Source organism: Ambystoma mexicanum, chromosome 2q (assembly GCF_040938575.1).
Source record: "Ambystoma mexicanum isolate Mex_15411 chromosome 2q, UKY_AmexF1_1, whole genome shotgun sequence".
NCBI classification, from domain to species: Eukaryota; Metazoa; Chordata; class Amphibia; order Caudata; family Ambystomatidae; genus Ambystoma; species Ambystoma mexicanum.
Genome location: NC_090924.1, coordinates 576,395,674 through 576,467,762, shown reverse-complemented (window position 1 = coordinate 576,467,762; position 72,089 = coordinate 576,395,674).

Here is a 72,089-nt window from a genome sequence, read left to right as displayed (position 1 = left end):
TGCATGCCCACTCTATCTGAGTTAGTGTGCAGGTGTATTTCAGAATTCATGGGAAGTGCTTAAGTAACACTCCTGGGTCTCATTTTCATGTGTTCAGCACTGGCCTTATGTTAATAGAGACTATGACACTATGTTGCTATTTTTCAATGACGAAATGTAAAGCCTACTTTACAATCAAGCTCCTATTACATCTAGAAATTTCCCACATAAACTTTCCAATAGGTGGGTAAAGACAATCTGACAATCCTTTCGGAGGAAGGGAGGAAACTTGAAAGGAAATGGAACAAGTCCATTCCCAGAACAGGATACCGATGCAGTATGACACAGATACACACTATGCTTTTGGCATGGAGCTTATGAAAGGGAAATCTGATCAGCAGAATACTCTTTCAGAGATGGAATTAAATAATAAATGTATGCAATACAAATAAAAAAGCCAGGGCTTTCACGGCCTTGCCCAACGGCAATTCATCACACTTTGTTTTAACAGCTTCTAATCAAATTCATCCCATGTCTGACAACCATGGGCTTTTACGTCTTCCAGATATTGTCAGTCATATTAAAGGACACTGTAGAGAAAGTGCAGGGGATCTGGTTTTGTTAGAGGTGGGAAGTGTTCAAGTATCCTGGTCTGATCACTTCCTCTGTTTTAAGCTTTTTATGCATCAGATGAAGGTTGATTTATCCAATATGGTCTTGTACACGGATAATTGCTGCTGTAGCTTTGCAGATTCATTAATGGATGAATGTAAATACATGTGCAACAAAAACAATCCTATCCATTCTTTAAGACGCAAAGAGCCTTCATACCCATGGTTTTACACAGAAATGAAAGATAATGCATCAGTCCTCACTAAGGCCGAAAGAGTATGACAAAAATCTAAATCACAGAACCCTTATTTATGGTTACATCATTATGCACTGTTAATAAAAGCAGCAGTCATTAGCAAGCAATCTTCCCAGTAAGCTCTTTTGATTGTTCCAGACATTTAATAATTCAGCTGTATGTCCATCTTGGAAACCGATCTCATACGAACATATTGAGGGGCTCAACAACTTCTTTCTGAAAAAATGTGTCCATATTCAAGAAAATATCACAGCTAAGCTGTTATCCATCGGTTCTGCTAGTTTCACGGTCAAGGCAATTTTTTTATTGCTACAATGTGGCACAAGATGGACATTGCACACCTCCTGAATACAGTGTACCTGCACAAGCTTTGGGAGAGTTTGGGTCTCCCAAATGGTGCTGAGGTTAGGAAGAATAAACTGCTGAGAATCCTGAGAACAGAGGGAAGCTCAAAAAACTTTCATTGGGGAAGGAGGTATCTCATGTTCGCCACATCCCCAAGGATGTAGTCCAACCATTTCAGGTGGGGAATAAACCTATAGAGGTGTTTACACATCAGCCCTTAGAGTCACGGTGTGCATGGGCAGAAAATAATAACATTGATTAAACTCAGGGTATATCTAATTCGGACTCATGTGAGAATACCCTGGAAAAGTAATAGAGCCGAAGAGGGCTGCAGGCTGGTATATGAACACTCACATCCAGAAAAAGGCTAAGGTACATTCACCCAAATTAGGGGCACTTGATTATGATTAACAGAACGAGGGAAAGGACAGAGGTTATGACCCTTCTTCCATGAAAGGTCCAAAAAAGCCCAATGGGTCACAGACCTATGGTAGGTCAATTGCCACTAGAAAGCAGAGTGTGGCACCTCTAGCACTGAGGAACCCATACACTCTACAACCAGGGGTGATTGCCACTATGGAGATTTGATACATAGACAGGTTGATCCAGCCAGCAAGGGGAAGCGCAAGCAGGCCATTGTGACTGTTGGTCCCCTGTAAGAGGAGACCACAGTCAGTGTGGACATCTTAACAAATGATGCCACACTAAGCCACAGTGTGGCCAAATGTTTCCTCACTCTGACTTCGAATGGTTCTGGGTTCCTTGAGGGGGCCCCAATTCCACCAAAACTCAGATATTTGTTGAATTTGTCTCCAGAGTTGAGGAAATGTCTCCCACCTAGCTTCACAGCTGTCAAGTGAGTAGTGAAGGCAGGTCTGTACACCCAAGAGCCACACCTGCAGTTTAGAGGGGTCGATTAGAAAGAGTAGGGCTGAGTTGGCGAAGTGAAACCTCAGTGCACTGTTTTGCAGTTGGGTAATAGCCTTCCTGACCCAGAGATTATAATGTAGTTACTGACGTGGAAGCTCTAAGAGCACCAAAGGAGAGAGCACTTATGGACTGCAGCCCTAAGGCTTCCTCTGGAAGAAACCTCAAGGGACTGGTGTCCCTGGTAGCTCCTTGTCCAAGCTTGAAGTGTCCTGAGGCACCTATTCTAACAAGAGAAAGCCCAGTGGTCACTGGGGTGATAATTGTGTTAGAATCATGTTTTGTGATTTCAGGGTTGCCTACCGGCATCGAAAAGGAGCCGGAAATGGCAGACAAGGAAACTTCAGACCTGAAGGACCTTCCATAACTAAGTGAGTTGTCCTCAGCCGAAGTCCCATGTAAGGCTAACTGTTGCCAGACACAGCAGAGATGTTCCACTCTAATCAGCCTTTTAAGGCACACCATGGACCCGGTTGAGGGCCTGAACTACTCTAACCTCAGGAACAGGCAAAGAGCAAAATCCCTGGCCTATCCCAAAAACTGGGGGATTTCTCAGCTGGAGAGTGTAAGAGACTGATCTCACTGCTAGCTCCCAGCCCATGCCCAAAGTCCCCTAAGGCTCCTACTCTTGCGAGAGAGAACTGTGCAGCCACTGAGGCGACTATGGAGTTAGCATGGGATTCAGTGATCTCAGGGATGCCTGCGGGCATAGATGATATGCCTGGGATTCTGGAGAGGGAACCTTCAGACCTGAAGGGCCTGCCAGAGCTGGAGGAGTTGTGTTCAGCTGGAGTCACAGGTCACGTTGCCTTTTGCCAGGAACAGAGGGTATCTCCCACTCAGTTGAGTCTGTTGAGGGAGACAGAGGAGGAGATGCAGGGCAGAGATCCTTACCCACTCCTAAATGTGAAACAGGCACATAGAAAAAGTGCCGGCCAATTCCAAAACCAAGAACCAATGAATTCTAGACCAGGAGTTTCTTGTTCACCCAGGCTTAAGAAGTTTCCTACCAGACTTAGATCTTGACATACCTGCTGGACACCTAGATGTGGCTGGGACATCTGACAGCTTGTCTGATCATTTCTGTAAACCCCGGGTAGACTTAGAGATTGATACTATGCACTCAGTTGAGTACTGCCTAGGTACAGACAGGGCAGGAGAGGAATCCCAGACCTGTGATTGGATGGCCTTGTGAGTGATACGATAAATTCTCTCAGGTGGGATCCCCCAAAATGTCATAACTGACAAGGGACACCACGTAATTTCTGTGGCACAACAGAAACCTCAGCAGGCTAGGAAATAAAAGCCAGACAGGAACCTGTAAAACTGGAATTGGAGTGGACTCAATGCCGCTGAGCCTAGATGCCATGCATCAGCCCTTTTACCTGCCTCACAGGTGGTTGATGGGATTAGAGAAAAACTGGGCCATGTTTGAGAAGAGTCCAGAGCTTGGCAGTTGGGACATCTCCCTAAAGAGAGTTAAAATGGACATGCTGCCTAAGTCTAGACCTCAACATGCTAGTGCAGATGGCATTCAGTTATTTTCTCACCATGAGGATGAGCCTCATCCTTAGAAGGGTGATTCTCAACCTTTCATGACTGGGGGACGTCTGTTGAATTGCCATCTGGCAAGGGCTTGAAAGCCCTGGCTTTTTGATTTTTATTACATAATAAAATGATGCGGAAAATTCCATCTCTGAATGGAAAATCTTCTGATCAGATTGTCACTTCTTAAGCTCCATGCGAAAAGCACAGTGTGCAAATGTGCCCCGCGGGATCAGTATCCTGATTTGAATCACCTGCTCTACCAGTGGTACAGAGCTGGTTCAGAGGTCACAGATGCCTATTGACAGCTGCACCGACAGTCACGTTTCTGCAGAGCAGTGGCTCCATTGAAGATATTCACTCCTGAACCAGCATTATGATGATCATAAGAAGCTCATGATGGTGGCATTGCAAACTTTAAAAAAAGCTATGTCTGGGTTAAGGCATGTTGTTTGGAATTACTCATAATCATCTCAGCCACATCCAATTTGATATCACACATGTGTCCACCCCTGTGTGTCAAGGTCAGCTTGGAAGGTGATGTGTATTCTGGCTATACAGGCCGATCCTGCCAAATGATAGGACATGAACCTGAATGGCAACGCATCTTCTTTGTGAAGGTAGGTAACACCCTCAGCCAGAAACAGCCCCACAGCAGGAAGCTGCCCTGGGCCCATGTATTAAAGGAACATACCCATTCAAAGGGAGTAGCCTCACACCAGGGTGCTACCTTTCTAGAGGCCTTTGATGCTAGTGAGAAGGGAGTGGATGGGGTTAGAGGAGACAGGAGTGCTCTCTACAGTGGAGGAAGACTTTCACCATATTGTTTCTCTCTGCCTCTCTCTCCTTCCTTTCCGTTCACTTCATCTGGAGCAAAACTCTTTGGGTGTGATGTCAGAAGGGCAAAGTTGACTCAATGCAAAAACAGGGATTGGACCACTAAGGTGGGATACCTTTAGTCCAATCACCTGCAGATGTTTACCTTTAAAAGTAGGGATCTCCCACCACTACTTTGAATCAACTTGAATCATCTTTGGATCATCACTTGGAAAGATTTTGTTGGACCCTGCTGGGAGAGTATTCCATTTCAGAGTAAACTTGTTGTGATGTGAAGGCAGGTGCTATAAGGCAGAGGAGAGCTCTGCCCTCTAACCATCCATAGGGACTAATTGGGGAGACTTGCTTGCTGGAACAAGACCTTCCTCTCTGTCAGCCACAGCAGTACCCAGGTCCCCACCATTTTGGAGGACCACTGCAGTTGTGTGCCAGCCTCCCCAAGGTTTGGGGGCAGGAGAGCAAGGGCCTATATTGTCCCTTACTGCCTGGATTGGGCCTCACAGCACCGGAAAGCCAGAACAGCAAGGATCCTACGTGATTTCACTGTCAAACAGCTTCCATCCGTGATTTGATTGTGTTAAACACCATTGGAAACAGCAGGACCTACCGGAGCTACCTTTGGCATTCTTTGTTCTTCAAACCACAAGTTCAACTATTCAAAACTGTTTGCCCACTGCCCTGCGTCAGCTAAAGAGTGTCTTTGCTTCGGCTAGAACCAAGTAGAACAGCTTCCAGCGCATTGCCTGAACCACTCTTGAACTGTGACTTGCCTCTTCGCTGCCACCGCTTAAGTTGATCGAACATTGTGTCCCTCGAAGTGTGACCATCAAGCTTCAGGATCAAACTTACTCAAATGCCTATCCTGGTACGAGCTCGACCAACCGAACCTGGTGACTGCCCGATCCACATCACTAGAGTAACGCTTTGAAATGCAGCTACCTTCCCGTTTGACATTGGTCGACACGTGTGGTAGCTAGATCACCATGCCTGCCTCATCCTCGAACTGAACCGAAATTTCGAACAGCACAGAGAATTATGGCTCGATGTCACTGAGCTGCCAAGTCACCTGCATGGATATTACTGATTGAAAACTGCCCCCTTGTTCTATCTTGCGAACTAGAGACCAGATAGGTAAATTTAATGCCTTTTGCAAGCTCAAGACATCCTTTTCAAAATGTTGGTCTTTTAATTGACTTTTCTCCGCTATTTCATACCCAGAGTACTGCATCTATTCTATCTTTGCATATTTTGTGTTATTTCTAAAAGGGTGGGTTTTTAAAGTTTTTTCTAGTTGGTATATATTGTACATTCTGATTAATGTATTTCATTTTATAGATCCTTGTTTGGACATGCCGTTATTTTGGGCTGTTATACTTCAATGTTTGGGTTGCTACCAAATCACATCCACACCCCTCTGCACTAGGACCCCAACTGGCCCATAGAGCTGGCGGTTACCCAATAGCACGTTAAGATGAGGCAGCAGCACCCGTGAGATGGATGGGGATGCAGATTCGTACTCTCACATCAAATCAACAATGACAACTCAATGATGTGACAAAGGGAGTCTGTTTAATGACAGGCACAAAAAACGGGGAGTTAAGGAATATCAGTAATCGCTCGATCTTCCTTCTCGCTTCAACTCTACTTAATTTCACAAAAAACACATAATTTATACTAAAAACTCATCATCGCTGACGTGTACTGCTTGAAATGTTGCATGCAATTCTACTGGTTCTAGGAAGGTAACTTTAATATAGGTGCTATATCTGTATATGGTAACCAAGTGAGGGGATTGGATAAACAGTGTCAGGCGGGGCATCTAAGCCCTTCCTTCAAGATGGCTACTGTAGACATCACTAAAAGTACAATGTCTCATTGGTTCTACCTACTATAGGACCCTAGATTACTTGGTCCACTATTATTTGGTTGGCATCAACCCCACTCATACTTTTCCACTAGCCTAGCAGTGTGCAGAATAGCCAGCCAGATGCAGGGAGTTCCTCTGCACCCCCAGCCTCCCTCCAATTATTGCGACAATCAATCATCACTTCAGCGGTCATGTGTCAATTATTTTTTTGTATTTTGGCCTCGAGACTGCTTCTTGGTCTGGAAAGGTTAAGGCGTCTGGGCATGGCACAAGTCCATGCATAGGTGTGAAAGAATCATACCTTCTGCTTGCTCGGTCACGTAATTTCGACACTGTGAAATCGTCTTATTCTCCATGTAATTCGTGTATTTGATTTAATTTTTTTAACCATCTTGACCTTTCAAAATAGGGTACTCTGTTCTTCTCTTCATTAATTTTATCCACTGTTGGGCTATTTCAGCTCGTTTGACCTTGGCTTATTGGCATGACTTGCCTTCGTCTGAGTTTCTCTCTGTCCTTAATTCTCGATTTGTTCGCTGGAAAGCTCTCCTCTTGAGACCTTAAGTAACCCTTGGTCGGTTCTGCTATTGCACATAGTGGAAGTATACTTATATAAAGTGCTCCTTTTGAGGAAGATATGTATATATGTGGCACTTGCTGCACTCTGTCTTACTACTAAGCTTAGCATGCCTCAAGAATGTTTGCTTCTTGAGGTTCCTTGCATATGTACACGTATAAACTGGCTGAATATCCTCATCATGCTTATGGCATAGGTTTCTGATATTTGACATAAATTATTTTACTTTCAACTCAGGGTGTCAATTATCCATGGTGTTTCGTCTCTTTTAATTATTCATAGGTCGTTATATCTTCTATATGGAAGTCGGTCCGGGTTCTTGTGACATCACCATTCGTCTTCTTTTAGTACCTTCTTGGCTTCTGCAGGTATTGCATTTTGACAATCATCATTCTGTCTCAATTGTCGATATGGTTTTCTCAATGGATACCTCACTGTAAAGGTTTTCTTAGGTCTTGTTACTTCATTAGGTGCTGTCAGTCTGGTAGCTACTGGACAGAGCCCCACTGAGGCTCTCTGCTGGTTTATTTGCTCATCGTACGTTACATATTTCGGTGTGAACATTCCTGGTTTTCAAAATGGGTGGTAAGGGTGTGAATCGTGCTTGAGAGCTCCTCTACACCCCTGTTATGTGTATAGCTTTCCATCGGCCTGCAGTACTACAAAAGATGATGGAGGTTTGTATTAAATGTGTTTGTTTTACCATTATGATTGGGTTGGCTCTTGGTTTGTATAGGTGAGAGGGCAGAGTGGGCACTCTAGCCTCTACTCAACCTTGTACTCCTGCAGGGCAGAAGTCAATTTGTCTACCAAGATATGTCTCATTCGACATGGTTTATACAGTACTCTTTGTGTGCTGCATAGTTGCTCTTAATGATTTCTTACTTAAGTGGAATCTCAACAGAACCCTCCCATCAGTTTTGCCATGCTGTGTTTACATTTTTGAAAATGCCCTTCTTTAATCTGCTAACTTCAATGTGCATCCAAGATGCATGAATCTGTGAGCCATCTGCACATGTTTGCTTTCTATGGAGCTTCTTTCACATGACCTCCCGTGTTGAACCCACTCTGTGGAGTGATGTTGACTCTGCAGGGGGTAGTGTCTGTTTCTGAAGCCGCTGCTTCTTGATACTGGAAAACGTTTTGAGGTGTTCTTGCTTTTGGATAGGTGTTTTTATTCAAATTGTAATGGTTTATTGAGAGGCCACCCTCAACACGGGGATCTCCTTCCCTCCCCAAGTCAGGTGTCACACAATAAACTGTTTAATGTCAGTTGTTTATTCAGCCTGATTTCAGAATTATATACTTCGCGTGGGAACCCTCCCCTGAAGCTACCAATGAGTCACGAACCAGGCCAGTGCACAGGAAATATATTTGTATTTATTTGAATACTTGAAAATGGTGAGCACACTAAAACAACACACACCACCTCCTTTGCGGCTCACAATTAAACTTCTTGTTGGTTGGGAAAGACACACATCACAATGCGTTACTTTCTACAGAGTTCACTTCAAGAAATAGTCAAAATTTCAGAACCCGTTCCACTTAGAGGCCTGTATGGGGGAAGCTGGACAGAAAAATTGGGATGATTTAGTAATTTTGAATTTCAGACCCCCTCCATGTAACAGCCTGTGTTGGGAAGCTGGACAGACACATTGGTATGATTTGGGTAATTTTGGATTTCAGACCTCCTTCTGCTAAAAGGCCTGCTTTGATGAAGCTGGACAGAAAAAAAATGCAATGATTAGGGAACCATGGATTTCAGACCCTGCTTCACTTAAAGTCTTGTGTGGGGAAAACTGGACCAATAGGATTGCCCAATTAAATTGCAGACTATAGTTTTCAGTGCACAGTGGGAATGAGCTTTGTTAATTTTGAATTTTCACAAAAATCACCCCTTGGTGTTCCGCCAAATGGGAAATTAATTAAATGAATAGTTTTATTTAAATAGGCTAGCAATCTACACAGTTTTTCTTCTCCCCCAACCACTATAAAGGGAAAGGATATAAAGCAAGCAAACTGCCCCACCTTTTGCTTACAAATGGCTCAATTCTACTTCCATTTAAAACCTCAGTTTAAAGTTCAGGAAAGCCAGCTGCCTTTCAGGACCCTCTTGGAGGACAGGGCAGGGGTCTGATCCCTCCACTCTCAAGGGTGGGCCACAGATCTTCACCATAAGGCAAAGTCAGTTTAAGGCCTCCCAGCAATAGACAGCTCCACCCAGATGCAATTTCAGAAATCCCATTTGGTGTTTCCTTGTGGCTGTCAGATGGTTATTTTTAGCAGTTCGCACCTCCTCTCAGAGTGCATCAACTTTATATACCAGTGATGGTACCATCAAGGCTTTAATACGAGGCAGTGATCTGCAAGAATTCCTGCAACCAGGATTGGACAGTTATCCTTCTCTCTACCCTTAAGTCCAGACTCTCTCTAAGAATTGGTTTAGGAGTCTAGAGCAGAAAGATGGCAACTCCCGTTTGAAATCCCCTTTTTTTCATGTCAGTTTTTAGCAAAAATATACTTATTTGGCAAAACATTGTGATTTACTAGTAACTTCCATAATGTATATATTTTCTGATTTAGCTAATCATGGGGAATTAAATGAAATGACAGCCGGGTCCGCACTATGTTGCACAGGCGTTTGGCAATTTTCTGCCATTTTTACAAAAAGCATAATAGTTATGCACATGCAATTTACAGTCCAAAAGCCTCATTATACCCTCCACCAGTTCACCAACTCTTAAATTTGGAACATGTTCAGTGCAGCCAGAGACACATTTTAGCTTGCAATTGCATGTTCCTAAGTCGCAGGTGGACACATTTTATTTCAACAACGCCTTGAAATTATCTAAAAAATAAACATACCTATATACAGTGCGACTTGTGGTTGCTGAGAAATGTAACAATTGTGATAGTCCATTCAAACTATTGAGGACCCTTCAGATGTCTGCAATTATGAGCTCCCTATCCTCTAGGCCAATTGCCATTCCTGGTCAGCATTTGACAAGAGCTTCCTGGACTGTGTTTTATTAGCCTTTGTTATCAAGCTGCCAGTCGTAAATGCTTGTGAAACCTCACCTACACAGAGATCCCCAACTTCATATAATGAGCTAGGCCTGCCCTGTGATGTCACAAGGCACTGCTGACATCTGGCATCCTGTCCTGTTATCTGTAGTGGACAGGCCTTTCAATCTGAATACCTCCTATGTTATTGTATTTTTTCAGAGTTTCACGTAGCCTTGATTGTAGCCCCTCCCACATTCCAGTCATGCGCTGGCGAGGACATTTGGCTCCGCACAACTGAGCCTTCAGAGACAGCAGGTCTGGGAAAACTTGGTTTTCAACACCCTTCAGGCATGCCACATTTTTTTGCAGTTGTAAATAGTTGGGATGCATGAACCAGACTTACAGTCGGGGAAGCCATTTGTGAATTCTGCCCAATAGACCCACCGATTGTCCTTGGCTGAAAGCAACTCACATATTGCATTTTCTAACATCATCCTTTATTATTTGACATACTGTGTGTTTTACTGATTAGGGTTCACTTTGATTTTGCATCAATGGATTTCTTCTTTTTTCACACAGCATTGTTTTTTAAAACAAATGACAGCTGAAAGTACGGGGCTGTTTCTTTCAGCCATTAATAAAATACACTTTTAATTATCTGCTGTTTGTTTTGATGCTGAAAAGTGGGTGTGATTTGTCACTGTGCACCACCTTTTGATGGGTGGCAGTTTCAGTGTAAATGCTGCATTTCTTTCTCAGCCGGCAATGTGATGTGCTTTTTCTATCTGCTCTTGGATAACTTTTTTGTTTAAGCTTTCTCTGGATTTCAACTGCAGAAAGACACCCACCTAGTCTGCATAAATAGGTCAATTTATAGCGTGCAGGCTTTTGAATGCTGGCAGGTCATTTTCCCAGTGGGCCCCTCATTTCAGTTGGTTTGGGGCCTTTGATTAAACCCCACATGCCCCCCGGTTCTCCCATGATGTTTTCATGGGGAAGAGCACGGCTGAGTGGGTTTCATCCAACATCCCTTTTTTAATCTTATATGTTTTGTTTTTTTCGTTTGGAGCCCGTCTGGCTCAATTTCCTTTATTCAGGAGTGGGCATTCCAGCCTCCCCTTTGTCTTTGGGTTGAGGGGTGTAGCACGGTACCCTCTTTCTTCCTCCTCCCTGGGGGTACCTGGGACCCTTCAGGGTGGAAGCAAATGAAGTTAATTATCTAACAAACAGAAGAAAAAAAATGGTTCAGTACTTTTAACACAACATATTTCACCATAGACAAGATTGTGAATATTTGCCTGCATCACGTCTAGATAGAATTGTGAATGTTAACATGTGCCACACTTAGCTGAAAGTCTGAACCTTAGCTTGTGTCACATCAAGACAGGATTATGAATATTAGCCTGCATCACACCTAGATAGAATTGTGAATGTTAGCATGTGCCATAATTAGCTGAAAGTCTGAACCTTTGCTTGCGTCACATCTAGACAGGATTATGAATGTTAGCATGTCCCACACTAACATGGAATAGTGAATGATAGCAGGCACCACACCCAGAAACACAGCAATGCCAACTAACCAATCCACTAAGAATTTCATCCCTCTGCATACATCCCCCAAACTCTAACCAAACACAACCACAAGTCTTAAACGCAGCAAACTGCACAAACTTCACTACACTGCAACAACAAAACAAACCGCACATAAACATGCACAATAGCACACAACGACTACCGAACGTAAAACACCCCAAGCCCAGCCAACAAACCCATTGGGCTGAGGCTGCCAACAGCACATCACTGCTATCTTGCACTTTTCCAGCTCATTCCCACTAACTCACCCCCCTCTCCCTTTTTTCAGAGCCACCAGAGTGCCAGGGGACAACTCCAGCGGTGATAGTGTGTGGTACAAATATCCTTTAACATTAACATTAACATAATCTTTACACAGAATTGGCAAAAACAACAGCATACAATTATTACACACGACATTTTTACCAATTCACATGATCTTATTTATTTTTCTTTGTCTTCAAATGAGCACTAAGTAAATTACTCCCTGTATATATATATCCAATTTTTCTTTCTTCCATTTTATTCCTCAGATGGTTCCTCTGTTTGAATTTCATTTTGGCTCCTCAATCAGTCGTATAGTTTTCTGGGATGACAGCTTTTCAAATGATTAATGTGCACCCATTTTTCATCTGTCTGTTCTCCTTTTGGGATGCAGATCTTGTAGGCAACAGGTGATATGTTATCTACAATTTCAAAGGCAGAACAATAAGATGGAAGAAATGTCCACTCCTTGGCCTGAATCCTTTGAAAATTGTGCAAGTAAACCATGTCACATACTTCATACTCTTCCTTGGTGGTCTTTAGATCATAATAGGTCTTCATTCTTTTAGCCAATGTTTCTAAATTGCACATAAGCAAAAGCGTGCTGGAGGCACTTCCTTACATTTTTAATGTACTCATGAGTAGTGGACATCTTTATCAGCATCTGCTCCTGAGTTCTGTAGAGAAGATGTTGAGGTAACACCATTGTTTGTCTGGTCATGAGCTCAAATTCAGACTTCTTTGTTGCAGAAGATGGTGTGGGCCAAATAGCCATCAGGACAAGCGTTAATTGGATATCCCAATTGGGTCCAGAATCTGTGATGAACTTCATTAAGATAGTCACAATCACCAGGCATTACGCAATGTGGAATTTTCTTTTTACCCCTAGAATCTCCAACATCTTCGCGATCACCTCTGTGGTAAAATTGCTTCCTCGATCCAACTTACAATTCCAGACAGGAAGAGGTAGGTACCACACACTGGTCACAGCCAGATAGGGCTCTCCTTACCAAAAAAACATCTTGGATCCAGAACAACTTGGAGAACTTCATCAACACCCGGAGATCCTCGATATAGTTGTAATCCAATTCTGCTAGAGGAAAATTCACAGGGCTTCAATCTGTTGATGGAATTTTCCATTGATTGGGTCCTCTTTCTGTGCAGGGATCAAATCTGCATCATGGGTACCTTTACTCCACTAGGCAGTAGAGAGTTCATGATTCAGAAAAGTGTGTGACCTCGTGGCAGTGGCAACTTCAATTTACCCCAGCAGGGATTCAGTTTCTATGAAATCCCCTTGCAGATATCTGGTTCTAGCCAGCAGGTCAGCCAGGCCATTCACAGTCTTATCTGGCCCATTTATTTTGGAATGACCTCTTATCTTTTTCCTAAAGATGGTCTTCTCATTGGTGGCTACCAGATCATCAATTGACTGGATCAGTTGACATGCTTTAATGGTTTATTGTTGTCATAAAGCATGCCTCGATTCTTCTGGTTAATCAGGTGCTCCATAATCCCATTCCTGACATAATAAGAGTCAGTGATTATGACCAGTTCATTGAGTTGATGTGCATCTCTCAAGTAAATTGGATACTGCAGTAGCCTACGGAGGGTACAGCCAAATCGGACTACATGCAGCTGCAAACTATACAAAATAGTGGGGTTAGGGTTATCTATGGCCTAAGAAAGAGAGATCATGTCTCTGATGCTATACACAACCTACATTGGCTTCCCGTAGAAGCAAGGATTCACTTTCGCTTCCTATTGATTACTCATATGTCAGATGGGCTCTAGCCCACGATACCTGAGTGAGGTTCTGATGAATAAAAGTACAGTGCGGCTGCTTAGAGCCAATACCATCAATCAGCTTAATATACCTGCTTCCAAGCTGACGCAGGTTATGAGATGTGCATTTCTCATGGCCACACCTAAGGCATGGAATGCCATTCCGCTGGATCTAAGAGAACTAAAATCAATGCCCATTTTCAGAAAGAAGTTGAAGACTCTTTTGTTTAAATGGCCTGCATTTCTCAATTGCTAGCTAATGGTTTATCGGCTCTCTGCTTAGGACGTGTTTGTGTGTCTGTGTATGAGAAGTCTGCCCAATGGTACATTGTTATATTTTTTATGTTGCCCCCTTAAGCCTCTGGGTCATGTGGTGCAAATTATACATTTATTAAAGTAAAGTAAAGATGATGGCTTGATGAACGGCCATCAACTCTGCAACCAAACTATTTTGGGGTCCTATTTTGTAACCATCAGGGGGTTCCGGGGTATCATTCAACCAAGCATTCCCAATACCAGCCACTAATTATTTTTCCCTGTTGTTATCAACATGTTAAGAGCACCCATCTACATAAATTATAGGTATCCTCTGATACATGTCTTCTTCATAGACCTTGTGAGGGGAAGTCAAGTACGCCTCCATGTTGTTGTTGGTCGTTAGACTTTCGTCCTCGCAACAGTTTTCTTGAATATAATCATACAAGTCCGCCAACTCTTGTGCTAAGGGACTCTTCTTGTTTTGGCCATATCTGACCTCCACAGGAAAGCCTTGCATTGACAGAATACAGGAAATAATTGTGTAGTTACTAACGTTTTCTGCCCAAATTCTGTCACTTTGGAGATGTTGAAAGGGTTGGTGAGGAGTCTCGACAAAGATGTTTTCACCTGGATGAGTGAGTTGTAATTTTTCAATGCTTACACCATTGACAGGAGTGCCTTCTAGCAGTCATTGAGTTTTTCCTCCACAGAGCACAAGGTTTTACTCGCATACGAGATTACTTTGTGGACCTTGTCATGCTTTTGATACAATACAGCTGTTAGGCAAATATCTGAGAACCCTGTCTCCAAGAAGAACTCTTTATGGGGTAAGCCATACATGGAATTTGGGAAAGGCTTCTTTTCAGTTGTTGAACTGCCTTGTCTTGTTCCGGACCCCACTCCCACTTGACTCCGGCCTCTCATAAATGTACCAAGTGTCGAGTGACCTCTGCATAGTCTTCAAGAAGGTTTCTTAATTCTTGCAGAGTGGTAGGGTCTTTTAACTTCATTAATGCTTCCATCTTCTTCACCTGGGGATTAAGACACTGAGGGGTGTTCTTGTGCCCTAAATAGTTCACTGTAGTTTTACACCACTGTGCCTTCTGAAAGGACAGTTTTTCTCCTGCAACTGTGTTAGAACACATTAGATTTCTGCTAGTTTCAGGTTCATAAAAAATACTAAGCGCCTAAAAAAAGCCCCCCAGTTATTCTACAGGTATTCATATTACATGTCTCAGGTTCTCAAAAACAAGTTCATCGTCAAATTTAATTAATTCCTTTCAACATTTTCTTCATCAAGCAACACTTCAATAAAATGACATAAAAACATTATCATACATCAGTTTTTAAGTGACAATGGTTAGTAATTGCAAAACTACACATTTTCTTCTAAACACCCCAGGTGTTCAAGCAATAGAAATTGAACACACTTTTCTCACATAAGATCAGCAACCATAAATATTTATACAATTCCAGTGACAGTGCTGTTCTCAAATCAACAACTTTCACAGCATCAACTGGATCGTTCTTAGAGCATTCATTAAACATCATGCACTGCAACGGGTATACTTGAACTGAATGTTGAAATATAACATCCACAAGTCTCAAAAACCATCTATCTGTTGACACATTTGTGTTTCGGCCACCAAATCGGGTACAGTAATGCAAATTCTGTCCCAATCATTCAGTTCCGGCCTTCATCAGGACACATATGCATTCTCGGCCACTAGTGACCCCTCTCTCTTCTTGGTGAATAAAACAATTGTTGGGAACAAAAATCTTGCCTTTTATACTTTAGACGTAGCCTATGTTCCAAATGCCAAGATCAAGACACTGATCTGCTTGTCCAGATTTGGCAATGCAAGAGGAGAAGGTGATCATCATCCTCTGGTAATCTTCTAAAGCATATAGTAGTGTCAAGATAAGTATGGGAAGAGGCCAGGTAGCAGTATTCCATCTTACATGAAGGCCATTTACACAAGCAAAGATACTAAATATTATGAGGTTTCTATGAGGTAAGAATTGATGTTCGATAAGGGACAAGCTGCTCTTGGAAGGAGATACAGTGTTCCTACAGAAAGGGTTAGAGAGAGGGTCATCAAACTAGGGTATAAGCAAGCAAAGAGTTAGAGAGACTCCTGCTTGACAAATAGATTAAGAGAAAAGAACAAGCATGTTTTATGTGCAAGATTCCCGATGGGTGTGTGTGGCTGCACAGCACCTATGTCTACAAAGCCAATCCTTAAAATTGAATGGGAGATGGTGGGACTGGATGTTCTTGGCTCTATCTGACACAACGGCATGAGTGAGTTCTGCTTGGTGCTGATTTACCATCTGTCACCGTTGGGCTAAAGTGATTTGAAATAGAGATGTAATGACATATTTTGACAATGTGCACTAGAAGGAAGGGCGTCCCATCACAATTGTTAATGGAGCACAATTAAAATTGAGTGATATGAGTAGTACCTATGTTGGAATTACATTACCCACATGTTCAGTACCATTTACCACCCTTAGGCAAATGGTACGGTTGTACATGTACAGAGCTCTGGCAATAAGTGCTATATAAACAAAAAGACATGCAAATACAATTGCAAACAGCAATGAATCCAGAGGGCAATCAGTACTGGGCAGACCTTGTTGGTGGTGGTATCACAGATGTCCTCAAAAACAAACCAACTCTTAAAGATGGCTCAAGGGTTGTTATTAAAATGTTTGAATCGAGTCTTACTAAGGGTCATCCCTCTCTAACGTTTCCCATGTGCTTTTTCCTCCCTAGCTCAGACGTCCCTAGATCCCAAGTTGGTCATTAGAGATCAGTAACCCTTACTCTATACTGTCTGGCTGGTTACTAGTGAGGGCCTAAAGGCAATTGTCTTATCTGTCTTACTCCCTCTGGGAATTCCTCGGTGGATCCTAACATTGGGTCCGACAAAAAGCAGAGATCTCAAGCAGTATTGCCTTTCAATTACCCAGGTCTCACTAAGTCTTTACCTCATATGCCCTTGTACTTCTTGCCCTGATGTCTTCTCATTCCTTTCCCTTCATTTAACTCTCCTCCCTTCTCTTCCTCCCACTATCTTCTCTTGCCCCTCTTGGTTCCTCTCTCTGTACCTCTGATGTTCTTTTGTCTACTGTTACTCTCCCTCATTCTCTTCTATTCTACCTTATACTACTTTTCACTCTCTTCTGCACTATCCTCTCCTCTCTACTCCACTGATCTCCCTTCTCTACTTTCAGCCCTCTACTACTTTCCCCATCCACTCTACTACTTTCCCCTCTACTACCTTCCATTCTCCACTTTACTCCCAGTCTACACAACATTCCACCCCACTTCTCTCACAGGTCACCCTTCTTTTACTCTCTCATTCACCTGCACACTCACCCTCACATATATCTAATACGTTTACTCTTAATCTCAGTAACTCTCATCACTCACCATACAAGCACAACCAAGTATCGCTTTCTCTCACAAAGCAAAAAACCTCATCTTGCACACGCTCATTATAATCCTCCTCCATGCACTACTGTGCTGCCCTTGCTCCTCTTTGTCTGTCGTTCTGGCTTCTCCTCCCTTGACATCACCCGAGCAACCCACAATACTCTGTTTCCTGTGTCTCCTTTTATGCTCACGCTCCTGCTCCAATTGGTCCTGTTGCCCCCCTGGTTACCTAGGCCAATCACTGGCTTGTTTATTCCTGGGGTATTGTCATACAGGTACAAGGTTTGAAAATGCCCTAAATACCCACTCCCTCCTCAAATGCATGTCTGCCAGAGTTCTGCAATGGTGATCCGCAAAAATCACAGTCGTTCTTAAAGTTCTTATGCATGTGGTCTTCAAATGAGGGTCCGCTGGAGGTCGGCAATGATGGCCTGCGAGAAACAAAATCTGTCCCAAAACCATCTTTTGAGATTGTTGTGGAGCTTCCTGGTTGCCATTCTGCCATCCATACCAGGAGCCGGCCCTCTGCCCTGCTGTCCATCTCACTGTTAGGCTGCTCATGCCCTCCTCTGCTACAAGATCTTATGGGCTCTGGAGTACTGGAAGAGAGGAAAAAGAACAATATCCAGAACAGGCTACGGCAGGTAGGGCGTGATAGCAAGTGGTACTTGACAGTTGCAGCCAGGCACAGGTACAATGGACAGAGACTGGGGTCCTCCCAAATCCTGCACCACACCTCTGGAGCAGGACTGGCTGTGGCAGGCACCCTGGTAGGCAGGGGCGTAGGAGACACATAAAATCTGGGGGGGACAGGGGACATCTTGGGGACTTTGCTTTATTTAATTATTTATTGTGTTTTAGTCAAAGATCTCTACTTTTCACAGAATTAAAATAGCAGTACGTATTAAATTACAAATATCACTGTATAAAACAAGCGAAAAGAAGAAAAGAAAACAGAAGAAAAATAAAGGATGCAGCAGCAAAGAACATGTCTTTGTATGTTGCATTTCTGGATTTTTCATCTTACTATGAGCTCATGGTAAGAGAGAGGAAATAACCATTACTTCCAGTGAGCCACAGCTAGAACGCCTGCTCGTTAAGAGGCAGATCACCTATAAATAAAGGAGTTGAAGCCTTTTCTACCAACTGCAAGTTGCTACTTTTTTGTGTGGGGCAAGGGACGTGTGTGTCTCTTGGTATGGAAAGATGGGGGTTTCAAAGAAAGAGGAAATCTTGTTTGTACCTCTGAGTAAGCCCTATTATGGGAGTAGAGGGACCAGCTGTGTGAAGTTGCTGCTTTGACTGTCCTCCGGGCAGGGTCGTAGGAGACACATAAAATCTGGGGGGACAGGGGACATCTTGGGGACTTTGCTTTATTTAATTATTTATTGTGTTTTAGTCAAAGAACTCGACTTTTCACAGAATTAAAATAGCAGTATGTATTAAATTACAAATATCACTGTATAAAACAGGAGAAAAGAAGAAAAGAAAACAGAAGAAAAATAAAGGATGCAGCAGCAAAGAACATGCAAGTTGCTACTTTTTTGTGTGGGGCAAGGGACGTGTGTGTCTCTTGGTATGGAAAGATGGGGGTTTCAAAGAAAGAGGAAATCTTGTTTGTACCTCTGAGTAAGCCCTGTTATGGGAGTAGAGGGACCAGCTGTGTGAAGTTGCTGCTTTGACTGTCCTCTGGGGAGCAGGTGTAAAGCAAACAAGGAGGATGAGCCATCGCAAGCCCACCCCCTTATTATCACTCCCCATGTCCGCCGCCGGGTGTGTCGGACCCGGGGTGACTAGTAGGTGGGGTGTATGTGGACCCAAGGGGGTGGCCAGAGGGACAGCCCGCTATGTGGTCTGCCCCTCTAGTGCCCCTGCGGGGGCCGGTCCAGCCTCTCACGATGAGTCTGGTCCCTCTTATTCAATCTCATGCTGGCTTCAGAGCCTAGCCTTTCTTTGTCTTTGTTATTCTGAATGCAGAGCTGGACTCTGTTCCTTTCTCGTTTAACATTTGCTGCAAAGCCTGATCTATTTGATTCTCTCATATGTTATTAGAATGGCAGAGCATGGGTCCTCTGCCTTGTTACATTATTCAAAGAGCCCTGTGGCCTTTCTTTGCCTCTCCCTTGTCTCACTGCTTGCTTGCTTAATACATACCTCCTTTTCCCTTTGTGCCCAGGTAGGTGCACCCACACATGTGAGGTACCGTTTACGTTGGGACACCTGTGGGAATGCGGGAATGTAGGACATGTGTGTTTGCAGTGTGTTTCGGTGGGTGGCAAGAGGGAAATGTCTGAAAATTGTAGTTTTTTCACCAAATTTCAGAATTTGCCAGGGATTGTGGGTAACACATTCTGGTGCGATTCCCGCAAGTCGGAACTCTGTGGATTCCCATTGGTGTCCTCTTTTTGGAAATAGATGGGGTTCCCTGTTTTCCTTGGTGGCTTCGACACCCTAGGCCCAACTATGTATGTTGTCCACATGAGCAAAATCTGCTCTGCCGAAAGACTTGGGGTTACCAATGGGTTAGCCTTTTCCCTTTGCGCCCAGGTAGGTGCACCCACACATGTGAGGTACCTTTTTTGTCGGGACACCTGTGGGAACGCAGGATGGTAGGACATGTGTTGTTGGTGACGTGTTTCAGTGGGTGGCCAGAGTGAAATGGCTGAAAATTGTGTTTTTTTCCACCAGATTTCAGAGACTTTTCCCTCTGCCCACCCACCGAAACAAGGTGATCACCCATCTGCCCCCAGGGTATTACCCCCATGCTTTGGGGGCAAGGGGGAGAGGGCAGTTAACATAGTAACCAGCCCCTCCCCCCACTTCAAAAACAGATCCCTGCAGGACACACCAAACACATATTCTGGGGGGGATAAATGACATTACATCCCCCCACTTAAAATTGTGGGGGGGATTTGTCCCCCCTGTCCCCTCCATGTCCTACGCCCATGCTGGTAGGCCTCCTGCCCCAGGTTGGGAGGGGTCCAAATGTCTCTTTACAGGATCAGGTCGCTGACCCTGTCACAGAGGTTATTCAAATGGTCATGGCTCATTGGTTAACCTTTCATTCTACCATGGGAATGAGCCCATTTAAGATGCTATGGGGCCACAATCTTAACACAAACTGTTGTCCAGCGTGGCTAGAAAGAGCCATGGTAGTCAGCGTCAATTATGAGATGGTGGGTAAAATTAATCAGTCACAAAGTTTCAAAAAGAAGTGATTTAGATAAACGTAAAGAAGTAAAGGAGATCAGGATACGTGTGGGTGACTAGATGCAAAACAAATCCTTGATATGCTTAAGATCCCTATGGCAGGTGGTCAAAAGAAGTAAGGGTGGAAAATGTTTTTGAAGTAATTGTGGCATTTTCTTCTGTGTACTGGGTTGCTGGAAAAGCCAACACCACTTTGGGCCAAGTTTCCCCACTGCCAACAGAGGGCTAATCCACAATCACAATGCATGCCCACTCTATCTGAGTTAGTGTGCAGGTGTATTTCAGAATTCATGGGAAGTGCTTAAGAACACTCCTGGGTCTCAATTTCATGTGTACAGCACTGGCCCTTATGTTAATAGAGACTCTGACACTATGTTGCTATTTTTCAATGACGACATGTAACGCCTACTTTACAATCAAGCTCCTGTTACATCTTGAAATTCCCTACATAAACTTGCCAATAGGTGGGCCAAGACAATCTGACAATCCTTTGGGAGGACGGGAAGAAACTTGAAAGGAAATGGACCAAGTCCATTGCCAGGAGGGATCAGGATACTGATGCAGTATGGCACAGATACACACTATGCTTTTGGCATGGAGCTTATGAAAGGGAAGTATGATCAGCAGATTACTCTTTCAGAGATGGAATTAAATATTAAAATGATGCAATACAAATAAAAAAGCCAGGGCTTTCATGGCCTTGCCAGATGGCAATTCATCACACCTTGTTTTAACAGCTTCTAATCAAAGTCATCCCATGTCTGACAACCATGGGCGTTTACGCCTTCCAGATATTGGGCCTCAATTGGGCCTCTCAAAAGCCAACACCACTTTGGGCCTTCCAGGGTTGGAGCTAACCATGGAGTAATTAGCTCCATGGTTGCCTCCGAAACCGTCCCAAATCCGGCATGGTGAATGGAGTAATTACCAGTCGATTCCAGGGTTGGAGGGACCGGTAATTCCCCATTCACCTTTTGCCCTGCCCCATTCCCATTTCTGCCCCATAGGGCTCAATGGGAATGGGGAAGGAGGTAATTACGGCACCGTAAATTACGGTACCGTAATTACCTCCGAAGTACCTTTGCGGGTCCCGTACTTAACTCCTGCTAAAAGCAGGAGGTAAGGAAGGAGCCGCAAAGGGACCTCGGAATACAGAGGTAAGGGATTAACGGCATCGGCACCCTTACCGGTGCCGGTAATTCCTTACCTCCAACCTCGGAATGACCCCCATTGTCAGTCATATTAAAGGACACTGTTAACAAAGTGCAAGGGATCTCGTTTTGTTAGAGGTGGGAAGTGTTCAAGTATCCTGGTCTGATCACTTAATTTGTTTTTTTAACTCTGTCCACCCTAATTTTCGACATCTGCAGTCTTGCATAATACCTCTTTGTAGATCAAGAAAGAAAATAACATTTTTATGCATCAGATGAAGGTTGATTTATCCAATATGATCTTGTACACGGATAATTGCTGCTCTAGCTTTGCAGATTCATTAATGAATGAATGTAAATACATTTTCAACAGAAACAATCCTCTCCATTCTTTATAAGCTAAAGAGCCTGCATAGCCATGGTTTTGCACAGAAATTAAAGATGCTAAATCATCCTCTCAAAGGCTGAAAGGGCCTCATTATAAATTGTGCGGAATGGGTTTAATGGCGCCGGTAATGGTGCCGGCGCCGTTAAACCCATTCCGCACAATTACGAGGTTGCCTCGCGGGACCCGCTCTGGATGTCTGGTTTTTCCAGATGTCCATAGCGGGTCCCGCGAGGGGACCAGGGAGCTAACAATGGGCCCGTTCGTAATGGGCCCATTGTTAGTTCCCTCCCCATTCCCATTCGAGCCCTATGAGGGCTCGAATGGGAATGGGGAAGGACCGGGTTCCCTGAAGGAGGAAATACCGGGCCCTCCATACTCGGAATGGCCCAGTATTTCCCCATTCAGGGAATCCGGACCTAGACACGATTTTGGAGGTAGCCATGCCCTTATTAAGGGCATGGCTGCCTCCAAAGTCATAATGAGGCCCAAAGAGTATGACAAAAATCTAAATCACAGAACCCTTATTTATGGTTAAATCATTACACACTGTTAATAAAAACAGTAGTTGCAGCAAAAAAACGATCTCAACAGGCATATTTTATTAGCAGGCAATATTCCCAGTAAGTTCTTTCAATTGGTCCAGGCATTTATTAATTCAGCTGTATGTCCGTCTTGTAATGCAAGCTCATACGAGCATATTGAGGGGCTCAACAACTTCTTTCTGAAAAAATGTGTCTATATTCAAGAAAATATCACAGCTAAGCTGTTATCCATCGGTTCTGCTAGTTTCACAAACAAGGCATTTTTTTTATTGCTACAATGTGTCACAAGATGGACATTGCACACCTCCTGAATACAGTGTACATGCACACGCTTTGTGAGAGTTTGGGTCTCCCACATGGCGGTGAAGTTAGGAAGAATAAACTGCTGAGAAACCTAAGAACAGAGGGAAACTCAAAAAACTTCCATTGGGGAAGGAGGTATCTCAGGTTCGCCACATCCCCAAGGATGTAGTCCAACCATTTGAGGTGGGTAATAAACCTATTGTAGTGTTTACACATCAGCCTTAGAGTCACGGTGTGCATGGGCAGCAAATAATAAAATTAATTCAACTCAGTGTATATCTAATTCAGATTCATGTGAGAATACCCTGGAAAAGTGTGAGATGGAGTTACCTCAGTGTTTAGGGGAAATGGGTGATACCAAGCCTGTGGAACCAGAGAGGGCTGCAGGCAGGCACATGAACACTCACATCCAGAAAAACGCTAAGGTGCATGCACCCAAATTAGGGGCACTTGATTATGATTAACAGAAAGAGGGAAAGGACAGAGGTTTTGACTCTTCTTCTACGAAAGGTCCACACAAGCCCAATGGGTTCCAGAACCATGGTAGGTCAATTGCCACAGGAAAGCAGAGTGTGGACACCTCGAGCACTGAGGAACCCACACACTCTACAACCAGGTGTAGTTGCTAGTATGGAGATTTGATACATAGAAAGGGTGATCCAGCCTGCAAGGGGAAGCACAAGAAGGCCATTTTGACTGTTGGTCCCATGTAAGAGGAGACCACAGTCAGTGTGGACATCTTAACATACAAATGTTTCCTCACTCTGACTAGGAATGTTTCTGGGTTCCGTGAGGGATCCCCAATTCCACCAAAACTCAAAGATTTGTGGAATGTTTCTCCGTAGATGGGGAAATGTCTCCCACCTTGAGTGGCACTGCTGCTAGTTTCACAGCTGTCAAGTGAGTAGTGAAGGCAGGTCTGTACACCCAAGGGTCACACCTGCAGTTAAGAGGGTTGGATGGTCGGAAGAACTGTCCCTTGAAAACAGTAGGGCTGAGTTGGAGAAGTGAAACCTCACTGCACTGTGTTGCAGTTGGGTTATAGCCTCCCTGGCCCAGAGATTGTAATGCAGTTACTGGAGTGGAAGCTCTAAGAGCAGTAAAGGTGGGAGCAATTATGGACTGCAGCCCTGAGGCTTCCTCTAGGAAGATTCCCCAAGGGACCGGTGTCCTCGGTAACTCATTGTCCAAGCCTGAAGTCTCATGAGGCACCTACTATTACAAGAGAAAGCCCAGTGGTCACTGGGGTGATAATTGTGTTAGAATCGGGTTCTGTGTTTTCAGGATTGCCTACTGGCATTAAAAATGAACCAGAGATGGCGGACAAGGAAGCTTCAGACCTAAAGGGCCTGCAATAACTGAGTAAGTTGTCCTCAGCCGAAGTCCCAGGTCAGGCTAACTGTTGCCAGGAACAGCAGAGATGTTCCACTCTAACCGGTCTTTTAAGGCACACCATGGACAGGGTGGAGGGCCTGAACTACTCCAACATCAGGAACAGGCACAGAGCAAAAACCCTGGCCTATCCCAAAAACAGGAGGATTTCTCAGCTGGGGAGTGTAAGATACTGATCTCACCGGTAGCTCCCAGCCCAGGCCCAAAGTCCCCTAAGGCTCCTACTCTTGTAATAGAGGACTCTGCAGCCACTGAGGTGACTATGGTGTTAGCACGGTTTCCGTGATCTCAGCGTTGCCTACAGACATATAGGAGATACCTGGGATGGTGGAGAGGGAACCTTTAGACCTGAAGGGCCTGCAAGAGCTGGAGGAGTTGTGTTCAGCTGGAATCCCAGGTCAGGTTGACTTTTGCCAGGAACAGATGGACTCTCCCACTCTGTTGAGTCTGTTGAGGCAGACAGAGGAGCAGGTGCAGGGCAGAGGTCCTTAACCACACCTAAATGTGAAGCAGGCACAGAACGAAAGCACTGGCCAATTCCAAAACCAAGAACCAGTGCAAGGCGAAAGACAAGGATCCCAAGAATTCTAGACCAGGATTTTGTTGTTCACCCAAGCCCAAGGAGTTCCCTACCAGACTTAGTTCCTGACATAACTGCTGGTCACTCAGATGTGGCTGAGACATCTGATAACTTGTCTGATCATTTCTGTAATCCCGGGTGGATTTAGAAATTGAAACTGTGCACTCAGTTCAGTCCTGCCTAGGTACGGAGAGGGCAGAAGAGGAATTCCACAACTGTAATTGGGTGGCCTTGTGAGTGATAAGGTAACTTCTCTCAGGTGGGATCCCCCAAAATGTCATAACTGACAAGGGACACCATTTAATTTCTGTGGCACAACAGAAACCTCAGCAGGTCTGTGTCTACCAAACCACTTGCCAATGCTGGAAAGCTGGCTTTACGCAGGGCCCCTGTTCTAGAACTGCCAGACTAAGAAATAAAAGCCAGACAGGCACATGTAAAACTGGAATTGGCGTGTACTCAATGCTGCTGAGCCTAGATGCCATGGATCAGCCCTTTTACCTGCCTCACAGGTGGCTGATAGTATTAGAGAAAAACTGGGCCACGTTTGAGAAGAGTCCAGAGCTTGGCAGTTGGGTCATCTCTCTACAGAGAGTTAAAATAGACATGCTGGAGGCCACCAGGGTGCGCAGGCAAGATGGCTGCCTGAACGATCAGCTCCCCATACCGCCCCGGGAAGATTGCGGGGTGATAAGAGGAAAAGGAACGTTACCATCCTTAAACAAGGATAATCTGTGGTCGGAACGTGCGAGGACCCCAGAGACACTCTCCCGAACCTTGGAGGTGCTCCAGTACCGGAGATACTCAATTGGGAAAGTTCGCGCTCTCTCTCCCCCCATCCAGGCCTGCATTGTACGCACGCTGGAGGCACGGGGCTTTGCTCCACCCTGCAGCGGGCTGGTCAAGTGCCACGGCCGACCAGCTGATCTCACACTCCGCGGCCCGACTGGGGCACCCAGCGGAATACTTGGAGACTCCTCAGGGACCTGGATTGCGGCCTCCTGGGCAGCAGCAGCCCACCTACCTTCCACTCCCGGCTCGGCACGGAGGAGTGGAGCGGATCGTCACGCGGAGCTGCCTGAAGCATGCCTGGGCCCTGTCTACCTAGGGAGCCCCATTGGTTTCGCTTCGCTCCCTATGCCCCCACCAGCAACTCCTCTTACCGGCTCAGGCTGTCGCAGGAGTGCGCCCGAGCCCCCCTCCTTCTCCCCACCCCAGCCTGGGACCCAATAGTGCCGAGCACCTTGAGGAGTCGTCTGAGCCACCTGAAGGACACAGCTCCCTGGGGCCGCATCATCAAAGGCCCGGGCCGATGCGGGAGCGCGCCTGGGCCCCCCCGGCCTGTTGAAAGCCCCCTATAGTGTGAGCTACCTGGAAGACATAACCTAGAGAAACGAGACTCGCTGGCACTTGACCCCCCCCAGTGACGGGGTACACACCATACCCCCACGAGGTAATTCCTCACCCCACTGCCGCTCCTACACTCTTGGGAGACAGCCTCTGTCCACAGTATGGACTGCCAGACCTGAGTGAATGCCCTAAGGGCTGCTGCCCCCGCGACCCCACAGCGGAACCTTCATGCCCATGGTGGCTTAACTGTGAGTACTAACAACCAACAGGGGTGGAGGCCCTGTCCACCCTTCCGGGTCACTGCCCCCCTCCACCATACTTGGGGGCCACAGACAGGAGATTGCCACAACTGGGGGAAACCCCTGACACCGAACTTAGAGGCACAAATATGTAACTCCCTGAAGCTCTGAATAAACTGACAGTAAAGGCACCAGAACACCCCTTGGGCACAGAGGCAAAAACAAGGACAGAAGGAGTATGATACACTGGCGACTCCAATGTTGGGCCCTGGGGTATGTGGGAACCCTCTATAAGTGAAATAAGCCACAAGGACTCACCTGACATGCAATAATACACACAAGCTGAGGCTGAGACAAAGGGGTAAGCTCTGGTTCCGTAGAGATATCACTGGAGATACCAAGAAACCACAGGGATCGAGGGGCAGAAACACCTCATGAGTTGGAAAGAAACCCTAGCAAAATACCAATTTACACCCGGAGATCTAACGATGGAGACAGGCGCCCCATCCACACTGGCCCCCGACATGAACACTATGCAGAATAAAATCCAGACGATACTAGACGGAATCAGGGGGATGAGAACGGACATGGGTGCTAAGTTGGCTGACCTTACCGCCAAGGTCTCCACACTGGAGGACCGAATGGAGGGGGTGGAGAACAATCAGGCATCTACCGATCTCCTGGAAACACAGATGGAGATAAGGTTCAGGGAGATGCAGCGATGGGAGCGGGAGCTCCGTCTTAAGGTTGACGACATGAAAAATCTTGAACGAAGAAACAATAAGCGTTTCTTTGGCCTTGCGGAAGTGGAGGGAGAGAACCAGGCAGGCCTGGAGGGCAAGGTGCAGGAGATCATTAGGATTGTCCTGGGTAGTGATTTGGGGGAAACTGTCCTGATCGATAGGGTCCATCGAGCAGGTGGGGGTGGCCCACGCTCGGTGCTGCCGAGATTCCACTACTATAGAGACAAAGCAAAAATACTTGAAAGAGCAAGGACTCTGAGAGATATTCAATATGACAACTCCAGAATGGCAATCTACCAAGACCTGTCCGCCCTCACGCTGTAAATGAGGAAAAAATGTGGGGCGATCACCAGATGGCTACAGGAGAAAGGTGTCCAATACCGCTGGGGTCACTCATTTTATTTAGCTATCGAATGGCAAAGTGAGAACCACCAGCTTGTGATGGAAGAAGAGATCCAAAGAGCCATTGTTGAGCTGGTTGGGTACTCCCCAGGAACATCGAGGGAACAGAATGGAACTGACAGGGACCCAGGCCAGGCCTCGCGGGGCCCTGATTCAACTCAAGGGAAGCACAAAGTGAAGGGCACCCGGAAATTCCAGAAAACTAGACACCCCCCAGCGGGTCACGGTGGACCTACATGACCATAAAGGGGTGGGGGGAAATATAAAAACATGATATTACTTTCTGTAATGCAATCGCTTACATGACCCTCCGGGGCTCTCCCATGTTGGGGGTAATTGTAGGTTGCCAATGGGTGTTGCCACAGTTGGCGAGGTTTATGTTTAACAGACACAATAGAAAGCTTGGGGCCAGTCTGATTGAGGGCCGGATGGGTGTTGCTTAACCTCCAAGACCAAAGAGACCCTTCCTGACTCACACTGAAAGCTAATGTATGAGGGGTTCGCAATGCATGAGACACAATGCAGGCTGTGGACATAGGGAGGGGAAAGTTGAAAGGGGACCATCACCGGGACCCAAATCCCTAATAAATCCAGGAAAAGTTCCTGAACGAAGAGGTGGAAGGAGCGTTCCACACCAATTAATCTCCCGGGGCCGGGGCAGCGGCACTGGTGGTTCGTTGACTAACCCTGATGTTTGTCGGGCAATGGAGACAAACGCCTTACAAAATGGATAAGGGAGATAGGAAACAAGAGAGGGGGAGGGACAAAGGAAATGGGGATTCCACACCATGGAACTTGGGGTCAAGCTTACGGGTGAAACAGTGGGAACTCACTGAGATCTTACAGGGCAAGGGTATCGATGACCATGGTTGAAGGACGGATTGGTACGCTCAACGTTAAGGGCCTAAACTCACAAAACAAGCAATCTCACACAAGCAACATGTTCCGCAAACAAAAAATGTTAGTCCTCTTTCTACAAGAAACACAATATAGAAGGGGGCGGAGTCAACGATAAAAGGAAAGGAGATAGGTAGAAACTTCTGGGCCTCACATAAATCCTTGAAGAAGGAGGGGATAGGTATCATCCTTGGTAAATCATTTCATCTTAACGACGTTGAGACTAAAATGGGCTTTGGGGGTCCATTTCTGGGGATCAAGGGGCTCTCTCAGGGCATACGGGTCACATTGGCCACTCAGTATGCACCCAATTTGGGCCAAATCAAGTTTATTCATGAAGTCCTTAAGGTCATGGACGAATGGGCAGAGGGGGCGATGATCTTGGGTGGAGATTTTAACCTTATCACAGACCCCCGTCTAGACTGGTGGTCCACCAGAGGGACAGGGCCGAAATACCCCACTAAGGATAACCTCACCATGAGGGACCTCTTACAGGAATATTACTGGGTTGATGTATGGCGAAAATGCTGGCAAAAATTCCTGGGGGTTACACGTTCTTCTCCCCCCTCACCAAACATAGACCAGAATTGATTTATTATTGGTTTCAGAGGAAGGAGGAGGGGAGGTTGGAAACCCTATGGTTGAATCAGTGACCTGGTCGGACCATGAACTTCTCGTCATGGAATGGCATTTGCAAGACACCCGAGATCATACAGGTGGCGTTGTAACGACACCCTTATGAGAGACCAGGTGTTTAAGGAATTTCTACGAAAAGAAATGGAAGCCTTCTTTGAAACGAACGACACAGGGGGAATCTCAATGACCACGGTTTGGAAAGCGGCACAGGCCACTTTCCGGGGTCTCCTTATTGTAGAGGGCTCGAGCAAAAAAAGGGAGAGAGTGCTAATAGAATCCAAACTCCGCGATGACCTACGGGTTATGAGGGCGCAGTTTACTAAGGGCAACGTAGACCGTGAAAACCGCCTGGGTGAAATGAGAGATAAGAGACAAGCCTTACACACTATCTTAATGGGTGAGGTGGTCAAACAAATGAGATATACAAAACAACGATATTATGAGAAGGGAGACAAGGTTGGAACCTTCTTGGCACACAGGCTGAGGGGAAACAGGGCAGGTAGACAAATAGAGGGGGTCAGGGATGGGACGGGTCGCATCCAGACAAAAACCGAGCACATAGCCGAGTCATTTGCGGGATTCTATAAGGCACTCTACACTAAACAAGATGGTGAATCATCAGACGAGATTCGGAGATATCTCGAGGACCACCCTCTCCCCAAACTCACAGACTCAGAAAGGGAAGAATTGGAAAGGGAAATAACAGAGGAAGAGGTGGAGGGGGCCATTAAAAGGCTTAAAGTGGGTAAGACCCCGGGGGGGATGGATACACAGCCGACTTTTTTAAACAATACCAATCGGTGCTGATACAACCACTAACCAAGCTATTTAATCAAATTAAAACCCCAGAAACTATTCCATCAACATTCTTACAGGCCATGATCACGGTTATCCCCAAGCCCGGCAAAGACCCGGCAGAGTGCAGCTCTTATAGGCCTATCTCGCTTCTGAACACAGATGCGAAGATTTTCACCAGGATTCTGGCAACACGCCTAGAAAAGTGTCTTCCCTGATTGATCCACCCCGATCAAGCAGGTTTTGCAATGAACAAACAGGGGGCCGACAGTATGCGCAAAACCCTACATACACTGAGTTCAAAAGAAGTGAGAACAGTGGGTGCTCTCCTCCTGTCCTTAGACGCAGAGAAGGCGTTTGACAGAGTGAGCTGGGCCTTCATGGAGGGTATTCTATCGTCTCTGGGGATGGGACCCAATTGGCTAGGGTGGATGGTGGCCCTCTACTCTCACCCTTCAGCAAAAGTGGTAGTGAATGGGGGTGAATCGGAAGCCCTCCCACTGGAAAGGGGCACGAGACAGGGGTGTCCATTATCCCCCCTCATACGTGCATTGGTGATGGAGCCCTGGGCTATAGCGATCAGGGGGAATGACAAAATCCAGGGTATTAAAATTGGGGAAACTAATTATAAAGTAACCCTATTCGCCGATGACGTCTTATTATATCTCTCCAACCCATCCCAATCAGTCCCTGAGGTGCTGAATAGTTTGGAACAATACGGGGCTCTCGCAGGCTATAAGGTGAATTTAGACAAGTCAGTCGCATTCCCAGCAGGCCAGCTCAATGATATAGAGAGGCAACACATTGAGGACCTCCCGTTTTGTAAATAAACTGAGGGACTCTGTCACCTGGAGATCCAGATACCATCAAATCTAGCAGATCTTTTCAAAGCAAACTACCCTCCCCTCTGGTCGACGATCAAACGAGACTTGGAGTGCTGGACGAAATCCGGTCTCTCATGGATGGCACGCCTTAACTCCATTAAAATGGTGATTCTCCCTAAATTCTTATATTTATTTCAAATGCTGCCGACCCAGGTACCAAAGCCATTCCTCCTAGAGGTCAAGCGGACCCTTCTCTGCTACCTCTGGGTGGGAAAGTCCCACAGAATTGCCTATGACACACTTATAAGGCCCAAAGACGAGGGTGGAGTTAACTTCCCAGACTTAGACACATATTACAAGGCATCACAATTGCGTATCCTGGTTAACCACTTTGTGATGGGCCCAAAGAAGCAGTGGGTAGTATTGGACAATGTACTTTTCTCCCCGGTTACATTAGACGAGTGGCTATGGGTCCCCAAGGCGCGCATCCCAAAAAGAGTTTTGAAACATCCAGTTCTTTGGGTGCTATGGTCAATATGGAAAGAGGGGGGTTATCTCAGGTGGCTCACAACATGGCCCTCACCCCTGAGCTGAATCTGGACTCCCCCAATATGGGAGGGAATCAATGAACCATTTGCCTTCCACCAAGGGTATGAGGCAGGTCTCAGTAGAGCCGGGCAACTCTGGGTGGAGGGGGTATTCATATCCTTGGGAGATGTGAAGGACGCCCTGGGCCTTCCCAACCTCTCTCCCTTTCAATACTTGCAGCTCAAGGGTGCCCTTACTGAAAGCAGGTGGGGAGACACCCTCACGAGAGACTTAACAGATTTTGAGAAATTTCTAATCACGTACAAAGGGACCAGAGGTGTGATTTCACGGCTCTATGACCTTTTTCTTTTCTCCGCCCCACGGGATCCCCCATCCTCCCAGGTGCAATGGGAAAAAGACCTAGACACTCCCTTAACCGAAAAGAGATGGACCAAGATGTGTAGACAGGCCAATCGCTCCACAGCCGTGCCCCAGTACCGCCACCAGGTCCTGAAGCTGATTCACAGATGGCACTACCCCCCACAGAGGATAGCCAAGATGAGAAAGGGCTATGATCACCACTGCTGGAAGTGTCACACTGTAAAAGGGGACTATGTACATATATGGTGGAAGTGTCAGATGGTACAAACATACTGGTGTGAGGTCCTGTCATGGATAAAAGAGGTAGATGGAATTGAAAGAACTCTATCCCCCTGGTTAATGTTGTTTGGTATTGAGGTGGAGGGGGGTCCAAAGGTGAAACCCGATCACATGCTGCATATTATGCTAGTTGTGGCTAGATGCTGCTGGGCCCAAAAATGGAAATCGCCCAACCCCCTGGGGAGAGGGATTGGGTCTCCAAAATTTGGGCATTATACGACATGGAATTCTTGACCCACTTAATCAATGAATCTAAGTCCAATATTGAGGGCCTGTGGCTTCCCTTCTTGAGACACAGAAAACATTCTTAGATGGTCTCCTGGACTTGAACAATGCCATCTGGATATCCCTCCCCAGAGCCTGGAGGGGGCTGATGGGACAGACAAGACCGCTCCTACATGTTGGACCTTACATATTGAGCGCCCATTTTTGGGAGTACCTTATGCTCACAATGTGTTTTAAAAGACTGTGTTGGACCCCGCTGTCATTCTCACCCAACGAACCATCGTGCGGGAACAGGAGGGGGGCGGTTACGGGTGGAAGGGTGAAAAGTTGTGATTATATTTCCATTTATCTTATCGGTAGTATTCATGCTTCATTCATGTCATAACCATAAACACTTTAATAAAAACTAAATTTTCAAAAACAAAATGGCCATGCTGCCTTAGTCTCGACCTCAACATGCGAGTGCAGATGGCATTCAGTTATTTTCTCACCTTGAGGATGAGCCTCATCCTTAGAAGGGTGATTCCTAACCTTTCATGGCTGGGGGGCATGTGATGAATTGCGATCTGGCAAGGGCTTGAAAGCCCTGGCTTTTTGATTTTTATTCAATAATAAAACGATGCGGGCAATTTTATCTATGAATGAGAAATTTGCTGATCAGATTGTCCTTTCTTAAGCTCCATGCCAAAAGCACAGTGTGTATCTGTGCCCTGCAGCATTAGTATCCTGATTCTCAGCACCTGCTCTATCAGTGGTATAGAGCAGGTTCAGAGGTCACAGTTGCCTATTTGACGGGGCCAGTGACAGTCACGTTTCTACAGAGCTGGGGCTGCATTTAAGATATTCACTCCTGAATAAAAATGATGATGATCAGAAGTAGCCCATGAGGATGGCAGGGTAAACTTAAAAAAATAAGCTATGTCTGGGTTAACGCATGTTGTATGGAATTACTTATAATCATTGCAGCCATATCCAATTTCATATCACACATGTGCCCGCTCCTGTGAGCCAAGGTCAGCTTGGAATGTGATGTATATTCTGGCTATACAGGCTGAGCCTGCCAAATGATAGGAGATGAACTTGAATGACAATGCATCTTCTTTGTGAAGGCAGGTAACAACCTCTGCCAGAGACAGCCGCACAGCAAGCAGCTGCCCTGGGACTCGGTATTAAAGGAGCACACCCATTCAAAGTGAGTAGCATCACACCAGGGTGCTACATTTCTAAAGGCCTTTGATCCTAGTGAATAGGGAGCAGATGGGGTTAGAGGAGACAGGAGTGCTCTCTATAGCGGAGGAAGACTGTTGCCATCTTGTTTCTATCTGCCTCTCTCTCCTTCATTTCCCCTTCACTTCCCCTGGAGCAAAAAACATTTGGTGTGATGTCAGAAGGACAATGTTGACTCAATGCAAAAACAGGGATTGGCCCACTAAGGCGAGATACCTTTAGTCCAATCACCTGCAGACTTTTACCTTTAAAAGAAGGGATATCTCACCACTTCTTTGAATCATCTTCGGATCATCACTTGGAAAGATTTTGGTGGACCCTGCTGGGAGAGTAGTCCATTTCAGAGTAAACTCATTGTGAGGTGAAGGCAGATGCTCCAAGGCAGAGGTGAGCTCTGTGAATTATGCCCAGAGACCCACCGATTTTCCTAGGCTGAAAGCAACTAACATATTGAATTTTCTAACATCAGCCTTTACTTTTTGACATGGGCCTCATCACGAGTTGGGCTGTAGCCCTTAAATGTAGTGGTAACGGTATTACAGCCGCATTTAAGGGCTGGCCTTATCACGAGTTGGGTGCTAAATCGACTGTTTTACCTCCAACTTTTTTCTGGAGGTGAAAATCCCTGTTTTCGGCTGTATTACAGCTGGCTGTATTAGCCCGCATAATTAGCGCCGAAAATTCCCCATTGGATCCAATGGACCCAATCAGGAATGGGGATTTACTGTTAAGGCCCAACTCGTGATCCGGTGGCAATACCACCGGACTGGTCGGTGTTAGGGCTATTACAGTCGGCTGTATTACAGCCGGGAATACAGCCCAACTCGTGATGAGGCACTAAGGGTTCACTTTGATTTTGCATCAATGGATTTCATCTTTTTTCACAGAGCATTGTTTTAAAAAAAATTACAGCTGAAAGTACAGGGCTGTTTCTTTCAGCCATTAATAAAATACACTTTTCATTATCTGCTGTTTGTTTTGATGCTGAAAAGTGGGTGTGATTTGTCACAGTGCACCACCTTTTGATGGGTGGCAGTTTCAGTGTAAATGCTGCATTTCTTTCTCAGCCGGCAATGTGATGTGCTTTTCCAATCTGCACTTGGATTACTTTTTTGTTTTAGCTTTCTCTGGATTACAACTACAAAAAGACACCCACATAGTTTGCCTGAATAGCCCCATTTTTAGCGTGCAGACTTTTGAATGCTGACAGGTCATTTTCCCAGTGGGCCCTTCAGTTCAGTTGGTGTGGGGCCTTTGATTAAACCCCACATGCCCCCCCCCCCCCGGTTCTCCAGTGATTCCTTCATGGGGAAGAGCAGGGCTGAGCAGGGTTTCTTACAACAATCCTTTTTTAAGCTTGTATGTTTTGTTTTTTTCTGTTGGAGCCCGTTCGGCTCAATTTCCTTCATTAGGGAGTGGGCACTCCAGCCTCCCCTTTGTCTTTGGGTTAAGGGATGTAGCACGGTACCCTCTTTCTTCCTCCTTCCTGGGTTACCTGGGACCCTTTCCAAACTCCCCTCTTGCCTCAGGCTGGAAGAAAATGAAGTTAATTATCTAACAAACAGAAGAAAAAAGGTTCAGTACTTTTTACACAACATATTTTACCATAATCTTTACAGAGAATTGACAAAAACAACAGAATACAATTATAACACAAGACATATTCACCATTTCACAAAATCGTATCTATTTATTTTCTTTGTCTTCACAATGAGCACTAAGTAAATTGCTCCTTGCATATATATCCAATTTTTCATTTTTCCTTTTTCTGTCTGTTTGTTCTCCTTTTGGGATGTAGATCTTGTAGGCATCAGGTGATATTTTATTTACAGTTTCAAAGGCACACCACCAAGATGGAAGAAATGTCCACTCCTTGGCTTGAATCCTTTGCACATTGTGCAAGTAAACAATGTCATCTACTTCATACTCTTTCTTGGTGGTGTTTAGATCATATTAGGTCTTCATTCCTTTAGCAAACATTTCTAAATTGCGCAGAGCATAAGCAAAAGCATGCTGGAGGAGCTTCCTTAAATTTTCACGATACTCATGAGTAGTCGATACCTTTATCAGCATCTGCTCCTGAGTTCTGTAGAGCAGATGCTGAGATAATACCATTGTTTGGCCAGTCATGAGCTCAAATGAGCTCAAATGCAGACTTATTTGTTCTAGAAGATGGTGTAGACCTAATATCCATCAGGACAAGTGTTAAACGGATGTGCCAACTGGGTACAGAGTCTGCCATGAACTTCATTAAGTTACCAGGCAGTAGGCAATGTGGAGTTTTCTTTTTACCCCTTGAATCTCCCACATCTTCGAGATCACCTCTCTGGTAAAATCGCTTCCTCGATCCAACTCACTCATTTGTGGGAGGCCGAAATGAGAGAAAATGTGGTTGATCATTAGTGCGGCAGCTGTCTCCAACCCCCCAATATGAGACTGGAAGACATTCTACCCACTTTGTGAACAAACATGTCACAGTCAACATGTACCTGTTTCCTCTAGAGGAAGGAATCACTGTGCCGATGAAATCGAGTTTTCAAATATGACCACGGTAGTGTAATTCCCCTTTTGTGTAGGGGAGTTGTGTGTAAGTGAACTGGGTTGAAATTGAGCACACACAAGACACCCCTTTAGGTAAATGTCGAGGTCCTGACCCATGTGGGACCAGCAGATAACCTCACGCAAGATTTCTGATGTTGTGTGAAACCCTCTATGACTGGCAGTGACCACGTCATGGGCATGGTTCAACATCAGGCTCCGGAATGATGTAGGGACCACACACATCAACACCCAGACATCCTCTTTATGCTTATAATCCAACTCTGCTAGAGGAAAACTCACAGGGCTTCAATGTGTTGATGGAACTTTCCCATGATCAGGTCCTCTTTCTGTGCAGGGATCAAATCTGCATCATGCGTATCTTCACTCCACTAGGGAGTAGAGAGTTCATGATTCGCACAAGTTTGTGACCTATTGACAGTGGCAACTTTGATTTCCCCTAGCAGGGATTTGTTTTTTCTATGAAGTCCCCTTGCAGAGCTCTGGTTTTCCAGGTCATTCTCAGTGTTATCTGGCCCCTTTATTTTGGAATGACCTCTTATCTTCTTCCAAAAGATGGTCATCTCATTGGTGGCCACCAGATCGTCAATTGACTGAATCAGTTTGGCATGCTTTAAGAATGTATTGTTGTCAGAAAGCATGCCTCGATTCTTTTAGTTAATCAGGTGGTCCACAATCCCATTCCTGATGTAAGAGTCAGTGATTATGACCAGTTAATTGAGTTGGTGTGCATCTCTCAAGCAAATTGTGAGACGGCGCCCAGGGCAATAGTTGAGTCAAAAATTGACTACTGCAGTAGCCTACTGGAGGGTATAGCCAAATCGGCTTCAAACTATACAAAATAGTAGGATTAGTGTTATCTCTGGCCTAAGAAAGAGAGATCACGTCTCTGATGCCAGACGTAACCTACATTGGCTTCCCTAGAAGCAAGGATTCGCTTTTGCCTCCTGCTGATTACTGATAAATGTTGGATGGGCTCTAGCCAACGATGCCTGAGTGATATTCTAATGAACAACAGTACAGTGTGGATGCTTAGATCCAATAGCTTCAATCAGCTTAAAATATCTGTTTGCAGGCTGAGTCAGGTTATCATATGTGAATTTCTCATGGCCACGCCTAAGGCATGGAATTCCATTCCACCTGATCTAAGAGAACTAAAATCAACGCCCATTTTCAAAAAGAAGTTGAAGACTCTGTTGTTCAGATATATGGCCTGCGCTTCTCGTCTGCAAGCTAATGGTTTATTGGCTCTCTGGTTAGGACGTGTCTGTGTATCTGTGTATCAGCAGTAAGCCCACTGGTGCTTTTATGTTGCACCCTTAAACCTCTGGGTCATGTGGTGTGCATAATACATTTATTAAAGTAAAGTAAACGGGATGGCTTGATGAACGGCCATCAACTCTGGAACCTAACTATTTTGGGGTCCTATTTTGTGACCCTCAGAGGGTTCTGGGGTATCATTCACTCAGGCATTCCCAATACTAGCCACTCTTTCTTTTTCCCTGTTGTTATCAACATGTTAAGACCATCCATCTATATAAACTATAGGTATCCTCTGACATGTATTTTCTGCATAGACCTTGTGTGGAGAAGTTAAGTACGCCTCCATGTTGTTGTTGGACATTAGACATTTGTCCTCGAGACAGTTTTCTTGAATATAATCATGTAAGTCCGCCAACTCTTGCGCTAAGGGACACTTCTTGTTTTGGCCACATCTGACCTCCCAGGAAAGCCTTGCATGGACAGAATCCAGGAAATAATTCTGCAGTTACTAACGTTTTCTGCCTGAATTCTCTCACTTTGGAGATATTGCAAGAGTTGGTGAGGAGTCTTGACAATGATGTTCTCACCTGGATGAATGGGTGGTCATTTTTTAACGCTCACACCATTGACAGGAGTGCCTTCTCGCAGTCATTGAATTTTTCCTCCACAGAGCACAAGGTTTTACTCGCGTACGAGATTACTTTGTGGACCTTGTCATGCTTTTGATACAATACAGCTGTTAGGCAAATATCTGAGAACCCTGTCTCCAAGAAGAACTCTTTATGGGGTAAGCCATACATGGAGCCTGGGAAAGGCTTCTTTTCAGTTGTTGAACTGTCTTGGCTTGTTCTGGACCCCACTCCCACTTGACTCCAGCCTTTAATAAATGTACCAAGGGTCGAGTACCTCTGCATAGTCTTCAAGAAGGCTTCTTAATTCTCAAAGAGTGGTAAGGTCTTTTAACTTCATTAATGCTTCCACCTTCTTCACCAACCCGTGTTGTCAAAGCCCATGTGGTTACCCCCTAGTCGGTACCAGGCTTTATAATTAATTAGGTCCAAATTGATTGTGAATGAGTTGAGAATGCCACTTCCCATATAAAAGACAGAGGGGACATCTCTCACCACCCAATATTTGTGCTCTATGTTTTTGTTACCAGTGGAAATCTTTAGCATACACTTGCTAGGCATGAGATGTTTGGAATTGGCAGTTTCCAGACCTACTTCTCATTTGTCAATCAATTTAAATGTGGGAATGGTCTGATCTTTTGGGAGTTGCCTGAATAATCCTTTACTGATGAAGCTCCTTCCATTATTCAAGCATACCCTGGCGAGCACCGGCTCCTCCCCCTTATTTAAGTGAATGGGAAACAAGAACGGTTCAACCTTTTTCTGAATGTCTGTCAGACTTTGAGCTGGTTTTTGCTTGTCAGATTTCACAGGACTCAAGGCTCCTCTGATTTTGGATTGGTGTAAAATGTTAGGGTGTTCCCTTCCAGTGTGGATTGCCACTTAAAACTGGGAGGAGGGTTGATTTTGAACAAATGGAGAAGGGGTCCCATCACCATTGTGTTCTTAGGACCTGGTTGTTCTTGAAATGGAATTCCACTTTCTCATAAAGTTGATCAATTAAAAGACAGGTACCATTCATGCTTACATTATTGGTACTCATTTTTAATTTTATAAAATTTTAGTCTGGGTCCAGAGGACCTTGTTTACACAGTCGATCAGAGGTGATAACCTCCTCAGGAGATCGTTCCCCAGTAAAAAAGGTGTGCCCTCTGGAGTCACAACTATCACCAGATGTTTTAATCCATGTTGCCCAAGTTTTATTTCCAAATCCACAGTCCCTTTGACGGAAATGTCATTCCCGTCAACATTTTTGAGGTGTCCGGGACCTGGTGCATGGGGAATTCGGTGGCCCTCCCGATCCTGCATTGAGTTTGTCAAAGGTCTTCATGGACAGGAAGGTGGCTTGGGATCCAATGTCCACTAGAGCTGATACAGAACTGACCTTGCACCCTTACTGGAGAGTAGGATCTGCCTTCTTTCTCCTCTAGGGTTAAAAGAAAGTGTGAGCAATCTGCCAGCCAGTGGTCATTTTCTTAATATTGAACTCCAACACTGTGTGATCTTGGGCAATTTTTCATGTCGGAGTTCGGGAATCTGTAAATAAATGTTTACGCCTGGGTTGATTTGGGGAATCCTCTTTCTCCTATGATTCTTTGTTGTCCCCCTTCTCCTGGGGTCAGTTCTTAGAACCTTTTTGGGGGAGGACACATCAATTTATACCTTATCTAGCTGAAATCCTTTGGGGTAGAACAGTTTCTTGATCTTGGTCAGTTTCAATACTAACCCAGCCCTATTCAGGGTCTTTGGGACCCATTTTTCCTTGGCACAGATGCCCCGTGCTTGAAAGTTAAGATTTCCATACCTGTGTGCTTCAGGGATTCTTCTCTTTCAAAGGGGATGATCCAGAGTTCCCCCACAAAGTGGGTTCTTGTTTGGCCTCTCCTACTTACCCTTTGCTCTTTGGGTTCTAACATTTGGGGTGTAGAACAGTCACTTAAAGGCTGAGAGGTTTTTAGGGGTTCTGTGTGGATGAGAAAGGAAGCTTCCCCTAGGGCTTGGCAACTCCACTCCACCCAGGCTCCATACTTAGGAACCTGTGGTTTGTCAGATGTTTCTTCCCATCGGCCCCTCCCACGCGCATTAGCCCTGTGTGTTGGGGCATTCTGGGAAGCAGGGTTAAGTTGAGAGTTCAACTAAGCCCTGAGCATGTGCCCCAGGTCACCTGTCAGTTCCTGGACCTGTCCATCCAGCTGCTGAGAGACCTTTTCTGGGTGGTAGGGAGGTCTTAAGTCATACCATCTGCTGCTCCAAAATGGGTAACTGTCCCTTCTCCCAGAGTAGCTCGGGTACTGGAATTTCACCCCATAATTTTCCACCCTGAGGGCCTCATTGCACGGAAGGCGGTGAGCCATGGCGCTTTTAGCGCCATGGCTAATGCCGGTAAAATACCGGCACCGCCTTGGCGGAAAGGGGATTTACTGCCCCATTCCAAGGTTGGAGGGGCGGTAAATCCCCCTTCCGCCATTGCCCTTCCCCATTCCTGTTTCTGCCCCATAGGGCTCTATGGGAATGGGGAAGGCGCTAATTACGGCACCGCAATTTAGCGGTGCCGTAATTAGCTCTGAGGTCCCTTAGCGGGTTGGATTTTAACGCCTGCAAAAAGCAGGCGTTAAATCCCCCAACCCGCAAAGGGACCTCGTAGTAAGGCGGTAGGGATTTACCGGTACCGGTATTTTACCGGTACCGGTAAATCCCTAACGCCATCCGTGTAATGAGGCCCTGAATCTCCCTTCTGCCAGGTTCACGGATTTATGATCATGGAACTTGGGAGAGAGAGGAGGATTATTTTGGAAGTTCTGGTTCAGGGGATATCTGGGGAAAAAGTTCAAATTGGGAGTTGGAGTAATACCTATCTCCTGAGTTAAGTTTGGGGGGATGTTTACCAGGTCAGTACTTATCTGGTTGGTTCCCGCCATGTGCCCGGGAGTGTATACATCACCCAGGATTGGTTTGAAGTCTTGTACCTAGGGTTTACATAGGAGGCAGGGTCAGAGGGGTCATTGGTCTGAGATCCTGCCTGACTACCCTTCGATTGGGCTGGGTCTGAGGGTCTCCTCTGCCTTTTATTCTGCAAGTTGGCAGAAGGAGAATTTTTAGGGCCCCGTCTCCAGATCCAATGGAGGAGTAGTTTTTACCTCTGCCACCTTCACAGCAGCAGGGATGTTAGATGGTTTGGGAGTTTTGAGGTGTTTTTACTCTCAGTGGGCTTCTAGGCCTCATAGATCCTGGTGGCCTGTTCAATCACCCAATCCAGGGTCCTGTGCTCATGAAAATCACACACCAACTGAGTCATTATGCATTTGGGGAGTGCATGGACATAGGTAGTTATGAAGTCCCTACTATTTGTATTCACCTGCTGTTAAGTCTGAGCAAATGTCCGCTTTTACTCCTGCACAAACTCCCAAGGCTCCTGATCCTCCCCACATTGCAAATTATATGCAGCCTTATGAGCCTATTGTGGCTTCCTATGTGTGGATTTAATTTTCAAAATGGCTGCCTTATAAGTGGACTATTTATAATGATTCTGGTCCTCCAGTCTCGAAAAGAAACTGGAACACTCAGGAGAGAAAGCCCATTTCACAAACTCCATACAATTCTTGTAATTTTTTATTCCAAATGAGGATATAATTTGTTCATACAACTCTAGATGTTCCCACACTTAATACTTAGCGTTTTCATGGTATAGGGTCATGAAGCTCTTTAAGGCCTTGATCTCTCTAATTGGGTCTTTGACAAAACCCTTTCTTTGTTTCCCTGTCTTCCTTTTTCTCTGCAGCTGAGTCCATTCACCTTCTGACTTTGCTATTGGTACTTAATTCTTAATTCCCTATCTTCTAGGTGCTCCCTTTGTCTATGAGACTGGGAATACCTCCCAGAACCATGGGGTCTGGACTCTTCTTGCCTGTGCCACCGTGAATCCACAGTCATTTCCCCCGTAGTCACCTTTTGGGACAGGATACTACTCTCTTGCTCAGATTGACTCAACTGTGCAGGATTCCCTCTTCCATATAGTCTGGGAAAATGCACCGCTCCCCAGAATGTAAGGAGGTTTTTAAAATGCCCCTCATGGGCTGAAGCTTTGAATGTTCTTCTACAGCGAAGCAAGCTAGGAGGTCTCTCTGCAATCTCATTTTTTTAAGTCCAACTCACTCATTTTCTCATCAAGGGAGTTTTCATCGTCTGAAGTGCTCACTGAATTATTCTTAACTTCCCAGGGCACAGAAAGTTGTGGTAAACTGGCATAAGGTTCCAGATGGGGAGGGCATCATACCTGGAATAGAGATCCCCTCCCTTACCATGATTGGTTAGGGTGCCTCAATGCCTGTTTGTAATTTTCAATTTCGTTTGTCAAACTCTCACACCTGCTTCTCTCTGTCCCTATTTCCTGATGGTATTCAGAGAGCTGACTTTTTAACGCTGACACAAGGGCCTCATTGGCCTCGAGCACTTTACTCTGGGAAATTAATCAATCTTTCAATTCCCTGATTTTATTCTAACTTGAATCATTTTCATTTTGTGTGGCCTGCATTGTGAGCACATATTCAAAGCGGTTTGCTTTCAAAAGACCAATCTCTTTCTCTTGTGCGTTTCTAAGCTGCACTGCCTGTAACAGGTCAGCTTCCACTTGCCACAAACGCTCCATGAGTTCTCCATTTTCTTAACTATTTCCAGTCAGTTCCTGAGAAACTGAATGACTCTTCTCTGTCTCCATTTTCAATGGATGCACCTCCTGTGCAAAGACACTATTCTCCTGTTTCAAGAGGTCTTTATCCTTCTCCAGTTTAATTTTCTGTCATTTTAAAGTAAGTACCTTCTAATATATCTGATAAAAAGTCATTTTGGGAATCCACCCCTTTTATAATTAACTAGCTGTTTTCATTTTTCACCTCTTTTATTTGGAATTGAAAGGCCATACGGTCATCCAATAGCCCTCTATTATAAATATTCTGACAATTTATCTTATTTTGCAGTGTGCACACATTTCCCACACACTCTTTATGTGCATCTTGCAGTGCAGAAAACTGTGTTTCATGCTCTGCACTCTCTTGCTGCTGTTTTTTGTAACTCATCTTTCAGTTGTTCCATAAAGCTTTCTTAAAAATATGGCTCTGCTGTGCTTGATCTTCTAACTGTTTAGGTTCTTTCTGCGCCTCACTTAGAGTCTCAGTCAAACTCTGTGCATAGGATTTACTCTTCTGCACTCGCTCTTCCACTAACTGCAGGTGGAAGTATAGGTAAACTGTGAGTTGAGTCATTTGGCTCAGTTCTTCTTGAGCATTTTGGGTCATATAGAATGCCTATAATGCTTTGTGCCATATCCTACATTCACACCAGATGGCAATTCCTTCTGATGTAACATCTTGCATCATTTTAGCTTGCCAGCTCCCTTCATCCGCCTCTGTCCACTCAGCACGAATGAACAGCGTAGTAAGGAAATGTCTCCTGGCATCATCTAATTCAATTGTATTCATTTTTAAAAATGGCATTTCTGCAATTTCTTTTTTTTTTAGAATTTCCTTTGCTCAGGGACAACATCAACTGGTTGCTGCTTCATTTCCACTCTTGATGCCAAATCAAAATCAATTCTTACTCAACCTTAATTTTTTTACCTATACAGCTTCCTGGAACACAGCGGTCAAGTATTTGAGGCACTTTAACAGAGCAAAGATGACTTTCCCTCCACCTTAATGTAATTACATCAAAATGAATAGTCTATCACAATGCACTTGTCATGAGTCAAAAATAGCCAGCTGCATTCCAGCTACAAGCCCATAATTTGTAACAGTTTATTGAGAGTTACCCTCAACACAGGGAGTTCCGCCCCTCCCCAAGTCAGGTGTCACACAATAAACTGTTTCATGTCAGTTCTTTATTCAGCCCTACTTCAGGCTTATATAATGCCCCTGGGATCCCTTGCCCTGAGCTACCATTGAGCGACAAACCAGGCCGGTGTACAGGAAATATATTTTTATTTATTTGAATAATTGAAAATGGAGATCACACTAAAACAACACACACCACCTTCAATTGTGGCTCACAATTAAATTTCTTGTTCCGTAAATAAATCACAGAAATTGGTTTGGAAAACTGCATCCTTTGTAGAGTTTCAGGGACAGTCTCTTGACCTATCCCTCTTAGATAGGTGTTGCACGATCTGCCGTCTAGGGACAGGCACCCCCCCAGGGACAGGGTGTCCGTCCCGAGGGTCAGAATAGCTCATAATCTTGTTTTGTCCTTCGTGACTACCCCAAGTTGTTTGAATCACTTACTTTGACATTAACCACAACAAACCTTATTTTTTCTCCCAAAGAACCGTCCTTTTGTGTACCAGTACTTTTTTTCCAGTTAAGGAAGGCAATAGTACTTCCAGCTTCTTAGCCCAGTAAACCCTGTTGTTTTCTCGTAAAGTTCAGGAAAGCCAGCTGCATTTCACGACCCTCTTGAAGGACAGGGAAGGGGTCTGGTCACTCCACTCACAAGGATGGCCCCCAACTCTTCTCCATAGGGGCCAGTCAGGTTTAGGCCTCCCCAACAATAAACAGCTCCACCCAGATATAATTTCAGCAATATCCTTTGGTGTTTCTTTGCGACTGTCAGATGGTCATTTTTAGCAGCTCTCCCTTCCTCTCATAGTGCATCCAATTTTTATACTAGTGATTTCAATACAGGACATTGCCCTGCAAGAATTCCCACAACCAGGATTGGATAATTACCCTTAGCTCTACCCCAAGTCCAGTCTCTCTCTAATGATTGGTTTAGAAGACTAGAGCAGAAGAATTGCAACTCCCTTTTGAAATACCCTTTTGTTTTCATGTCAACTTTTGGCAAAAAATATAGTTAAATGGCAAAACTTGATTTATTAGTAACTGCCACTATGCATATATTTTCCGTTTTCAGCTAATCAAGGGGAGTTAAGTAAAATGACAGCTGGGTCTGCACTATGTTGCACGAGTGCGTGGCAATTTTCCACTTTTTCCTAAAAAACATAATAGTAATAGTTATGAACCTGCAGTTGCCAGTCCAAATGCCTAATTTTACCCTCCACCAGTTCAACAACTTTTACATTCAGAACATGTTCAGAACAGGCAAAAACCCATTTTAGCTTGTCATTACATTTCCCTAAGTCACAGGTGGACCATTTTAGTTCAACAAAACATCTTGAATTATCTAAAAAATGAAACATCCATGTATACAGTGCAAATTGCGGTTGCTGAGAAATGCAAAAAGTTTGTTAGTCCATGTAAACTAAGGAGGAACCTTCATATGTCTGCAAAAATGAGCTCCCTCTCCCCCAGGGGATTTGCCATTCCTGGAAAGCATGTGACCAGCACTTCCTGGATTGTGTTTTTAATAGCCTCTTTGTTGTTTGAAGTTAGCAGGCTGCCCGTCGTAAATGCTTGTGAGGCCTCAGCTACACCCAGATCCCCACTTCAGATAATTAGCTAGGCCGGCCCTGTGATGTCACAAAGCCCTGCTGTATCTGGCATCCTGTCCTGTTATCTGTAGTGGACAGCCTTTCAATCTGAATACCTCCTTTTTTCTTGTTTTTCTTTCAAAGTTACAGCTTCCCTTGATTGCAGCCCCTCCCACATTACAGTCATGCACTGGCTTGGACATTTGGCCTTCAGAGAACTGAGCCTTCAGAGACAGCAAGTCTGGGAAACTTTGTTTCCAATACCCTTCAGGCAGGCTACATTTTATTGCAGTTAGAAATAGTTGGGAGGCACGAACCAGGTTTGCAGAGGAGGAAGTCATTTGTTAATGCTGCCCAGAAAGGAACTCACATATTGCATTTTCTAACATCAGCCTTTATTCTTTGACATACTGTGTGTTTTACTGATTAGGGTTCACCTTGCTTTTGCATTGATGGATTTTTTCTTTCTTTTCACATAGCATTGATTTTTTTAAAAATGACATCGGAAAGTACAGGGCTGTTTCTTCCAGTTATTATTAAAATACAGTTTTAATTATCTGCTGTCCATTTTTATTCTGAAAAGTGGGTCTGATTTGACACAGTGCACCGCCTTTTGATGTGTGACAGTTTCAGTGAAAATACAGCATTTATTTCTAAGCCAGCAATGTGTTGTGCTTTTCCAATCTGCACTTGGATTACATTTTTGTTTCAGCTTTCTCTGGATTTCAACTGCAGAAAGACACCCACATAGTCTGCCTAAATAGGCCCATTTTCAGCATGCAGGTTTAAATGCTGGCAGGTCATTTTCCCAGTGGGCCAGTTCTGTTGGTTTGAAGACTTTGATTAAACCCCACAAAATGTTCCAAATACTCTGCACGTTCTTCTGTACTGCTTTTTCATTAGTATCCCCTTTAGTGCCACCTGTTATTAAACCCCATCAGGTGGTACATAATTGTGTGCTTTCTGAGATTCTGAGATTGTGTCGCTGTGGTATTATGAATGATAAGTGAGTGTTGTGCAGGATTTCGATTTGTTTTCTTCTTCTGAAAGTGTTGATGTGTCAGGTGTTATTTCTATAGTATGATGTCAATAGTCATCTACATATGTGGAGGTGTTCCTAAAAATGACTTGCTAATCTCTTGAATCCAGCATCTGTGTGTGTAATCACTTCCAGTCTGCTTGATTGAGCATTGTGATAATCACATTATTTTACAGATATTATTTATCAACTGTAAATTAAACTTGCCGCATCATGATCCCTCTTTTGACCTCTTCTTTGTTAGATGGAACTCTAAGTATTTTTGAATATCGACTTTTTAAGTTGTTTAGGCCTCCCTCTATCTACTATTCAAATATCTATATTTAGTTTGCTCTGATTTCATTTCTGGGGCAATGCTGCAGTCCTACTTCCACTTTCCCGCCCTGCTACTTCATGACATTTTTTGTCCAGAGTTCCCTCTTGTTACAATTTGCTGAATTTGCTGGTCTCTTCCCAGACACACATTGGGCCTCATTACAAGTTTGGTGGTATTTCAGCCGTAAATATACTGAGATACCACCAAAAAGACATACTTCATCCAGGGTAATTAGCACTGTGTTACAGGTGGTGGTAGGTGGTGTAAGTCCCCAATTATTGGAGTCCTCCATAGGACTCGTGGGCTTTTCAGTGGAATTTACACCAGCGCTAATTCTGCCGGCTGTAATTCTGCAGATTCTGCTGATTTTTCAGGATGGAAAGGTGGCAGTTTTACCTTCAGCTTTTCGCTGGAGGTATATCCTCCACCTCACTGTCAAACATATAGTACAGCAGTGCGGTAATGCAACAGTAACAAAGTTACATCCATTTTGCCAACATTTTTTACTACACCACCGTAATTGGAGTGAGGCCCATTGGGCCGACCCCTCCCAATCCACCTACATTTTTCCTAACTGCTTCCATTTTCACATGTATTTTAGTATACACTTTTCTGTGCCTTTTCACTGCAGGAGTGACCGCCTTACCTCTCTTGACGCCCCCACTTCCCTCCTTGCTAGGGTCTCCACAATTCCATTACTGTTCTTGCCACTGCCTCTCCATGTATTGCAGTATTGCAGTCCCAGGCACAGCAACCCACGTTCCTTCTGCACCTCGCTGCTCCTCTGCAGTACTCTAAAGCCCTATACTCACCTCAAAGCGCCGTTTAGGTCCTCACCACCACTATGCCTCCAGTACTCCCATTCCACCCTGTACCTCTTTGCATACCACTTGCGGAAAACCAAAAGAGGACATGTTGGTAAAATATGTATGGCAAATTAGCTGTTGCAAGAGTGTGCTCAAATGATTGTTGGAAATAGATGGACAACTCCTGAATAAACCGTTGTTCAAAATGCTGCATGCCGACACGTACATGCAGCTGCATATGTTGGACAGGGCAGAGCGGGTGAAAGCCCAGAGGGCAGAGCTAAATAGCTCAGGAGAGGGGTTGCAGTAAGGCGCCGACCCAGAAAGCTGACTCTGATCTTGCTGGACAAAAGATTAAGCAGCCTGCTGTGCCGGTGGGTGCTCCTGAGATGTTCCGCTGACTGCCCTCTGCTGACTTGTGGATGACTGCAATGTGTTCGGAATATGCAAACAAAGGAATGCATATTCCAAATACAGCATGTGAGATGCTCTGGAGTCACACACTCTGTTCCCCTCATTCTTTGTGTTGACATCCTTTTAAGTGGGGCAATTTATAAGTGGTGGCTCATTTAACAAGCCATTGTTTGTACACAGTATGTGCTTAACATTTCAGTGTTAGTAACTGAACATGGGGCATTTTTATTCACCAGGCCAGCACAAGTATCAGTTAGCTGACCAAACATATGCATTCTTCAAAGAGAATTAAAATGCCACCCAGGAAAAGTTGTAAACTATTTTCTTTATTTGCATGTCTCTTTATTTGACACACCACAACGTGTTTTTTGTGTATTGCTTTTTAGTTACATATGGTGCATCCCAGGGAAGGTTAACTCTCATTTTCTTGCTTGCGTTTTCTATTGGCTGCTTTACTCACTGAGCTACTCCTCACTGATGAGCCCCAACAAGGGTGAAACATGTTTGGGGATGCTTGTGGTCTCGTGCAGAAGGGATGTGACCTAGCAGTTCGGGCTGGACTGCCCCTTTTGGGGTGGGGCCAAGCCTGATTTGCATAAGGTCTTTCCCCTTCTGTAATGGCTTGGCAGGCGAAGAACGATGGTCTGGAGGGTTGCCCTGAGCAATGCCAGTGGTTAAGATTCAGTCTAAACATTCCAGCCATCACCTCTTTGTTTTTGCTTTGTCACCCCGAGTGGGACGGGTATGCCCAGACGTGGGTCCCGTGCCTGCTGGGCCTAGAGACCCAAGCTACTCCTCACTGATGAGCCCCAACAAGGGTGAAACATGTTTAGGGATGCTTGTGGTCTCGTGCAGAAGGGATGTGACCTAGCAGTTCGGGCTGGACTGCCCCTTTTGGGGTGGGGCCAAGCCTGATTTGCATAAGGTCTTTCCCCTTCTGTAATGGCTTGGCAAGCGAAGAACGATGGTCTGGAGGGTTGCCCTGAGCAATGCCAGTGGTTAAGATTCAGTCTAAACCTTCCAGCCATCACCTCTTTGTTTTTGCTTTGTCACCCCGAGTGGGACGGGTATGCCCAGACGTGGGTCCCGTGCCTGCTGGGCCTAGAGACCCAAGCTACTCCTCACTGATGAGCCCCAACAAGGGTGAAACATGTTTGGGGATGCTTGTGGTCTCGTGCAGAAGGGATGTGACCTAGCAGTTCGGGCTGGACTGCCCCTTTTGGGGTGGGGCCAAGCCTGATTTGCATAAGGTCTTTCCCCTTCTGTAATGGCTTGGCAGGCGAAGTACGATGGTCTGGAGGGTTGCCCTGAGCAATGCCAGTGGTTAAGATTCAGTCTAAACCTTCCAGCCATCACCTCTTTGTTTTTGCTTTGTCATCCCGAGTGGGACGGGTATGCCCAGACGTGGGTCCCGTGCCTGCTGGGCCTAGAGACCCAAGCTACTCCTCACTGATGAGCCCCAACAAGGGTGAAACATGTTTGGAGATGCTTGTGGTCTCGTGCAGAAGGGATGTGACCTAGCAGTTCGGGCTGGACTGCCCCTTTTGGGGTGGGGCCAAGCCTGATTTGCAAAAGGTCTTTCCCCTTCTGTAATGGCTTGGCAGGCGAAGAACGATGGTCTGGAGGGTTGCCCTGAGCAATGCCAGTGGTTAAGATTCAGTCTAAACCTTCCAGCCATCACCTCTTTGTTTTTGCTTTGTCACCCCGAGTGGGACGGGTATGCCCAGACGTGGGTCCCGTGCCTGCTGGGCCTAGAGACCCAAGCTACTCCTCACTGATGAGCCCCAACAAGGGTGAAACATGTTTGGGGATGCTTGTGGTCTCGTGCAGAAGGGATGTGACCTAGCAGTTCGGGCTGGACTGCCCCTTTTGGGGTGGGGCCAAGCCTGATTTGCATAAGGTCTTTCCCCTTCTGTAATGGCTTGGCAGGCGAAGAACGATGGTCTGGAGGGTTGCCCTGAGCAATGCCAGTGGTTAAGATTCAGTCTAAACCTTCCAGCCATCACCTCTTTGTTTTTGCTTTGTCACCCCGAGTGGGACGGGTATGCCCAGACGTGGGTCCCGTGCCTGCTGGACCTAGAGACCCAAGCTACTCCTCACTGATGAGCCCCAACAAGGGTGAAACATGTTTGGGGATGCTTGTGGTCTCGTGCAGAAGGGATGTGACCTAGTAGTTCGGGCTGGACTGCCCCTTTTGGGGTGGGGCCAAGCCTGATTTGCATAAGGTCTTTCCCCTTCTGTAATGGCTTGGCAGGCGAAGAACGATGGTCTGGAGGGTTGCCCTGAGCAATGCCAGTGGTTAACATTCAGTCTAAACCTTCCAGCCATCACCTCTTTGTTTTGCTTTGTCACCCCGAGTGGGACGGGTATGCCCAGACGTGGGTCCCGTGCCTGCTGGGCCTAGAGACACAAGCTACTCCTCACTGATGAGCACCAACAAGGGTGAAACATGTTTGGGGATGCTTGTGGTCTCGTGCAGAAGGGATGTGACCTAGCAGTTCGGGCTGGACTGCCCCTTTTGGGGTGGGGCCAAGCCTGATTTGCATAAGGTCTTTCCCCTTCTGTAATGGCTTGGCAGGCGAAGAACGATGGTCTGGAGGGTTGCCCTGAGCAATGCCAGTGGTTAAGATTCAGTCTAAACCTTCCAGCCATCACCTCTTTGTTTTTGCTTTGTCACCCCGAGTGGGACGGGTATGCCCAGACGTGGGTCCCGTGCCTGCTGGGCCTAGAGACCCAAGCTACTCCTCACTGATGAGCCCCAACAAGGGTGAAACATGTTTGGGGATGCTTGTGGTCTCGTGCAGAAGGGATGTGACCTAGCAGTTCGGGCTGGACTGCCCCTTTTGGGGTGGGGCCAAGCCTGATTTGCATAAGGTCTTTCCCCTTCTGTAATGGCTTGGCAGGCGAAGAACGATGGTCTGGAGGGTTGCCCTGAGCAATGCCAGTGGTTAAGATTCAGTCTAAACCTTCCAGCCATCACCTCTTTGTTTTTGCTTTGTCACCCCGAGTGGGACGGGTATGCCCAGACGTGGGTCCCGTGCCTGCTGGGCCTAGAGACCCAAGCTACTCCTCACTGATGAGCCCCAACAAGGGTGAAACATGTTTGGGGATGCTTGTGGTCTCGTGCAGAAGGGATGTGACCTAGCAGTTCGGGCTGGACTGCCCCTTTTGGGGTGGGGCCAAGCCTGATTTGCATAAGGTCTTTCCCCTTCTGTAATGGCTTGGCAGGCGAAGAACGATGGTCTGGAGGGTTGCCCTGAGCAATGCCAGTGGTTAAGATTCAGTCTAAACCTTCCAGCCATCACCTCTTTGTTTTTGCTTTGTCACCCCGAGTGGGACGGGTATGCCCAGACGTGGGTCCCGTGCCTGCTGGGCCTAGAGACCCAAGCTACTCCTCACTGATGAGCCCCAACAAGGGTGAAACATGTTTGGGGATGCTTGTGGTCTCGTGCAGAAGGGATGTGACCTAGCAGTTCGGGCTGGACTGCCCCTTTTGGGGTGGGGCCAAGCCTGATTTGCATAAGGGCTTTCCCCTTCTGTAATGGCTTGGCAGGCGAAGAACGATGGTCTGGAGGGTTGCCCTGAGCAATGCCAGTGGTTAACATTCAGTCTAAACCTTCCAGCCATCACCTCTTTGTTTTTGCTTTGTCACCCCGAGTGGGACGGGTATGCCCAGACGTGGGTCCCGTGCCTGCTGGGCCTAGAGACACAAGCTACTCCTCACTGATGAGCCCCAACAAGGGTGAAACATGTTTGGGGATGCTTGTGGTCTCGTGCAGAAGGGATGTGACCTAGCAGTTCGGGCTGGACTGCCCCTTTTGGGGTGGGGCCAAGCCTGATTTGCATAAGGTCTTTCCCCTTCTGTAATGGCTTGGCAGGCGAAGAACGATGGTCTGGAGGGTTGCCCTGAGCAATGCCAGTGGTTAAGATTCAGTCTAAACCTTCCAGCCATCACCTCTTTGTTTTTGCTTTGTCACCCCGAGTGGGACGGGTATGCCCAGACGTGGGTCCCGTGCCTGCTGGGCCTAGAGACCCAAGCTACTCCTCACTGATGAGCCCCAACAAGGGTGAAACATGTTTGGGGATGCTTGTGGTCTCGTGCAGAAGGGATGTGACCTAGCAGTTCGGGCTGGACTGCCCCTTTTGGGGTGGGGCCAAGCCTGATTTGCATAAGGTCTTTCCCCTTCTGTAATGGCTTGGCAGGCAAAGAACGATGGTCTGGAGGGTTGCCCTGAGCAATGCCAGTGGTTAAGATTCAGTCTAAACCTTCCAGCCATCACCACTTTGTTTTTGCTTTGCTTTAGAACATGGACTAAATGCATCCGCTCAGCATCAAAGGTCTTTTAATTTTCGAAACCAGCCAGCCACTGCCTGACACGTACACAAAGTTGGACTACTGCAACACTTTATATGTAGGTTGTAACAAATATATCACCAACAAAATTCAAATCCTCCAAAATAATGCCCTTAGAACGGCCCTCAGTATCCCGAAGAAAGCCCATATCTCTGACTCCAGAAGGTCTATCAACTGGCTATACACCAAAGACAAGATATTCCTTAAATCGGTTTCTCTGATTCATAAGTGTCTCCACCAAGCAGCCCCTCAAAACCTCATCTCCAGATTTACCAGACCTACCCTCTCTCGCCCCTCTAGAACGGCCAATTCCAACCTTCTCCTGGTGCCCAGGTTCAAACGTACAATGTCTGGAGGCAACAGCTTCCCAGTAAAAGCAGCGCAATTCTGGAATTCCCTTCCTCCTCCCTGCAGGGAGGACCTACCCTACCACCAGTTCAGAGCTAGGACTATCCACTGCCTCAAAACTCTCAATTCATAACGACCCTCCGCTGCCCAGCTGCACCACTACCATACTGCTCCCCACCTTAATGAATGTAAATATGTACATAGTATTGCCTATAGTGTATATGTTCTACCCACCCTATGTAGATATGTATATAGTACTACCTATTGTGTATATGCTCTACCTATCCTATTCGGCGTGATACGTCCGGCACTGTAACCACAGCTGGACTTCACCCCGCTGTATGTAACTAAGTTTTGAAATCCTCTTGCTGCTTCTGCGCCTGGCTACCCGTGGGTTAGGTGCGCATTACAAATAAATAAATACAAATACAAATACCTGGTGGCAACTCAACGCCCCTTGGCACCTTGATTAGGAAAGTAGAGTTCATTGTGTGTCACCATGCAGACAGTAGTCCGTGGCAAATCAATGCAGTTATATGTGTGCAGCAATGTTTTTTGCGCTGCACAAACCTCCACTCTTTTGGTAAGTGGCATCTATGTGGCAATCCCGTATGTAACAGCACATATGCCTGTTTTTGTCTGATGTGTCCAATGTCCATACAATAGCACATTGGAACATTTTGTGTATATGGCTCTGACGAGCATGACATACTGTGTCCACACTTAAACGAGTTAAAGCAGTCAAAGAAGTTGCCTCACATTGTACATCCACTAGGCCAAATACCCTTTCCACACTGCCACACCTTGATTTTCACTAGCTGCAAGCCATCACTAATAAGAGATGCTAATACCAGCTCTGTCGGGAGAGGAGTAAATACAGAGGGATTCATTCGCTTTGCATCGCCTAGCATGTTAATTTAGAACAATTTGTTGAACACAAACAATGGCATTCTTATTGTGTGTCCCGCTTTCTGTGCATTTATTTATTTATCTTGCTGATGTATGCGATTTGAATGGTGTTGTGTAGTGTTTTCTTCTTTCCTGGTCTTCTCTGCTTGAAAGGTAATACCATGAGAGCGGAATGTGGTGTGAGTGCTAACTGCAGAGTGCTCTATTTGGGACAGTTGGAGAAAAATGGTTGAAGTCAAGTGTCTACTGCCACGTTTGGAGCTGAGCTATCCTGTGCTGTAACTTAATTAGGCAATAAGCCCCGAGGCTGCAGGCCATTACCACATAAGGTAAGGCCCCCGGGGCCCATAGTTACCGTATGTGATAATGGCCCGCATTCTAGGGGGTTATTGCCATTAGTTCCCCGGCGTGTTAGACCGGGTACTAATGGAGTTTTTTTTTTGGCTGCAAGATACGTTGTGTTTTGGAGCCGAAAAAAAATGAGTAAAAAAGTTTTAAAAAATGCCAGCCACAGACGGGATAACATAGTCCATTTTCTCTTTCCTTGGCGGCCATAGTAAACAAAGAAAATGGCTGCCATGGAAGGGGAAAAAGGACTACACATAGTCCCTTCTCCCTTTCCATGGCAGCCATTGACTCACATGTAAAAAAAGGTTAAAAAAAAATGGCTGTCATGGAACAGGGGGCGAAAGGACAATGTGTAGTCCCTGCTCCCTTTGCATGGTGGCCTGAAGAAACATGGAAGAAAGGCGTGGACCGGCGTGAGGGATGCGTTGCAACATGAGTGGGATTACAAGCAGGTAAGTCTTGGAAATTGACCAATAGGTAAGTAGCTGAAGAGAGATACCCTCCTCCAATCTAAATATAGCCTGCCAGATTCCTAAGACTGCAACTGTTATCCTACGTTCCTGCACAAAGTTTCAATTCTTATTGCCTGCACCTGGTCTGTTACTGTTAATAGGGCCATCTCCCAGGTGAGCCAAGTCCCACATGAACACTGCAAGCTACAATACACTGGTATTGTGTTGAAGAGTCGCTCCACTTTGGAATTATCACATCGTGCTGAGAAGCCATGACAGCATGTGTCCATGATATGCTGGTGTCACACTCACCTGGGTCTCTGCAGGAGCGATGTAGCCTTCTGGACCCCTTCCCTGCTTTCTCGGGACCACTAGCGTTGGACTGCAGGCACCTGCCAAATAGAGAGGTAATATGCTTAGCCTAAAAGGTTTTGGACCCAGAGCCCTCTTTCTCCCTCCCCTTGTAGTGTGGTGTGATGGTGGGATGTTAGGAGTCTGGCTCACCTTAGGGATTAATTAGACAAACTCTCCATCCTGAACAAGGCAGGGGCGCTGTGTCTCTGGAGCCCCATGGATCAGTTGCTCCACTTGACCCAGCATCTGGTATTTCTGTCATTTGTGTATTTCTGCCACTCACTGAGTTTCTTCACCCAGCAGATTTCGAATGTGTAGTTGTTTCACTGGATCTGGATGGGTGAGTATCTGAAGGTAAGTTTTCTGGCTACTCTGAGCGGTTGCTGCGTATTCTTAGGTCACGGTGAGTTGTGCATGCCACTGCGCGCGAGAACAAAGTTTCTGATGCAAATCTCACCCTTATTCTCTCTCCACAGGTTTCTTTTGAAGAGTTCGCTGAGAGAGGACATTCGTAAGAACTCACAATGCTGCTCAGGAGTTCCCAGAAGATCAGGTATGTGGTGCTCAAGCTTGCGTGCATGCTTGCAAGAACGAGCCAGGAGTTGGGTCTACGCATGAGCACTTACAGGCATTGGCCCTCATACCAGGTCCGGGTTCCTCAAATGATGACTTACCGGGCCATCCCAACCTTGGAGGACCTGGTAATTCCTCGTTCGAGGAACCCGGACTCGGTACATCCCCATTCCCATTCTAGCTCCTATAGGGCTCAATGGGAATGGGGAAGGAGCTAACAACGGGCCCGTTAACAACGGGCCCCTTTGTTAGCTCCCTGATCTCCTCGCGGGACCCGGTAAGGACGCCTCGTTTTACCAGGTGCCGTTTGCGGGTTCCGCGAGGAGACCTCGTAATAGGGCGGAATGGGTTTACCGGCACCAGCACCATTACCGGTGCCAGTAAATCCATTCCGCCAACCTCGTAATGAGGCCATTGTTCTTTTTGTATTTCCTTTTCTCTTAGGTGCAGAGTTCAGGAACGTGCGTGCGGAGATTCCGGAGCGGAAGCAGATCAAGATAGGTGAAGTCCGAGGAGTCCAACTCAAGGGCCGGAGTGAGCTGGATCGTGGTGAGCGTGCTGCTTGAAGCTACAGATGCAACATGAAGCAAGGGTCTGCCTTTGGGTGTGGCTTATATAGCCAACCAAGCCCAGAGGCTAGAGCGTGTTGCAAGATTCACTGAAAGGCTGCCAGGGGCCATCTTGGGTGTACAGGAAGTGTGGCTGAACCAATCAGATTCCTCCAAGGGGGCCGGGGCCAATTGTAATGTGTACCTTATTGTGAGAGAGTGGAAGGGAGTGATGGATGCCTGCAAGGCATGTCTAGTTTGCCAGGCCCTAACCCATCTTGCCCCTGCCTGCTCTCCAGTATATATGACAGCTGGGGATGCATCTGTTATTGTGAGGTACGAGGCTGGCGTTGTGTATTTGAAGGCTGCTCCAGGTACATGCAACTTAGTTCTAGGTGTGCTTTGCTACGCTGTCCTTCAGGCAGCAGAGAGAATATGTAGATTGGGTGTTCCTCTGGCTGTGAAGCTATTACCAGTTTTGATGAGGGCTCAAACAAATGGGGGGAACAAAGATGGTCAGGTGCTAGGCAATAACATAGTTTAATCACGCCATTCTATTACTAGCATGAAACATAGAATGCTAGAGTGCTGATTAGTATCCATGCAGAATATGGCTTTATGCATGCAGTGCTCCACAGCCTGGTTACCATGTCATGAATGACCTACTTGTTGCTTTTTTGGGTTGGTGGGGGCTGCATGTCAATGTTGTATGTTTTACTTGTTATTCATGTATGGGACCAAGTTTTGACCACTTCATCCTGGCATTGTGGCCTAGCAAACCGCTGGCTCAGAAAGGGAGCATATGTAGTGTGAGTTATTATAGGTTGGTGCTTTCCAGATTTTGAGGGTTTCTGGAAATTACGGGGCTATGAATTGCCCACAAACCGCTCTCTTAGTGTTGGACACTGTTGGTTATTTAGGAGAAGTGTTGGACACCCCTGGTTATGCATGTCAGCTGTTGGACACCATTTGTTATGTTTGTGTGGTGTTCAACACAGTTTGCATAGATTCTGTAGCTGAGTGTGGGTGTCAGTTAACTGGGTAACTTGTGGCAGTGTGTGCTCACATAGTAGATGTGTGAAACAAGTGACATGCTTTACTTGAATGATATGGCATTCACACTGCAGGTGAAAAGCATGGGTGCAGGGTAATTTGTTACCTAGTTAGTTCCCATTATCTGTGAGTCTGCTTGTTGTCTCTAAGGCGGTTGCAGGCAGAGAATTGTGGTTACTTAAAAGTGGATTGGTTGATTTGGTTAGGGTATCTTTTTACTTGGGTTGAGTGTTGTCGTCCTCTCATCTTTGCTGATTTTGCTTTGGCGTGAGGGGTGGCAGGGTGCAGAGTTTGCCCCGCTGTCACGTGGGCGTGTGCATTTTGTGGCATGCAAGGAAGCTTTCAGGGTATAGGTGCCGGGTTGTGTGATGCTCAGTTCTGTGATGCGGGTCACCTGGTGATGGTTACGTTGAATAATACTCCAGTGTGAGTGGATGTCGTTACTGCACACTATCAAGGTAAAGTGTGGACCTGTTGGTCTATGTAGAGGTGATGGCTATTGAATTTATTTATTTATGTGTTAGAGCTTAACATAAGCTTTTCACATAACATAAATCTCTACAAATTACAAAAGTAAATACTATTATAATTTCATTAAACATATTTATATTAACACTATTTTAAATTTAATAGTTAACCAAGAAAAAACCAAGAAGAAGAGAAAATAACAATAATGAATAATACTCATCCCATTATACCAAAAATATCAAGAACAAAAGTGAATTGAAATTAAAAGTTAAAATTCCATCGAACGGATGTTTGAGCAGTAAATCAACTTAGTGCTCTGTTTGCCAATGTAGAGTATTTTTGTGACACATTCTGATTAAAAAAATAAGAGAGATTCTTGAAAACAAATTGTTGGTACGAATACTTCATAGTTCAAAGTTTTTTGGTCCCACCAACAAATTGAAAGAGAGTAACAACTATATAGTTATATCCAGCTGTTTCTCTACTATCAGCCACACATTATACATTGCAATGTAGAGTTTCATCCCAGATGCATTAAGCGCCCTTAGCCAGAAGTCATTGCTGCTGATATGATCCATTCTGTGAATAAAGTCACCATAACGTGTTGAGTAGGTTTTTATCATGGTAGGGCATCTAGTGAGAACATGTTTACCAGTTTCAATGATGGATCTATTCATGCAGAGTCGACAGAAAGGTTCTGCTTTGGCGAGATTGCTCAAAATCCCGCTAGTAGCTAGTACCGGTAATTTATCAATCCTCAGCAGAAGGATAAACCGTCTCAATCGAGGTGAGGGACTTAGAGACAGATATGGTGATGGCTTCTTAAAAATGTATCCCATATGTTGTACAAATTTATATCATTTCAAATCTTCCAAATGTGCAAAGTTATGGCTATTGACTGTTAGGTTGTTGGAGTATATTGGGTTTATGCAGTTCTACCTCCTGCCTGCTTGTGTATGTCCGTTTTGATTGTGTTCACTTTTCTGATTTCTGATAAGGGGGACATGTGTTGTGATATGCTTTTTTCCTTCCTGGTCTTATCTGAATGAACGGTGATGTTATGAGACTTCTGAGAGTGGAATGTTATGTTAGTGCTGACTGCTGTGTGTTTGTTCTATGTATGACATTTGGAAAGACTGGCTGGGAGAGTGGGTGTGCTGGTCAATTGTCCCTTTACTACCTGAGTCAAGTGTCTACTGTATCTTTATAGCTGAACTATCATGTGCTGTAACTTAATAAATACAATTTTCTTTTGTGCCTGTTGGTCCTGGTCCTTGCTGGGAAAGGACTCCTTACAAATATTCCTATTCCTATTCAAATAACTCTGCTATTGCCTACAACACATATGATTACAGTTTTGTTGCAAGCTGTTCCTTGGAAATGTTCTGTTTGACGTAACACCTGCACCCAGATGCAATTAAGTCTGCCATGTCCCTCTTTCCAGCGCTATATAAATACCAATACTATACAATACAACATAAGGCCATAGCAGTTTCGACTGTATATCCTGAACAAGTTCACATTGTTTGTGGTCGATTTCTAGAGTCAAACTCGTCTAGGCTGCAATGACCATATTGTTTATTCTTTATTGTTTTTTAATTAGTTATTCGGCTGTAAAACATCAATTCATTATTTTAAAAAAGCCAAACATTTTACAATACAATGGTTAAAAGCGGGCTAAACATTCCTAAATCTGCCATATTCTTCTAAAAAATTATTAGAATAAAAAATCTAAAATGTTTATCCATCCTTCTCGTTGGCAACTTCAATTACAACAACTTGCCTCTAATTTAGAGACCTAAGTAAACCCACAACTGCTACGAAATGTGGAGTTATGAACCCATCTAAACAACTCTTTCAAATATAATCCCCTTCTATTGTGGCCCCCATAGGGGAGAAATGACACAAAAACCTTAGGCACAAAGATTTCAGTACAGGTCATTGAACCATAATGTATCTACCTGTCTCAACCTCTTTCTCCTCAGCACAATATCTACATTTTCTCTCTGTTTGATCAATTATCTGAGCAGAATTTCTTTAGTCAAGTTGAGGTTCCAACAGTACCTCAAAAATGTGTTTCGCGCAAAGAAACTAGGGTAAATAGACAACAATGTTGCTACTTCTCCCTGTTTCTTATGGTCCCATCATAAATGTGATATAAACCATATATCTTAAAAAAAAGAAAAAAATGAAGAGAAGATAAGTGTGACAAGGAAGAGTAACTGTGCATTGGCTCAGTAGTATTAATCCAATCCCAGGTTCTCAACCGTGTCTTAGAGTGTTGTGTTCTTAATTGTAACTCCTCACAATTCGAACCATGTCCCACAGGATACCCTTATACTCTTTCCAAAAGGTGAAAGGGGCATTAACAATGCCCCCCTCTAAAGAAATGTTCACGGTCGACAAAATATCACCATAGGCACTAAAGGAATATAGGGAGTTAGCTCAGAGGGAGGTGAGTCTTGTGGATAGACAGCAGATGTCCAAACGGTGTGGTGAAGTGGGCAGACCAGGCCGAACCTTAGCCCACCTAGTTAAATCAGAATTTGAGAACTCACACATACCCTATATCCAGGTGGCCAATCGGTTGATAGCTCACAACAACACCGACATCAATAAGGTGTTTTATGACTTTTACCAGGCTCTATACAAACCTAAGGGGAGTGCCTCAGCGAGTGAGACAGATCGCTATTTAAATGGAATAGCCACCACCCTCCTCTCCAGCACGATGCAGCACGCACTGGAGGTACTACTAACAGTGGAGGAAATACAGGCAGATATTGAGCAACTCCCCCGAGGCAAGGCCCCCGGCTCTGACTGGCTGGGCGCTGATTTCTATAAGGAATTCTCTGGACTACTCAACCCTTATTTATTCCAACTCTGGGCACTTGTAATAGGGGTACTGCCTGAATCGGCATGGGAGGCAATCATCATACTTCTGCTCAAACCCGATAAGGCACCGGAAAAATGTGGATCCTATAAACCTCTATTCCTCATTAATACTGATTCCAAAATATTTGACAAGATACTTGTGAGGCTTTTATCCCCACTGATGACCCATATGGTGCACCCTGATCAGGCAGGATTTATACCAGGCCGGTCGACAGCATTATGCCTTCAACGGCTATACAACATCATCATTTTGACCCCACCCAGATTATTAAATCATTGGTTCTCTGAATCTAATACACCCTTGCATCGTCCTTAGTGGGGTTAGCTGTTATATAAAATCCCATGTACACTATGGAGTCCACAATCTCCACAATCTCCATTTTTTTCCCTCCACCCACCAAGACGATGGAAAAAGCATCCTTTTTCGTGTCCATCTAATTACTTTTGTCTTGGTTGGGTTAATAATTAGGGTATTTTCCTCAGAGTATAAAGTGAATGCATCAATCAATATCTGCAAGCCCTGCAGTATCTGGTCAAACAAAAGAAAATTGACAGCGTAAGCAATCCAAATTAAACATTGGTTATTCAATCTAGATGGTGCAAAAGCACGTTTCTCCAGTATCTCTCCCAAATTTAATGCATATAAGTCAAAAAGCACTAAAATGAACTCCTGTCTAACTCCTGAGATGGTTGAAACTGGTTTTGCGCTTTCCCCTGTATATTGAGACTTACCTTGATATTTGATATATCGTGCAGCGCAACAAGAAGTATGAACAGCCAGACAGGAATATTCCAACTGCCCAGCTTCCACTATAAGAGATTTTGGTTTACCATATTGAAGGCTGCATTCAGGTCCATACTTGCCACATATGTGGCATCAACCTTCCCTGTAAGGACTACGTTTTGGACATATCTCATCAACAGACCATTAAGATTTTTACTATAGTTCTTCCGGAAGCAGGTTTGGCATTTTTTAAAAAGGCCAACTCGGGTCACCCAGGTCTACAGATGTTTTAATAGCAAATTCGAAAATACTTTGCTATCAGCATCTAGAACCAAGATTGGCCTGTAGTTACATGGATTCTTCCGATCCCCTCTCTTAAAAAATGGGATCAAATGGGCAGTTTGCCAACTAAGAGGGAAGCTCTGATCTTTTAAAATTTGACGAAAATATAAGGTTAATATGGTTGAGCATGTAGCTGGATCATCTTTAAACAACAAGGTTGAGGGCCTATTTGGCATTTGCTGCTAGCTTTTAAAATATCAAACACCTCCTCAAAATCAATTAAGAGGTGCCAATTGTCACCCATTTTATCTGAGTGTATAAGGCGGGGCTGCAAAAGTGATCTGCCCACATTTATCTTCATAATCGTTAATCCATTGTTATTCCCCAATTGGATTTAGTTGCAAAGCTGCCTGATTTCTCCCCTGGTTATTAATGAGATGCGATTTATATAAAGATTCCAACATTAGTTCAGCGTCATTTTGTAAAAGCTGTTTGTTATGCAATCTACCCCAATTACGATAACATTGTTTAACCTGATTACTCTCCTTCATTTGGGACAAGACATCAATATGCTGTTTGCTTTTTATTTCCTTAATTATTTTCCTCAGACATATTTCTTGTTCCCACACCATGATATCAAACTGATGAAGACGGAGTCAGATTTAAATTTAGATACAGCCTTAATTAAAAGCTCACATAAAAAAGTGTGAAAGTGATTGGGATTAAATGTTTTTATCTTGCAATCCAAGTAGATGGAGGCCAATAACACTGCCACCCTCATATTAATGAGAGAAGCTTTGTGGTGGTTCCATGTTATTTTTTTCACTATGATCGCAGGCAGAGGCTGATCAGAACCCTTCTTTAAGGACAATTCGAACTTCGCTGGTACCATATCATGATCGCTCCATTCACTTAAAATCACTTTGAAGATTAAACACATATGAAAAAGACCCTGACCAACACATATGTAGTCTAAAATGGACTGTCTCTGGCCCCTTGACTAGGTGATTTGGGTCAGTAAATCACCCCAAGTTGCCCCATTTAACTGATGAGGATCAAGGGATTCAAGGCTTTGTAGCCATGTCTTGGAATATTTTATTTTTGCAGACGAAGGGGTCCGCCTTGTCAAGCCAAAGTTACTTGATTTAAAGAAACCAAAAATAGTTCAAAACTCCACCGAGAATGATTGAATCAGTCAAAATGGAAGACCAATTGAATATGACCTCAACCACGTCCTTCAAGACCTCCAATTTACACGCTAGATTATGCCAGTAAATATTCAACAACAGGATCTTCTTTTTTGTTTCACCAATCATTATGGTTATTTGAACTGCAAGTAAAGTTCTGTTCCCTATAACTTGATGGTCAACCATGACCCGAGAACCTTCTTTTATTTAGGTGAGAAGGCCCCCACACAGGTCTCCCCTTGGCACCCTTTTATAAGGCAGAGAACCTTGTGACATAACCATCAACAACTAGTGCTTCCACCAACCAGATCTCTTGCATAAATATTATAGTGTATTGTTGTAGGAATTTCCCTAGAATAGGGTTAGTGAAAAGATGGTTATAATCGCAACAGTTTCAAGATAAAATTATCAATGTATGTGATTCTTTAGAAATGCCTTGGTTGTGGATGTGCGTAAGCCCTACATGAAGCCCAAATCCAATTGTTCTCCTCCTTCACTCTATAATTTCCCCCCTGCTGCTTGATCTTGAATGGAGTGATAACCCCAGTTCTTCCCTCTAGCAGGCAGGGCACCACCAAGGGGTGGTCAAGGGGGGCCCCAGCCAACTTTGTAAAAACACTGACCCCTGCCCACTGGCCCATTCAGTTATGTGTGTTTGTTTTGGTGTGCCACCCCAAGATTTCCGGTGCAGCCACCCCTATTAACAACGTCTGGGGCGCCACTGCTACCACCTCTGCTCGCTCCACCCTTCTACCTATTTTGCTCTGCCCCATCTAGGGGTCAACTTCAGAGAGCCCAAAACCCTAATGATGGAGTGGGATTTGGATGAGCCTAGCTATAATGACATGGACCCCTATCCTTTACCTATCGATAAGGAACTGGGGGACAGTACTAACAGAGAAAAAAGCAGCATTGGGCCCCTCCTGGATCTAGCAAAGTTGGGGCCCCCCTCCCAGTAACAGCGGAAAAGAAATTGAGTGAAGAAACATACCAAACTGGCCCAGCACACCCCCTTACAGGGGTCACTGATCTCCTCTTCTGGTTTGGATTCCTATACGGAGATACCACTGAACAGAAGATCTACCGAAAGAGATCGATCCTCTTCAACTCAGCCAACAGTACATCCAGCAAAGCCTGACTTATTGACCATGATGTCATCTATCACAATAGTTGTGGCTCCCTTTATGAAGCTATACGAAGCTTTAAATGATACAATAAAGGACCAAGCCACAGTCTTGGCAATGCTGCACTCTAAACCTTTATTCGTCGAAGGCTTCACTACGGCCGCAGAACTTCGGGCCGCTTACTCAACAAACTCAATAGGCCCAGCCCTGGCAGCTGTTTCCTTGAACAGGACTGAACAGCTAAACAAACAAGACCAGGAGACTGCAGTCTCAGTGAGGGACACACCTGTGAAGGTGCAGGCTACATCAGCAAAGAATGTATTGACAGCCATATATGGCTCCCAAATGACCGCTGAGGTCTTGGAACCCCGGCAACAACCAATCAGCGCTAACGTTGACGTGGATGTTTCAAAGCGGAGTGCCTCCTCTCAGCAACCATCAAAAGGGTACTGTTTTAAATTAAACAGTGGTTTCCCTATCTTCTATCAAAAAGGGAAGAATACTTCCTCTAAGATCCAATCACTAACTAATAAACCTGATCAGAGCTGCTACCGCAGTCCGAAATCGAATGACCCTCGGAAGTTCATGAAAGACACTGTGATCTTTAAAGCTCTGCATGGGGAAGACAGTAAAGTAAGAAGTGCTAAACTAACACATCCACTCCTGACTGTTTATTACTGAGAGGCACCATCAGAGGAGGCTGGGGGGAAGAAAAAGCCAGCCACTCGCAGGATCTTATGAACACCGAATCTGAAATGGAAAGAGAACCGGTGAAGGAGAAAACAGGGGCTTCCCAAGGTACACAACAAACTTCACAGGTTGGAATTGAGAACTCAAATGGAGTGACTGAAGATCAAGCCGAGTTCTTAACAGTGGAAGAAAGAAGAAAAAGAGTGGAACAACAAACTCACCTAGCTGGTCTAATCAAGAACAATGACCAGACACCTAAAGAAGGCCTTAGACGTAAAGTCGGCCAACGAGATACTAACAACCGATTTGGCTTCAGACCAGGAACATTGGTCCCCCACAAGGCATTCTAATGGGCGGCTCCCTTTGCGACCATCTCAGGAATGTAAACACTCCCAGAAATGGTCATACAAAGTCAGGGGCCATTGCCTTAAGCCAAACTACAGACAAATTGCAAAAAACTGCATTTTCTGTTAAACGAGAGAGTAGTGACTGGGATGACAATCTAATTCTGAACGGTACAAGTGTTATGTATCTTCTACAATGTATCCCAAACCTTCAACAAATTACCTCTGACGACTTCAGGATCATCGAGTTCACAGAGAAACTCTGCATGGACAGTGTCTATTGTAATTGTAATTGGTTATTTATAACGTGCTTAATACCCAGTGGTTTCTTAGCGCAGACCCGGGGATTGAACTGTGTTGCTCCGCGTTGCATTGCTTCCAAGGTGAGCACGTTGCCCCTGAGCTTTCCACCCAAAACCATCTGCACACAAACTCCCCCATCGTGAAAGGCATGTTGTTGGAAGCAGCTGAAAAGCCTCCAAATGCTGGGCTTTGACATTACAGCTGCAAAAGATTCATTGGAACCCCAATATCTGTGAAGAACGTAAAGGATTGGAGGTGTCACCCCCCTCCTAATAAGCATTCTTGAGAAAAGCTTGCAGACCCGTCTGGAAGGATTAAAGTCCCAATGAGGGAAACAATGCCTGCTAAAGAATCAAGGGATCAAAGAAACATCTTCCACGTACAAACTTCACCAGGAATGGCTCAAGCAGAGTTATTTGGTAGGGCCGATCAGGGTACCCAAGGTGAAATGGAACCCACTCAAGACTCTCCAGTACACAAGAGACGGCTGTTTGGCCCAGGAAGAAGCAACCTCAGCATCAATTTACAGTATGACAACAACCACCCTAACACAAGAAAGATCAAGGTATCCAAAGAGAAAAACCGAGGATTGCGGGATCATACATCTTGGTCTTGGATTTTGCGTGCTTTGATTACTAACAGCAAAACATAATAGCCAAAGTGGATTCAATAGACGCATCTGAAACTGGGTTCATGGAACACAAGATGATTTAAAGGAATAGTGCGCTCAGAAATATTATTGTCCCGAGGGTTTGGGCATGTGCTTTAAGCATACAAGCATACGTTGATCGATCGCACAAACATTTCCTATGCACCTTACCGTAGTTTTCCACTTTTGTACACACTCAAAATCAAGCAACAGGGCGCAGCCATTTCGTGTTAATCTTATCCGTTGCCGCATCGCCCAAGCAGGAGTGCCCTTGCGGCACTAAATCATATCCCCTGCCTCTGAGCCTGACATCACCAAACCTAGTGATATTCTCTGCCTTTCTCCGTGACGTTACCGGGCAGCGTAGCCAAACGCGCCCGTGACGTGACGCAGAACCCAGAAATCAACACATCGTTTCAGAACACAGCGCGTCACAATTCGGAATATAAAACTGTACTTTAAAAGGAAACAGCAAGACTGTACAATTTGTAAAGTACTTTTATTTCCCAATGAACGCTCCAAGAAAATCCGGTTATGCCATATTCAATCAAATTGGAATTTGTTTTCTTTGCTCTCGATCCGCAAATGTTTATCATGAGTTACACAGTGTTCCTTTTGGTTACACAAGGTGTTTGTTTTGGGTAAAAGAAGCGCTTTGGTTGCACGGTGAATTGCAAGGCTTGTGCATCAAATTGGCGCTTATGTTGCTCCTAATCACTGCTACCGCGTAAGGGCATATCGGCCCTTGGCGATCAGCCATCAGTTGGTATCTGGAATCGATGACAATCGCAGAATGGCAGGATATACCTGTTTGGAAAACATAATAGAGTGTCTTAGTAGCCAATCTTTATTACAATTTATCATTTTACTTATTAATTCGGCATTGAGTTAAAACTAACGATTAGCACAGACGTGAAACAATTTGAACAGAGCGAAAATGACGTGGAAAGTGCTACACAATTTGCTTCCGAGGATAGTGCTATGGAGTATTATCAGCTCTAAACGGGATGCGGAAGTTGACACTACAATTCGAGGTGCACATAGATGGCATTTTAATGAAATAATAGCGTTGAACCTGGGGGACCAAGTGGTGGTCTACATGCATCTCGATGCTGGACTGCCCATGTGCCCGGTAGAAAGACCAGTACACACAAAGGTTGTACTTGCGTTTCATTGCAATATGCCACGCAGAACAAACGAGTACAATGTAACCCAGCAATAACGGTCAGATAATGATAAGTTGACTCATTCGGGTATAAAATCGTCGAAAGTCAAACTTACATTATATTCAGCATTTCCATTCTCTCGGTTCGCATCAATGATTCTACATAAACTGAACTTAGTCCAGTTTTGGAATGGAGAACCTTATCATATCTTACGTTATTACACCCCTCCTTTAATTCAATTCCTTTCGGAATGGTCCCTTTCTCTCACGGTCAAAAAACTTTTGAACCTTATTCTGTGTGTGCGATGCGTGGGCTTTCTCAGCTCGCAAGCAAAAATTCAAAGCTGGTGACCTTCACTCAGAGTGAAGATACATTCTTAGTTTGCGACATCTTGTCTCACCATATCCATGAGAACTGGAATTGTGAAGCACGGGCACAGGAGGAGAAATGTGGGGGTTGTCATTGCTCGCTGTTCGTGGTGCTGCTGAGGGGTAGGGGAAACTTGGTAATGACAGAATGCGCCAAAAAAATTGGAGTTGAGGGTACACAAAATGGAGTCAAAGTGTGTCTAGCAATAGCCCCACCTCTGCTTATGTCACGGCCTCCTTCCCCATGGCAGTAGATTGGCAAAGGAGGTGCTCCCTGTGAGTGTAAGATCAGGATGCCACTTTCACGTACAATGTATGTTGGCTTAACCGACCCACCCCATCCTTATCTTAGAAATTACCCCCAACACATGACCCCATGAATATATTGGTCAGAGTGTTTCTTTTTCTCACCAACAACGCACTTTGATACGCTGTTTTGTTCACAGTCAGTACTTCTTGCATGCCGAGTATCTTATGTAGCCTAGCTCTCATCCCTTTTGTGGGATGAGCAGTTATTCAGCTATTTGGGCAACTACATGGTAAGGCAACTGCCGAACCCCAAAGTTTCTTTCACACTGTTATCCATCTGGCCCTCCCACGATCAGTGAAGGTCCCACAGTAGCTTGACGAAACTGTGAACTGTGAAAGCACAGCATTACATTGGGCCTGATCATGACTTTGGTGGTAACCCTGAAATCCGACGGTAGCGCTATTACCGCCAGATTTAAGGGTCCGCCAAATCAGGACTTCGCCGGATTTCGCCCCAGCTCTGAGCTGGTGGGTAATTCCCTGAAAATGTGCGCTAGTACCGCCGGCGGGAAATCCGACGGCGGTAAGAGCACGAAAATTCCCCATTGAGCCCATTCGGGCATTCCCGAATGGGCTCAATGGGGAATGGGGATTAACATTACAGCCGAACTTGTGATCCTGCGCTATTAGCGCTGGGGAGTTCGGCGATAGGGCTAATACCACCAAAGTCGTGATCAGGCCCAAGGTATGGTAATCGTAAAAATGGTACTAGTTGATAAAAATAATGTACAAAGAGGATACATTTTAAAAGACAAATTGAATGCTTTTTTGGACACTTCATAAAAACATTGTTGATAAACAAACAGATGGTAATCATTTGTACCTGGATTTGAACTGTTCCACTGGCTCTGCTTTAGGTGGACAGGGTACGTTGGCAATTTTTTGTGGCAATTTTTTGTGGCAATGTATGTGTACTCGGAACAAAATCGTGCACAATTCCATGATTATGCAACTACAAAACATTAATAATAAGATCTATCACAAAATCGAATTCCATTTCCTCATATACTGGCTTGACCACCCATTTTTTGCTTCCTTTCATAAAGGCCATGGTGTAGCAAAGCATCCCAAAGTTTCCCTCAGTCCTCGATTGTTTCCGCCCACATTCTCGTTATGCGCTAATACTACTAGTAATGTCCTATATTTCATCCCTTGAATGACGAAATACAATCTCTTTGGCCTGTACTTTAGGCACATATTGTGGAACACCTCCAAATCTCCCATGTGACAGATTCTGTGAGTCCATTCAGATCTCTTGATAGAGTTTTATCAAACACAATCTTCTCAAGGGCATTGTGTGGAGGTGAAGATGGAATCAACCACTTCTTCTTCCGTTCCTGCTTTTGCGACAAAAGGCCATGTTCACATTGGTGGAAATGTTGGTTTTCTGCCCAAAAGTGAACGTTGGAACAGTGGTGCATTAGTGACCACCATTTTTCTATTAGAATTTCCACAGACCCATCACATGTTTTGGAGCTCCACCAAAGATGGTTGCTGAAATACTGGGACCACTGTGAAATACTTTCAGAACCTTTTTTTTTTCCCTGCAGCTGAGATTTTTGATTGATGGATTTGGGAACGTGCCATACATCAAATTGATCGCGAATATTTGGAAACTGCTCTCTCATTGTCTTGGCTATTGAAACGTGTCTGTCCATGGTTATGAGGTTGATTTGCATTCCCCTCGATTGTAGATCTTCCAGTGATTCTGTCATTTCAGCGTCTGTTACTTGAACCTGAATTGGAGAAAACATCAATGTCGACTGGTTTTTGGGTGGCTCTTTTTTGGTGGGTGTGGATTGTGTCAAGTGGTCTGCGACTAATTCAAAAGCATCTTCAATACATTCAGTTTCATCTTCATCTGGTGGAGCAGTCACATTGTAGCAATGGTCCAAAAACACTTTGCTGGCTTCGCCGGTCACATTAATTTCATTTTCTGGCCATTGGGCAAATGCATCTCGAGTCTGAACACACTGCGCCTCAATTAATAGTTGCTCCATGGTGAAAACAGTTTGGCAAGCAGCATCTCTCATTTGTGTTGCTATCTGTATCTGCATAATCCGTACACCATCGGGCAACTAGAAGACAGATTGGAAAAAGATGTTCTATGTAAATCCAACATACTGTATTGGACAATTCACATTAAAAAAAAGCATATTATGAAGGCCCCAGCACAAAACACTGGTTAAAAATTGAAATTGTTTATAAATTACCTTATTTTTCTTGCTTTTCGTTGAAACCTTCTTTACTGTAACGTCAGCAACAGCAAGCTGGTACACCGACTCGGATCCACGTGCCTCCTCTTCTATATTTTGATCTTGTATACATCCCTAGAAAAGAGTATCCATTTAAAATAAGTAATTTGTTAAGTCATTTGTATTAGAAAATCAAATTATTCCTTCGCACACATGGCTTACACAGATAAACTCGCACACCGTGTACGTCATTTAGTCAAAATATACATTTGGGATTTCACCTGGTTGATGGCTAGTTTACTCAATCAAAGTTGACTGTCCGAAGCACACTCTTCGAAATGTTGCACTCAAGCAATTTGCAAAAACTGCTTGTTTCTAATATTGTCACTGTCTAATAGTATCAGATCTAGGGTTGACTTTCTTTCATTCGAGGGAACTGTCAGTATGTATACCTCTGGCTCTGGATGAACTACAAGGGATGATGTAATTGTAGTCAAAGCTTCATCATCTACCTGTAACACAGTACTTGTATTAGTATGAATGAAAACATTTCAAATGTAACACACACAATTTGACAGAGACAATTGTACATATCTATAAAAAACACGAATGAAACATTGTGTAAATGAACTACACGATATGTAAATATGTTGAGATTATCTCATTTGCGGGAACTGTCAGTACGCATACCTATGGCCCTGGATCAACTACAAGGGATGATTTAATTGTAGTCGAAGCTTCATCATCTGCCTATAACACAGTACTTATATTAGTATGGATGAAACCATTTGAAATTTGACACATAGAATGTGACAGATACAATGGTACACATCTATAAAAAACTGGAATTAAACATTGTGTAAATGAACGACACAATATGTAAATATAATGAGATTATGTCATTCGATGGAACTGTCAGTATGCATACATCTGGCTCTGGATCAACTACAAGGGATGATGTAATTGTAGTCGAAGCTTCAGCATCTCCCTGAAACACAGTACTTGCATTAGTATGGATGAAAAAATTGAAACTGAACACACACATTGTGACGCATACATTGGTACATATCAATAGCAAACCACAAATGAAACATTGTGCAAACAAATGAAACAATATGTAAATATGATCAGATTATCTTAAATTGTTCGAAATGTTGCAAACAAGTAATTTGCACAAACTGCTTTTTTCTAATATTGTCACTGTCTAATAGTATCAGGTCTAGGACTAACTTTCTTTCATTCGAGGGAACTGTCAGTATGCATACCTCTGGCTCTGGATCAACTACAAGGGACGATGTAATTGTAGTCAAAGCTTCAGCATCTCCCTGAAACACAGAACTTGTATTAGTATGGATGAAACAATTGAAATTTAACACACACATTGTGACGCCGACATTGGTACATATCAATAGCAAACCACGAATGAAACATTGTGTAAACAAATGACACGATACATAAATATAATCAGATTATCTCAATTCCATGCATAAAACAATTCCGGAACTGAATAGCTAAGTAAGACTACCTGATACGCGCTCAAAGTGGTTGTTGACTTCAGGCAAGACATGGATGCTGAATCTTGCTCCTATGGATGCTGAATCTTGCTCCTTCATATCCAGTGCATAGTCATGGAGTTGTAAAGGGAAAATATGATTTGATTTAGAAATGCTAATCTTAAAAATTGGCATTTAAGGAGACAGATTACAAAACCATTATGCGTATTTCAAAGGACACTATAGCATAGTTATCTGTGCCCATAAATCAATTTTTTATGAGGCTTCTAAAACCAAGGACAGATGTTTAGCAAAATGGTCTTTATTTAAAAAGCAATACAATCTTATGAATATGAAAAGTATTATAAGGGATATTTGCACCTAAAACACCAATCTGTCCATTTAGTTACCTGTTCACTACCCGAAGAGCTACAGGTAAATCCAGAACCGTGACTCACCTGAGGCGGCATGTGAATGAATAGATTCGGAATTGCATTTGGGAGCAATTTTACAGTCGTTGATTCCTCTTTGTGTCCATGGATGGGTCGTACATATTCGGGGTAAAGTGCAGGCTGCAGATGCGGAATCAATCACCCCTCTTCTCCTCCAAGACTTGTTTGACTCTACTTTCAAGCTCTGCTGACGCATATCCGCAATATCTGCCCCATTCTCTTATTCACTCTACAGTCTTTGGGAATACATGCATTGTAGTGCCTTCAGATATATCATGGGTGTTAGAAGGGCAACCAAAAAGCACACTTGCAGGCATTGTTGCAAATTCTGCAAAAAAAAAGGTCAACATTATTCAAAAATTACTTTGCATAATAAACGTGAGAAAGAAGGAATTATACCATACATTCTTCTATGCAGGTTATGTTTTGGTCACCACAGCAAAACCAGTGTAGCGTGAGCAGCTGTATTATAGGATAACTTTCTTAAACAATTCTTTGATGTGAAAAAAAACAGAACATGTAACTCGTCCCTTGAATGTACTATCGTGCATCAAAAGGAAACATGCTTATATTATAGACTCGGTCCTCTAAGGACGCAATTCGATGCCAATTGACGCTGATGACAATTGATATATTGATAACATAACAAATTAAATTCAAGTCAATGGCAATGAGACGAATGAACATAACACTACTG